General features: G+C 35.0%; 3 protein-coding genes and 1 non-coding gene across 9 annotated transcripts; 3 read left to right on the top strand and 1 right to left on the bottom strand.

Moving 5' to 3' along the window:
* Positions 1-326: 326 nt before the first annotated feature.
* Positions 327-17,810, top strand: LOC128990593 (solute carrier organic anion transporter family member 74D-like). 4 transcript variants are annotated; one of them, XM_054413048.1, is made up of 14 exons: positions 327-395; positions 5,737-6,120; positions 6,587-6,820; positions 7,727-7,963; positions 8,524-8,718; positions 8,920-9,060; positions 9,585-9,746; positions 10,517-10,681; positions 11,271-11,466; positions 11,910-12,054; positions 12,808-13,055; positions 13,769-13,872; positions 14,888-14,989; positions 15,441-17,810. In XM_054413048.1, the coding sequence occupies exons 2-14, from the start codon at positions 5,967-5,969 to the stop codon at positions 15,563-15,565; spliced, it is 2,208 nt and encodes a 735-aa protein (XP_054269023.1). In that variant the 5' UTR covers positions 327-395; positions 5,737-5,966; the 3' UTR covers positions 15,566-17,810. The 4 variants fall into 4 exon arrangements, with proteins under 4 accessions (XP_054269023.1, XP_054269020.1, XP_054269024.1 ...); XM_054413045.1 differs by having other exon boundaries at positions 6,578-6,820; positions 15,441-17,809; XM_054413047.1 differs by lacking the exon at positions 327-395 and adding an exon at positions 474-513 and having other exon boundaries at positions 6,578-6,820; positions 15,441-17,809.
* Trnaw-cca (transfer RNA tryptophan (anticodon CCA)) lies at positions 2,592-2,663 on the bottom strand. Its single transcript has one exon. It is a non-coding gene; the product is annotated as a tRNA-Trp (tRNA).
* A 6,847-nt stretch (positions 17,811-24,657) lies between the features above and the next one.
* Positions 24,658-33,527, top strand: LOC128990597 (solute carrier organic anion transporter family member 74D-like). The gene is made up of 12 exons (XM_054413052.1): positions 24,658-25,231; positions 26,528-26,761; positions 27,163-27,360; positions 28,212-28,352; positions 28,907-29,077; positions 29,774-29,938; positions 30,181-30,376; positions 30,757-30,901; positions 31,793-32,040; positions 32,257-32,360; positions 32,583-32,684; positions 33,277-33,527. Exons 1-12 carry the CDS (start codon positions 24,826-24,828, stop codon positions 33,399-33,401), a joined length of 2,235 nt encoding a protein of 744 aa, XP_054269027.1. The 5' UTR covers positions 24,658-24,825; the 3' UTR covers positions 33,402-33,527.
* A 1,282-nt stretch (positions 33,528-34,809) lies between these two features.
* On the top strand, positions 34,810-55,369 carry LOC128990598 (solute carrier organic anion transporter family member 74D-like). Of its 3 annotated transcripts, none has more exons than XM_054413053.1 (13): positions 34,810-34,917; positions 35,924-36,402; positions 40,015-40,248; positions 40,981-41,178; positions 42,694-42,834; positions 46,782-46,952; positions 47,851-48,015; positions 48,801-48,996; positions 49,506-49,650; positions 50,117-50,364; positions 52,981-53,084; positions 54,537-54,638; positions 55,218-55,369. In XM_054413053.1, exons 2-13 carry the CDS (start codon positions 35,997-35,999, stop codon positions 55,340-55,342), a joined length of 2,235 nt encoding a protein of 744 aa, XP_054269028.1. In that variant the 5' UTR covers positions 34,810-34,917; positions 35,924-35,996; the 3' UTR covers positions 55,343-55,369. The 3 variants fall into 3 exon arrangements, with proteins under 3 accessions (XP_054269028.1, XP_054269031.1, XP_054269030.1); XM_054413055.1 differs by lacking the exon at positions 34,810-34,917 and adding an exon at positions 35,431-35,497; XM_054413056.1 differs by lacking the exon at positions 42,694-42,834.
* The last annotated feature ends 953 nt before the right edge of the window (positions 55,370-56,322 follow it).

Below are 56,322 nucleotides of genomic sequence, written 5' to 3' on the forward strand. Positions count from 1 at the left end.
ATTAAGCTTATTTAACATCCTCTACACAAGGTGATTTACTTTTAAACACCCCTAAATTGTCTACAGTATCATGTATATCGATTGTTTGATCAATGTATAGCGGGGTTAGCGCTTTTGAGAGCAATGAAAATTATTCGATAGGAAGTGAAGATAATATCACACTTGCTGTTATCAGTCGAGCCAATGTTAGCAGAACTACCAATACACTCGCTGATATGACACAAGAAGCTCAGCTCGGAAACGCTCAACAAAGGATGGATTTGGAAGCATTATCAGCGAATCAAGCAATTGGCACAGCAAGGCCGGAGGCTCAATTGAGGCTAAATCAGTGTCCTACTGTGTCGTGGTCCGTGGTCCTACCGTCCTGCTAGCCTCTAGCGCCAACCTCTGTATAGGTAAGTTATAGGTTTGTTTACTTGGTCTAAGGCTCAATTGAGGCTAGTAAAGTGTCCTACTGTGTAGTGGTTCGTGGTCCTACCGTCCTGCTAGCCTCTAGCGCCAACCTCTGTATAGGTAAGTTATAGGTTTGTTTACTTGGTCTAAGGCTCAATTGAGGCTAAAGTGTTCTATTGTGTCGTGGTGCGTGGTCCTACCGTCCTGCTAGCCTGTAGCCCCAACCTCTGTACAGGTAAGTTATAGGATTGTTTACTTGGTCTAAGGCTCAATTGAGGCTAAATCAGTGTCCTACTGTGTCGTGGTCCGTGGTCCTACCGTCCTCCTAGCCTCTAGCGCCAACACCTGTACAGGTAAGTTAAAGGTTTGTTTACTTGGTCTAAGGCTCAAATGAGAATAAAGTGTCCTACTGTGTCGTGGTCCGTGGTCCTACCGTCCTGCAAGCCTCTAGCGCCAACCTCTGTACATGTAAGTTATAGGTTTGTTTACTTGGTCTAAGGCTCAATTGAGGCTAAAGTGTCCTACTGTGTCGTGGTCCGTGGTCCTACCATCCTGCTTGCCTCTAGCGCCAACCTCTGTACAGGTAAGTTATAGGATTGTTTACTGGGTCTAAGGCTCAATTGAGGCTAAAGTGTCCTACTGTGTCGTGGTCCGTGGTCCTACCGTCCTGCTAGCCTCTAGCACCAACCCCTGTACAGGTGAGTTATAGGATTGTTTACTTGGTCTAAGCCTCAATGTTTACAACGCCGAGTACAATTTCCAAGTATGCCAATAGTGTTTATCCTATCTTCCCGATCCTTTACTTAGTCAAATTTTTGGAGTATAGTTGACAATTTGTCAAATAAAGTTCTGTAGTTTTTTATATATTTTTGACATCGTATCTAACTTCTCACGCACACACACTTAACTTACAAGAACTTACTGACATATAGCTAATTTGTTATGTGGTAGTCCCTAGAAATGTCCTGGTGATTGCACAGATCTCAAACGATTAAACAATTCACAGCTGTTGAAATGCAGACATTGGAGTTGAAGGCCTCCACCCTCTACTGTAGTTATTTGCCTACGTTGTCTAGCTGTGAACATATCTAGAACATATCTAGAATTACGTAGAAGTCCAAACAAGACATGTAGAGGCAAACATGTTAGTTTTTATGACAGTCCTATATTTTTAACAGCAATAATTTATGAATTACGGAACTGTAGTTCAAATAAATAAATTGCTATGTTTTCATTAAAATAGTAGATAAATTTGCGTTACAGGTTACCATTTTTACTTCTCATCTATTAAGTGAGGGGGGGGGGTTTGTTTTTTCTTAGGTACTGAAAATAGTAAAAAATCTGGAATTTTGTTTTTTTAGCTCAATTTATATTTAGATTTTCCTCTACAAGAAAAACACAACAATTTGAGGTAAACGTACATATTTCATGGAGAAAAAAAAAACATTTCAAGTTGATCGTGCACACACATTTTTGACGAACTAATTATGAGGTCGGTTTTGTCGTTGGTTTTGTCAGTTGATAGTGTTGCCACTTTCAATATTACTTGATGGGAAGTTACATAAAAAAAATATTATTTGTACAATTTAATATATTTTTACTATTTTAAATTAATTGTAAAAAAAGTATTTTTAGTAGAGATATTTTTTTAAGTGGTAGAGTATGTAACGACGATATACTTTTGAAAATAAAATAAAAATTATGGCGGTATTTATAGCTCTTTATCTTTTTGATACCAATACCTAAAGTTGGTAAATTTAACATGCTCGGGATAGGGACGTCCCGCTCCCCTTAAATTGACATTAATAAATACCAAATAACTAGGCCTAATGCAGTATAAAAATTGAAAAAACCAAATGTTATCAATTTTTGTATTAGTGACATTATTGGCAGAGTTACCTTTTCCAAGGTGCAGTGTTTCGCATGTGTAGTGAGTGGAGTTGTATTTTTTTATCAATTTTAGCTGTTAAAATAGGGGTGGCTAAATCATCGCTGTGAAAATATTTTCGTTCTTAAAACCGTAATATTTTTACACTAAAACATTATTTGTGTTATTGTAATTGAATAAATTGTTCAAACAATTACGACGATTAAAACAACTTTGTTGAATTCCTAAATGTGATGTAAAAAGTATCAACTATATTTTACTAATTAATTGCTCTTATGTTTTTACAAAATTAATAGCTTAAAAATTTATTTGACCCCGACGTGATTTGAACACGCAACCTTCTGATCTGGAGTCAGACGCGCTACCGTTGCGCCACGAGGTCTGATTGTTGACTGACTACTAATGTTAAACATTTTTGTAATTGTTTAAAAATGTACAGCTGTTGTGCTACAGCGCAGTCCATGTGTCGAGATATTTTTCCAAAAATTAAGTTTTTCTTCATTCCGCCTTTTTCCATATGTGGATTAGTGAGGGATTAATTGACGAAATTTAGTACCTAATGAGCTTTAAATACTTGATTCAGTTTTAAAGAATTGATAAATAATGTTTATTGTATTTTCAGACTTTATCAACATTTTTTTGCTCAATCTTATCTCAACATCCGAATTTTATGTCCAATCATCAGGCGAGTGTATATGAAGCTTTGTGATATACTACAAAGATTCATAGAAGGGTTTTTTTGTAAGCTTGAGTACAGTACAATCTATAACAAAACGAAATATGAATCTTATACCATAGATTAAAGCTTATACGTAAAACGATAAACAATATGCTAAAAATTGTAACATAAAAAGATCATGCTACAAATAACATGCTGAAAGAGAGAAACGTGCAAATATGTTTGTTTTTATATTATTAGAAAAATTTAACAGTCATTACTGTATTTTTATTAGTTTATGGCATAGTTTGATGTTTAGTGGAATCTTTCGAAATAGAAAAAAATTAAATTGTTATTGATTACATTTTAACCTGTCGGTACCGGTACTTCAAAATAGTATAAACACTTTTTAAAATGCAAAGAAACACTCCTATTTGTAAAAAATTTTGGTGTTTGGAATTTATTCAGCGATTTGAACCTAATTCTTCCCACACAGACTTATGATGCAACGTGGTCCGACCGGATACAAACGATTTGTACTAGTTGGCGGCTATTTATACTCTGGCCATGATTTGCAAGTTATAAATAAAACCTACTTCTATAAAAATAATCCTTAGCGTCAACTTGGTCACCCACTTGTGCTATCTTATTGTTTAAACTAGACTTGACAGTCTTCTTAGCCGGAATCCATTCAGATGATACATGGGATTCTCGAATACATTCATCGGGTTTTTTTATTTCTTCGATCCTAATCTACAGGGTGTCCCGGAACTCTCTACCAATAGTTTAGGGCATTGTTCTTGGGTAAGAAACATATCTAAATATCATATTTAAATTGTCCGGAAGCCCATAGTGGGCACAGCCGCCATTTAGTTTTATGCATTTTGAAAATTTTCATTTGTTTCGTAGCTTTTTCTAGTTGTCAGAAATGTTTGTGCAAAGTTTCAATTTAGTATGTTTAACTAATTTTCAGAAAAAAATATTAAGTAAAAAAAACAAAATGGCGGCTGTGTGAGTAACTCTGGACTTCGATGTTTAGATATGTTACTTACCCAGGAACAATGCCCTAAAATATTGGTAGAGAGTTCCGGGACACCTTATATATTAATTGATCTTTGGTAGGCTACGAAGAGGTTTGGATTATTGAAAAAATAGTATTGATTAACCCATATTGACTGTCAAAACTTAAGATGAGAGTTAAATAATCCAATAAATCTTACTAACCAAAACAATTAGTTTCATTTATCTGTGCCCAACTGACTATATAGACTTATTATTAGCTTTGCATTGGGCTAAGTCTTCAAATTAATTTAACATAATAGTAACAAAAACATTTTTTCTCAACAGAAAATCTTTGTAATGCTTATAAAATACAGTGACTGTTAAAATGAATGACTGTAGGCTAAAACAGTTCCCATAGTTATGAACAGTTAAAGTAGCTTGTTGTTCAAGTCAACCAAATTGTTTTAGAAGTCAACCAAATTGTTTTATAACGTACATCGTAAGGAAATAATAGGATTACAAAGGATGCTATTTTTATTAATTTCTATTTCTCTTGACTTACCAGAGATTACAACAACTTCCACCAATTTACCATGGAATAAATACAAATTTACTCTTCTTTCACAATAAAATGTGGCTGGAATGTCCAAAAGTCAGACTCTGGGAGTGACCTTTGCTTTATTGCTGATAAAAGGTTACTTTTAGGATCATTAGCCAGAAGCAGCCGACACTGTTATGACTGGTTTCTAATTTTGACTTTTGGTTGGTATTTTTTTTTTTCAAATATCAATCCTCTGCAGGTATCCGTTTTTGTGTTTTTGTGCTAACTGTAATGTTATTACCTAATTTATGTGTTTTATTCAAACGTAAGGGGTTGGTTAAGAATTCTAATACAAGATTGCCAGTAAGAAAAAAATATCAGCTAAAATAGTGTAGCTAATAACAAATGTTTCTATTCAAAACCAATACAAAAATTAGTGATTGTTTTCTTTAACAGTAAAAATCATATATTAGAATAGCTCATTTCTCTTCTAATAATCGAGGTAAAAAGGATATTTAAAAAATAATTTATTTAATCATATACAATGTTTTAAATAATTTTTTTATTTTTATTAACGAATTGACTGGTTATGTTTTCTTTACAAAGTCTCTATTTCCAAGAATTTTATGCTAATAGAACTATTAGACTTTTGTAGCTATGCACATTATTACTTAACAATTTGCATAGGTCATAAACATCATAGTAGATTTATTTTATTATTTTACTCTCGTCAATCCTGTGAAACGATTCAACTATTAGAATTTATTATGATCGTTACTTTAGTTAGTTTTCTTGGAGTAGGCCGCGTAAAATGCCCTTTGGGCCGGGACAGACAGCGGAATACTTCCTGTAAATGTTAGTTTAATGCAAGTAAAGTTCATTTTTTAAAGTTGTAAATTTGATAATCATTAATTCTACTTAAGTATGTAGTAAACATACATAAAGTATGTTCACATTAAGTATTTATGTATGAAATGTTTTGTTGAGTACTTATTACAAAATTTATCAATTCAACACTCTATTAAAATTTTAAATCAGAATTTGTCATAAACATACAATTTTTCAATACTATTTATTGTCTATGTTTTGTCTGGCTCCGTTACATAATAGAGGCCTGTATATGTCTAGGTTTAGTCATATATATCAAAGTTGAGCTAGGTTAACTTGGTTATATAAAAGATAAACCTACATTTAACTAAACATTATTCAAGGTGCATGACTGATAAGATAAAATAACTAACCTTTCTTTTACAGGAAGGTGGGAATGACCTTATAAGTCTGAAGCCGTTCTCAAACGAAGAAAATCTTCTAGTGTGTTATGCAGCGTACTTGAGTTCAATCTCAGTGATTAAAAATATATAATTAAACCAACGACTATTATTTTGGTGGTTTGTTAAGTAAAATTGTCTATTGAGTAAAAATGTAACTATTAAACTTTTAATATTTTTATCAAAGACTTTAACTATTTCTAAAAGTGTTTTACAATGAACCAAAAACCCGGACAGTTGGAAGAAAATGGAGGGGTTTCTCTGGCCGAGGAGGAACGGATGATACCTAAAAGAACAGCAGAGTTTCCGGACTTTAAGGACTTGCAGGATTCTCAGTCAGTTCACTTGGAGGAGAATGGCCATGTCAAAGGTACAGTATAGTCAGGATTTGGCTTTGTATAGACATAGACAATTTCTCAACATTATTTGGATCACTGTCAGAAAATAACAAAGTAAAAGTCTTCCAAACAACTTTGAAAAGAGATCTTCATATACTTTTTAGAAACCATTTAAAATATAACATTAATATATATTACCTGTTCCTGTGGTTCAACTAGTTTGTCAAAAAAAGGGAGACAGTACCAGTACTTGTTTATCAATTTTATTTTTACCAAAGTAGTTTTTTTATTTGTTGACCCCACTAATTGAAACCTTTTAAAGGGGCAGGGGGCAAAACCTTGCTTCAGGGGTTGGCAAAAAGGGTCTTCCCATTTTTCTTCAGTGTGCGGTTATTTCACCCATAAAGACAAGAAGGTGACTATCCTACCTATTTAAAACAAATTAAAAAAAATTCTGAAAAAATAATGAGTTCAACATGAATGTCTCAGGTTCAGAAGCAGACAAGATGCTGCAGAGACAGAGGCGACTGACTGAGTACATCGTACTCTCAGAAGACACAACCTGTGGCATAGGCTGCTGCAAGGGGAAACTGCTGCAGAGGTTCGCCAACAAGAAGGCTTACGTGATCCTCTATGGCATCCTTGGCTGCATCTTCTCTGCCTCATACAGCTACTTCAACGGCACAATCACCACCTTGGAGAAACGCTTTAAAATACCAAGCAAAACTACAGGTAAACTAATTTTGTCTTTTGCATTCATTTTACATTTTGAAGAATTTACACCTGAGTTTTCATCTATAAATTTTTTATATTCATCACAGAGAAGTTAGGAATAGAGGATACACTCTTACTCTATGGTACACTTATGTGGTATCTAGCGTCTAGGGCAAAGTCCAACACCACCCCCCTACTCTTTGATGGTTTGAAACTGGAGCCAGGTGTTCTTGATCATTGGGCTTTTAATAAATGTTCCTGACTAATGAAACAGCTGATACCATATAGTATTAGTCAGTAACAAAGCTACACAAGGCCTCACCTACACTCATCCTTCACTCATATTTAGGTTAAAATACGCACATAGGTGGTGTCCCCATCTCAAATGATAATAATTATAATGGGTGGGTAAAAAAAATAATAATACAGGGAAGAAAGACCCTCTACCCTGTGCGATAGGAATTTCCGCATAGTGCTCGTCGCTTGGGCTCTTCCCTGCTTGTCACAAGTATATTCCCGGCTCAACACACCAGAGCTGAAAGAGCACGGTTACCGGTATCCCATAAATGTGTTTCCTCTGTATCTTACTTCTCAGAGTCATCACTTAAAATGAAGAGTGAGGAAGTGAGGAAGAAAGACTTATGTGTGTTTGAATGCCCTCCCACTTGATGCGTCTTTTGCAGTTTATTATTGTGTAATTCTTTCATTGTTTTAGTTTCTCTGGCCTTAAATAGTCTTCTTCAATTTCCCTATGCTTTTTGATGCCATCTTCCAAGTATGTCCTTTGACTATTGATTATTGTCTTCATTAAAGTGTTTCTCTGGATGGATCTACAACCCAGTGAATGCAATTTCTCTAAACTCTACGGCATACCTTGCTTTCTTATATCTTTCTTATATTACATAGTCCTCTGTGTTTGCACAGGTATCATCACAGTAGGCAATGACATCAGCCAGCTGTTTGTCTCTGTGGTGCTCAGTTACTACGCAGGTAGAGGACATCGGCCTCGATGGATCGCCCTGGGTGTCTACACTGTCGTGGTGTTCTGTCTCATGAATGCTCTGCCACATTTCCTGTACGGCCCAGGACTAGACGCATTGTCACTCACCGTGGAGTACGGGGGACACTATGACGATGGGAACACCACCGCTGCAGTTATCGGTAAACCTTGCTTTACTTACTTGATGGGGCGTTACAAATCTGGATTTTTTGAGCCTCGTAGATTTAGCCTTCATGAGAACATTTTTCAAAATATCTCCAATCCTTGCTTTATTGTAGATATTTAAAAAAATGTTCTCAAAGAAAACTTTTTTTATATAAGGCTACAAATTTTTTAAGATTGTCACTTTGATCGAAGTACTATACTGTACTCTTCATGCTGTACAGAACAATAAAAAATCGATACTTGCACATTTTAGGAGCCTCTACTAAAAACAGCAACCCAATTGATGGAGGCCAACCTCCCATTTAGATAGGTGGATTTTATCATGGGATTCTTCTCAAGGCTCACTTTTTAAGCTTTTTAATTTTCAGTGACACATTGTCATAAGTAGGTGGAATTAACTTTCCTCAGATCCAATAGACCTGAATAGTTTTGGACAGGGATTTTGTGTGGAAGTTCAAAGGGGACAGCCATATGATCAGATATGAATACTTAAGAGTAGGGTATAAATATCAACAGAAAAAAATGCCCCATCAGGTAAACAATAAGATTGTTGCAGAGAAGCAGAACCGCAAGATCCTGTGTCAGACGGCGGGGTCAGCGGGGTGTGATGTGGCGGAGGCTAACCTGGCCCCGCAGATCATACTGTTCACAGCTCAGCTAGTGTCCGGGGTGGGGGGCTCACTGTACTACACGCTGGGAGTGTCGTACATGGATGACAACATCAAGAGGTCAAAGACTCCTGCACTAGTCAGTGAGTATAGATAAGTACAGTACTGGGAAATGTTAAACATTCTTGCCTCTAACACTCAGAAAATGAGAAGTTTGGTTTTATATTGCAGATTCAAATGTGATGCCAAAAGATAAACATACAGTTTTACACTTTTTAGAAGCATTTTAGATCATTTAAAAAAATTATGAAGTAGTAGTACTCATCTGATTAATTTATTCCCAGGTTTCTCCTACTTTCTCCGCATGTTGGGCCCAGCCATTGGATATGCGTTGGCTTCTTTTTGTTTGAAGCTCTATATTTCACCATCTCTGACTCCAACAATCAAAATGGGGGATCCTCGGTGGCTTGGGGCCTGGTGGCTAGGCAAGTATACAATTTGTAATTACTGCACACACGTGGTTTTACCTAATCAATAGTGCTTTTGGAAACATATTTTACATCAAACTAAGCAGTGGTATTAATAACATTTCCCCTTAAGAGAGGTCTGTTTTCCTGGTAGTCATCAGAGTTTAACATAGGATCGAGCTTATCATAACAAGAAAGAAAGAAGCCCCCTAGAAAGAAGCCATAACACTATTTTGGATTATTGTTTAAAACATTTAAAAAATCCTAATCAATTAATGACTTTACTTAACTTATACTTAGTTAATTTACTAAATAACGGACTTAATTTGGATAAACAGCTTAAAAATATTAATTGTCTCTGTTGTATCTGTATCGGAAGCATAAACTGAAAACTTGATATCTTAGAGTTATAAATTTTAATGTTAATAAGTAGGCCTATACAAGTAAGGCATACAAAGTTAGATAGAATCAGCTCAAAATATTTTTTAGAATTTACTGTATCATGTTTTGTAAATAAGTTTATTTTTTATATTTATTTCCAGGATGGCTGGTTCTAGCAGTATTGTTGTTCATGTTTGCCTCCCTGTTGGCGCTCTTCCCCAAAACACTACCGAGGGCTGCTGCCAGGAAAATGTTAGCAACTGAGAAGGCAGCTATAGAAGAACAGAAATCTGTGGAGCCTGAATTACCAGCTTCATTTCAAGGTTGGTTTGGCACAAAGAACCGATACATTGGGTATTATAAGTTAGGAAATTAAATCTACTTTCACAATCAACTGGTTATGCAAGCATAACTCGACAAAACTGTGCAAAACTTTTCTGACAAGTGCTGCAACCTAGAAGACTAAGTATTTTGTTTTCTTTTTACCTAGGATACTAGGTACGAGCCCAGAATTGACCTAGGGGTTGCAGCATTATCACTTAGACAAAATCCACTGTTTATTTGGCGGGATTTGAATCGGGGACCTCAGGAAACTAAGTCCCGTGCACTAGACCAGCTCGCTCCCCTTAGAAGACAAGCTAGAACTAGTTAACATTGAGTTTACCATGTTAGTGCAGTAAACTTTCAGTCGTATTGAGTGGTCTAATGTGTTGTATTCCGAGTAAGGAAACTGTGCAAGCTTGACTGTGCTAGAATTTCATTTTGGTGGTCTGTGTGTAGTTTATAAGGAGTTCAGTAGTCTGTGATGGCAGTTTGGTGGGAAAAGCCCACCTAAATGAAGGGTGAAAGCTGTCAGGACAGTTTTAAGTTTTGTGAGTTGTTCTAAATTAGGAATTTTTGCCCAGATACAAGAAAATAACAATATTAAAAATAAAGGTTAAATTAAAAAAAAAAAATTACTACCCTGCAGGAAACGAGTCAAGCTCCAGACGTTTTCTGTGTATTTTACAAAAAAATTTACAAACAATTTACAAAATTAATATTAAGAGTAAAGTTTTAAAAATTAATTTAAAATTATTCTAATACATTTCAGATATGATGAAAACCTTCAAGAGACTCATGATGAACCCCACCTTGATGTGTAACAACTTTGCTGCCATCTTCTACTTCATGGGCTACATGCCATACTGGATCTTCATGCCAAAGTACATTGAAACTATGTACAAACAGTCGGCATCAGCTTCGAGCTTTATAACAGGTGAATAAACAAAATTGTCATGTCCCTCCAGTATTAAGCTTCCCACATTCAACTTTGTAAAACAACAATCTTAATTATACTAGAAAACTTATTTTATTCAGAATATATTAAGATATTCTGGTTAGTAAAGTTACTATTGTACAAAAGATCATCAGAGGCAGTCACTAAGATTATTAACTCTCCTTCCACCACAATTACTGTCATTCTTCTTCTCAGCCAACTTTTGAACAAGAGAAACTAGTAAAACAACACTCCAGCTCTAGTATTCTATGTACTGTTAAATTCAGTTTAAATTTTAGAAAATTTATCCGTAATCAGAGAATTCTATGAACGGGATTCCACTAAGCTCCCCTTCAGCTTTGCTAACAGGTTTCTCAAAATAAAAAAAATCAGCTAACAAGGTAGTCCAGAAATATTTTAAGTAAGTTACCCTACTCACAAATAGTCTCAATTATTTTCTAAAAATATTTTATCTTTACTCATAGATTATACCATAGTCTTACACAGGGGAGTAAGCAGGTCAAGTTTATTCAGTGCTTATCACACGTAAACATTTTAAGTTGTTCCACTCACATGCTGACTCCCACAGGTACGGTCGGGCTGGTGTTTTCAGCCTTTGGAATCCTCATATCAGGTCTTGTCATCTCCAAGTACAAACCTCGTGCACGCTACCTCGCTGCCTGGAACGTGGTGGTCGGTGCCATAAGTGTCATGGGGATGATCTCCTACGCCTTTCTGGGCTGTCCTGTCAATGACACACAAGGCGCTATCACTTCTTCTGGCGAGTAAGTGCGTATCCTACTCTACCTCTTAGGCAAATAATATCATTCGAGTGATTAGTGAATAATTGAGAAGCTTAACTCTCTGGTAGATAGTAACATGGTTAAACAAGTAAGACAAAAAGTAGTGTTTTGGGGATAAGATATTTGTATGTCAGTATCGTAATTTAACACTGGAGAACCCCTGATAACTTATGTTACATGATGATGTAAAATGAATGGAAATTAATGTATCTTGTATTTGTTCAATAGAAAAAAATGGTAATTCGTTAAAATTTATGACTGATATAATTAATTGGGAAAATAATATATTTTCTTAAAAAAAAACCTACCTATAATTTAAATTTTTTCAGATCTTCACTTTTTATTTTCCATCTTCCTTGACTAAAAATTAAACTCTATAATCAGTTTTTACTTTACGCAATTGAATTTGCAGTTTGTGATTTCAGACTGCAGACATCGGCACCTTGCAATGAAGACTGTCATTGTGACTATGTCAAGTATTCCCCAGTCTGCTCTCCTGATGGGAGAACCTTCATCTCTCCCTGTCACGCTGGATGTCGGTCCTACCAGACACTCATCAATGGCTCCAAGGTAAGTAAATTAGTAAATAGATTTCATTTTATTTTATAGCATTTTCAGTTAGAGTTGTGGGGTATTTTTTTGTACTCATATGTTTGCTACGGTACTCCTGAAGAATGCTCCCTTAGTTAAGGTAGCTGAAGTAGGAGGTGGCTGGTTCAATCATATGAAAACTTTGGTAGCTTTTTGATGATTCCAACCTGAATCCAGTTGTCCATGATCATTATGCTTTTACTAAACAGTCCTGGAAAATGGGAAAACTGATTTGAGTAATAAATGTGCACAAGTCGTCACTACTACATTGTAACAAAGTAGACCTTTTTTTAGAATAGCATATTTCTTAATCATTTTGTTCTGACAAATGTGTACTATTGACTTTCCATCTTGTTTCTTTACTACCTATCTTTTTTGTTCTTTTCTTTTGTCACTTAGATCCCTACTTTCTTTTGTTCGGATTTGTTTCTGTTTTTATTTTTTTTCATGTTTTTATAACAAAAAATGTTAACCTTGTTATTAATAACGTTTTGAAGAAAAATACTCGATTAATAATCATAAATTTAAAAAGAAATCTGGACCCAGAATTGTTGTGCGTTAGCATGAAAAATTTGAATTTGAAGGCAAGCATTTTAAGAACAAAGTATATTAAAAAATAGGTTTTTATGAAGAATCTATTTTGTAATATTTCTTTGCTTTGTTGAGACTATGACTTACCCTAACTACCCTCAATGTCCACTTACACTACTTTGTCTCCCTACCATGTTCCAGGTGTACACAGACTGCTCCTGCGCCCCTCGCCCTCCCTTCCTCCCCACCCCGGACCCTCCTGTCTCCCTAGTGGAGGAGGGACTCCTGGGAGGTCCTGAGGGAGATGCAGAGGATGTCCCTTGGTACATCACTGCAGGACCGTGCCCCGTGGACTGCACCACCAAGTTCTACATGTTCCTTGCCGTCGTCTGCATGCTGAAGTTCAGTGGAGCTACAGGGAGAGCCTCAAATTTCCTTGTTTCAGTCAGGTACATTTTTTTCTGTTAGTAATAGTATAAACAACATGATGTCGTCTGATGTTTTATTTTTGTAATGGTTTGTGTTGAGTATTGGTAATATATTGTTAGTAAGGTGGGTTTGGATTTTGTATGAGATTAAACTGGTAAGAAGAGATTTTTAAAAAGGTTTACAGAGAGATAAGGGGGTTAAAGATGAGAGAGAAATGGGGTTTGAAGTTTTAATTGAGTTTACTGGTTTACTAGACCTGAAGGTATAAAATGAGTTCTTAGGTGGAATAAAATAGAGTCTGGCTACTTAGTTTTGAAAACAATTACAGCTATAAATATTGCATTCTTAAATCCACAGAATTAAATTAAAAGGGCTTTTCATGTTTTGAATAGGTAATGAAAGTACATTAGGAATTTAAACTCTGCCAGTATTAATGTAAACAGAAAAATATATTCCATGGTACAGTATATCAGGAGTGTTAATGAATACTTTTGGTTGTGTTGCTAGCCTAGTGGTTAGCGTCTCGGACTTCGGTGCGGGAGGGACGGGTTTAATCCCCGGCACATCCACTAAACATTATTCTCTCGTGACTCTCATAAAAAAGCCAATGGTGTAGAAAAAAAAACTTAACTAATGAATAGCAATAGCTAATTATTGTTAACTGATTGATATTATTGTTATTGTTATTACTCATTGTTAACTGATCAGTTACCCAGGTATTGTATGGTTCCAGATGTGTGGAGGAGAAAGATAAGCCAATAGCGATGGGTTTTGGCCTCATGCTTATGAGTATGTTTGCCTTCATACCTTCTCCCATACTTTTTGGCTATTTCATTGGTAAGTGTTACATCAATGCAATGCAGTGTTCAAAATAGATTTCTTGGTTAATTGTGAGGTGTTTATTTTAAAGACATCTGGAACAAAATTATATCTTCTAGTTTCCCTTTCTGGTCCTTGATTGTCAGTCAAAACACCCATTTCAATATGGATGAAATATATTATTTTTATCAGAAGCTTTATTCTTTATCCATGGAATGGAAAGAATGTAGAGAAAGTATATAGGTCTTTGAAGCAACTTAAGAAAACCTTTATCCACCACTCTGTTTGTAGAACCACAATATCGCACCACTCTCTTAGCTAAAGTAGTCCGCACACAAAATTTAGGCAGTTTAAGGCGAAGGTTTCCTGGATTTCGCCACCACTTTTTCAAGATATGTATCAGCTCATCAGCTGTCGGCTGTGGATTCAAAGTTAGGGTTAGGTGGAGGGGATGGAATTGCTTCCCCTCAAACCGCATAAACTTTGTGGATGGAGTATATAATAGACATAAAATGAGGTTACTAACCTGTCGTCAATCAGTCCTATATTTTCGTGGATGACTATGGTTTTGGGTTTACAACCCCATTTTCAAATCTTCTCTTCAGTCATCATATGTCAAACATATTCTCTTGCACAAGCCATCGTCAAAATTATGTCACACATACACGTCATAACCAGACCAAAAACATGTATAATTACAAAATCATTTACATGCCTGTGAGGCCGACCAAGGACAAAACCAGACTGCAGTCTGGCAGGAGCAGAACACTATCCGTGTTTACACAAGGCCAGTAGGACAGACAGGACGGGACAGGTTACTTGTCTCTAGCGTATTCAAAGTTACCAGAAGCAGGTATAACTTACCCGCTAACTGGCTTCGTGTAATTGCCGCTGGAACCTTCCCAGACATAATAGAGATAAATTTTCCAAAGTTTAATACAATCGGACAAACAAACATTTGATTTTAAGGCTTATTATTATATTGACTTTCGACAATCAAATGGTGCAGTGGGTATGATATATGGTGTTGCAGACAAGACTTGCCTGGTGTGGGGAAAGACATGTTCAGGGACAGGCAACTGTTGGCTTTACAATGCCGAGTCCCTCAGGTTCCTGCTCAACTTCACGGCTACAGGTTAGTTGTATCAATATGTGTGTTCAGACAACACATGTGTTTCAGATTGTTATTAAATTTAGTATAAGGGTGCCAATGTATAGTATCTCCAGGCAGTGGCGTAGCCAGGTTTGGAGTGCCCTGAAGCAGGGATGGTCGAAGTCGCCCCCCAGTGCCACGGGACCTGTGGTGCCCCCCCCCCCCCGAAAAAATTTTGAAAAATAACTGTTAACTAGTGTTTTTATGTAATCTAATTTTGTAGGCATAATTTTTAAAACATAAATTGGTATTTTAATTTTATTAAATTTAACATATTTGATTAAGGTGCTCGAAAATAAAAACATGAATTTAAATTAAGTTCATTGGACAGAACTTATCCTTACTTCTCCTCAAATCTACTCAATCTAATCTCCTCAAAAAAAGGATAGCTTTACCAAGTACAATATATTTTAAATGTAAAATGTATTTTCAGGCTTTGTGACAATAGGGACGCTTTTCGACGCTGGGGTCTGGTACTATGTAAAGGATTTGAAGATTTTCGATGAAGAAGTTGAAATGGAAATGGTTGCTCAAAGAGCGAAGACTCAAAGGAAGTGAAAAATGTCAATTTCTTCTCGGAAGTACTTAAAAGACCTCAAGAAAAGTGTATATAGTTAATTAATGTAAATCATCATTCATCAAACCCGCTCTTTAGATTTTATATGATGGCTAAACAATTATGCTCTGGTTTCTGAAACAGCTTTGTGTTACCATTAAGGACACATGTGTGTTACCATAAGGATATAATTGGACATAGTTCTTACCATCATTATGTCTTTTCATCCATCTTTTCATCATAAAAAAAATCACAAACCAAAATTTGTTTGTACAATTAACCTCTAAATCATTTGTTATATATAGTGTCTAAATCAACCAAATTGTCATTTAAAGTCTACAGAAACAAAGAAGAAACACAGGCAGAGTTTGTCTATGTCTGCTGATTCCACAAACTAAATATTAATTAACGAGCTACAATTTAATTTACTATTTTTATCCTCGTTTTGTTAGTTTTTATCATTCAACATTTAAGTTAACATTTTGGTTATTTTTTGGCTCTGTATATTCTTGTATTAAGGTACTTTATGTTTTTTTAAACTACAGTAGAGGCCCGCAAACTCGGCGTAATGTGGACTGGAAGGGTGCTGAATTTGTGAAATGCCGGGTAATCGGGAACTAGGGTTAAAAGTAAGAACAATACAATTTTAGCTGCCTTATTTACTGCCTTAAGTCAGTATTAAGTCATCAGATATCGTAAAATAAATCCTTGGGAGGAGTTGCCAATGATTTGACTTGAGCCCCTGTTTAACTCGGACATAAAAATCACAAATTTTCTAAGCCAGGTGATGGCCGAATTATCCAGACTGCCGGGCTATTGAGTGTTGAGTTTGCGGGACTCTACTGTAATAGTTAGTGTTAAAATTTCAGTAGGCCTACACATTTGTGCCTTGTAGCATTTTTGGTGGAATAAATCATAAATTCATTCATAAATATATAACCCAAAAATTACAAATCTCAGTCTAAATTTTAAAGTATTCAATTTTATCTATGAGCTGTATTGATTGCAGTGTAAAATTGTAAAAAAAAAGGAGAAACCGCTAAAAGTAAACATTACCTGAATTAATTTGTATTGTTCCTCTGGGTCTATATAAATTGAAATCCTTCTCAAGTTTAACATTTTAACTTTGAAATTAATGTATTGTAGCCATATTGTAGAAAGTAGATTTTAAAATATCAAATTATTGTAAAATGTATTTTTAAATTTTACCAAGCAAATCTGTATTTTGAGTTAAATATTTTTTCAGCCAAATAATAGGTAGTTAGTTTTAATGATTTTGAAAGCTGACCATTATTATTGTATTCTGTCTTTGTCGTGCCATATTGTGTAAATAGTTTAAAGCATTTTTATATTGACAATTTGATGAGGAGAAATTGTAACCAAAAGCTTTTTAGTTCATTTTGTATCAAATGCAGCTAAAACAGTGCAACTGTTTAACTTGGATGTTAAATATTTTCAATTTTGATTAATATAAATTCAATATATTTACAAATGTTTGATTTTATTTCCTTTATTCCTTCGAGAATTATTTATCCTCAAGAATAGCTGTGTGTTCGTTGTATAACCAACACTAGAGTATTATCTATTATATAACAGTTATGATGATCATATCTTTATATAACTATTGTTTAGGAATGAGGCACAGCTGGAATAATGGTTGTGACTTTCTGTACAGAAGAGATTATTTAAGGCAATGTTTTGAAGAATGACAAAAGGAAACTAAAAGACTAGACACCATAATATGAGGTTTCTAAACGTCTGGGAATAAGTTTAACTAGTTTCCAATAGTTTGGGTAGCAGTTAAGAGCTCACCTTCAAATCTAAAGGTTGCTTGGATATATTCTAAGCTCGATAATTTTCAGATTTAGATGCCATTTGTCATTGGGTTAGTAATCAATTATGCTATCTAACAAACAAAAAATTGTATCAATTATCATTTATTGAAATGGGGCACCACTTAGGTCTGTATTTTAACCCAAATATCAGTGAAAGATGAGTGAAGAATGGTATGTGATGATCTGTAAAGTGTTTTTACTTACTAAGATCAGCTGTTTCATCTGCTAGGATTATTAATTTATAGCCAAATGATCAGGAACAGCTGGGTCCAGTTTGGTCCAGCTGGAACCATAAAAAATTCATTCAATAAATGCTGTAGAAATCACAAAAAATAGGAAATAAAAAAATGTTATTTGCTCTATGACATTGTGGTCCCACTTTAAGCTTAAGACTCCAACTACTGTATTTACAAAAATAAATAAATAAAAATAAATAAATAGCCTATATGGGTTTCTTTTGTTGGGTAAATTGTTCCTTCCCCTTTGTCATATGTCCTATGTCCCTATGTCATACTTTATAGAAGTGTTAAGTTTTTTCCAAAGCAAACAAAAAAGGTATGGTTATATCACTGGAAGAACTTTTTCTCTCTTTCCTCTTCTTCAAATACATTTTCCTACTTGGTTGTGGACTTTCCATGACAAATAAAACTCATGTGGGGATCAAAACATTAACTTCAATGATAGGCACATTTTAATACATTACTACATCTATAAGTTATGTGATGTTATGCATATTTATTTACTTGTACAATATTTTCACTTCCTCCCACTATTCGTTTTAATATGGGAAAACTGTTGTTTTCATCAATATTTTGCAGTTAGAGTTTTGGGTGGAAATATACTTTTCCAGTCCCCCTGAACCTTAAAAGGTGGTTTTTGATGTGATGTCTGTGTTTGTGTGGATGTGTACAGAGCTATAGACGACACCTGTGATCCAATTTTGATAAATTTGGTACGGTATGTTCCAAATGTATAAAATCACATCAAAAATTTTATTTTTTTAAATTGTAGATTTTTAATGGTTAGGTATTTTTCTCATAATAATATGACTCTAAAATCAGATTTTCCCAAAAACGGCTAAAACCATTTTAATAAAATTTAGAATCAGAATCAGAATCAGAATCAGAATCTTTATTGCCGTTGATCAAATACATTGAGATAGGCATTGTCAAATTAGGCTAAATATTTACATTGGTCGATAATACAAAGTAACAGAGTAAAAAAGGCTTAATCTAAGGCTAGATTAGAACAGTCGAACCCAAGAATTCTTGAAGAGTGTAAAACGGATTTTCTAACAGCCACGAGTAAACTTTAGACTTGTAGATAGGAATGGTTGCTTCAAAGAGAGGCTCAGGCAGCTTATTATAGAACTTAATACAATTTATTTTAAAAGAGTTACCTGTAAGTGCAAGCCGGTGCTGAGGAATGTCCAGTGCTCCTTTGCCTCTTGTGTTATGTGAGTGGATGTCCTGTCGAGTGTAAAATTTATGTAGATTACATTTTGTGTACATCAAGACATTGTAAATGTATAGGTTGATGACTGTGCAAATGCGATATTTTATAAAGAGTGGTTTGCAGTGTTCCACAGGGCCCACCCCGGCGATAGTGCGGATGATTTTCTTTTGTAGTAAAAGAACATCATAAATATGAGGTGAATGACCCCATAAAATAAGACCATATTGCAAATGAGATTGAAACAAGCCAAAATATGCTGATCTCAGGTACTCCATGCTGATAAGAGGTTTAAGTTTCCAAAAAAGATAAATGACTCTTGACAACTTTTTACAAAGATTGTTAATATGAGTTTTCCAGTTCAACCTGCTGTCAAGGTAAATTCCCAGAAGTTTGACTGAATTTTCAGGTAGGTTTTGTAAGAGAGAAAATATTATGCTTTGAGTTTTATTTTCATTACAAATAAGTTGATTAGAGGAAAACCAGTTCAAAACATGATTGTTTGCATCCTGAATTGTGTGGTCAAGAAGGTTTAGATCTCTATTGGCAGCAAAGATTGTTGTGTCATCAGCATAGATTGTACATTTTACAGGTAAATTACGAGGAAGATCATTTATGGCCACAATAAAAAGAAAAGGGCCAAGGACAGAGCCCTGCGGAACACCAGCCTTGATTTGTGTAACTGATGAATTTTTACCTTTAACACATACAAACTGTGATCTATTGGTTAGATATGATTTGAGTAATTGTAATGAGTTGCCCCTAATTCCATAAAATTGAAGCTTCTTAATCAAGATATCAAAAGGGATACAATCAAAAGCTTTGGTGAGGTCATAGAGGAGCATTGACACTGATTCTCTATTTTCAAATGCATTCAAAATGGACTGTGTAATTTCTGACACCGCCAATGTAGTGGATCTACCTGGTCTGAAGCCATACTGTGAATCAGTTAACAGGTGGTTTGAATCAAAATAATTAGTTAACTGCTTTAAAATAATTGCTTCAAATATTTTAGAAAATGTTGGAACAATGGAGATAGGGCGATAATTTTGACAAAGTGATTTATCTCCTTTCTTAAAAACCGGAATTATTTTAGCAATTTTTAATTTTTGTGGAAAAATGCCAGCACGTAGGCACTCATTGATGACCAGAGCCAAAGGAGTTTCAATTAAGTGTATGGTCTTCTTAATGATGTAATTTGAGAGCCAATAACTATCCATAGATTTTGAGTTTGAGAGTTTATAGACAGTGTTGGTTACCTCATCTGGTGTAATGCAAGTCCAATTGGAGTGTATGTTCTCACTTGGTTCAGGCCCAAGCAAGTCCTCAGCTGTTGTGCATGTTTGGCTTACCAGGTTGGTAAGTTCTTCAACTGAATCTGTAAAATAACTATTGAGTGTATCTTGGTCTATTGTAACTTCGGGTGTACGAGTTGTAGTGTTTTCATGTATTATAATGTCCCAGGCAGCTTTGCACTTGTTATTTGAAGTCTGAATGAAATTCTCATAAGCATTTTTCTTGGCAGTAGCTAACTCTTTCCTGTAGTACTTTTTTATTCTAAGATAAGTGCTGTAAGCTGACTGAGCCCTTACAGAATCCAAGTTTAAGAGATTTTTATACTTAGTATAGTGTGCTAACATCAAGTCTCTAGTCTGCTTTAATTGAGGACTAAACCAGTTTAGTTTATGTTTTTTACCTTTTACATTAGTTTTTTTACGAGCTTTTTTACTAACAAGGGGCGAGCAGTAATACCATAGTTCTCTAAATCTATTGAAAAAAGCATTAAACAAGTCTTCTGCAGTACCATTATGGTTATTAAGACAGTCCCATGACTCATCCATTAAAACATGACAAAACTTTGTAATATTTATATCATTTTGCTTCCTGAAAAACAGGTTTGGCCCAGTATCAGTTTTATTATTATCTAGTGTGACATGTGTCTTATATTTAAAAAGTAAAGGATCATGATCTGCAATTGTACCTGGCAAGAGTGAAATTTCATAAAATTCTCTAGAAAAATTTACAATAACATTATCAATACACGATTTATTCCTGGTAGGTAGATTATTTGTACACACTAAATCTAATGTCCTAAGTAAATTCATGAAATTTATTGAGTTTTGTTCAATAACATTAGCCATTTCAATGTTAAAATCCCCACAGATAATTAACTTACTGCCCCCTCTCATCAAACTTTTAATTGCATTTTCAAACATTTCAAAAAAAACATTAATATCACCATTGGGTGATCTATAGACACTAACAATAGTAACATTTTGTTTTATTAATCTAATACAACATAGTTCACAATTAAAATCAGATGAAAAACAATCAAGATTAATAGATTCAAACTCAATCGATTCTTTAACAAAAATAGCCGAACCACCATTTCTATTACTACTCCTACATCTAATACTAGCAGTGATAAAATTATTTGGTACAAAAATTTCGACTTGATCAGACGATAGCCAATGCTCTGACATACAGATAACCTCAACTTTTTCTAAAAAACAAAGATGTTCCAGAGATAAAATTTTATTACGGAGACACTGGCTGTTTACTTGTAAAATTGTTAAAAGGTCATCTTTGACAGAACTACCTCCGGACATAGGCCTATTTAAACTACCACTAAAAAAGAAGAAGAGTCAGCATTTTGTATACCTTCGTCAGGTCCTCGGGGTAGAATACTTGCCGGCTGTGTAGTTACCTGCGATGAGACAATACCTTCAGGATTCTGGGTAGAACTGGGTGGAGAAGCTATAGGCAATGAGGGATGATCAGGTAAAGTTTCGACTATCGATGTAGGATGGGTCACTACAGTTCTTTGGATCTTGATAATTTTACCGATGAGATTTACGAGCACCCTCTTCCCCTTAGCGTTGAAATGCTGTCCATGTCTAGTGTGAAAAGATCTGTCACAACTTTCAGTATTTATAAGAGAAACATTATTGAAAACCTTACAGAGATCCTTGATTTTCCCATTAGTTTCAGAAATCAGTTTATTAACAACCGATGAATCCGGTAAATCATGTCTATGAGGAACATTGGCAACTATTACCTTTGTACTTTTCAGCACCTGTAGAGTATCTCTAAGTCCGTTCACCACATTACCAGAAGAGTTTTTAGCTATATCGTTAGCCCCAGCCATGAGCACAACATAGTCATCTGGTCCTAAATCTTCACATTCATACTTCACGTTGGCAGTTACATCACAAAAAAGAGCACTAGGTTTGACAGTTCCCTCAGTATCAAAATACTGGCCCCACGCTGTCCTTGAAATTATTGAGGAAATGCCACGACCAAAACTATCAGTGTAGATTCTTATTTTCTTGGTTTTCCTGGATGATTTGGTAACTTTAGTAGGCTTAGTCCAGTCAGACGATTCACATTGGTTTGTGCGAGGCCTAGACAAAACTGGAGAAACCTGCTGGATTTTTCCTGCGCGCCTCCTCGCATATCTTCCCCGCTCGTCTGATGTGGGTTGGTTATCAGACTTAAAACTTGTATTATCCTCTTGGTACAAACAGGTAAATCTATTACTAGTGGAGATAGGTGGGAAGTCCCTAATGTTTACTGGAAAGCTACCATTTAGGCCCTCCCCTACACTGGAGTTTCTAGAAGACCAAGGCCTAGGCCTATTTTTAGAGACAGGTAGAAACTCATTAGGCCTACTTATTGTATCTACTAATTCTGGATTTGAGGTTAGGCCTACTATTTCCTGTTCACGCTTTAAACACATTTCACTTAATTCTGTAATTCTCCGCGCAGCTTCTTCATAAAGTCTCTTATATTCCTTAACATCAGCCTCCAACAATGAGGCATGCTTGGTTAAATTCTTAATTTCTTCCTTAAGCTGTTGATTGGTAGACTTAAGTCCACACTTTTCACAATACCATTTCTCATCAGTCCCAGATAAGCGGTCATATTCACTGTCACTAAGTCCAAGACACTTGGTGTGATACCATTGTTCACATTCATGTTCACAAAGGATTGCCCTACAGTTATCAGAAACCGATTTAAGGCAAATGCCACATTTGGGTTTGGTTTTAGTCATTATTCAACTTTAAGTCAAGTGAAATAGGAATCTTGCAACAAATAGTGGAATATAGCCAAGTCCACAAGAAAGTTGAGGTTAGAAATGGTTATGTTGAGATATAAACCTCAATTTAAATTAAAATACTAAAAGTCTTTCACCAAATTTCACAAAATAATACCAAAGTACAAGCTCTGCCGTAAAACAGCATATGAAAGTAAAATATTTAATAAATTTCTAAAACAGTCTTTTTGAAGTTACCTCTTGAGGGTATGTAACATGAGGTCAACCGATCTATGAAGAAATTCCTTATATGCTTTGGATAAAATTACATAAATTATACCTCAAAATACTCAGCATACACTTAATAATAAATTTCAAAAGGAATTCACGGGATAAAACTTCAATTAGCTAGGATTACAACGGATAAAAGTAACTTAGAAAACAGAGCAAAGTATCTCAGAGCCGCCATCTTGAACCCGCGTGTGTCATGGTCCTTTTAACTCTAAAGAAAATGCTACAATTCTTACATGAATGCTGTAAAAATTACGGATCAAAAGTTATTGCAATTTTTGTGATGTTTTACATAAAATATCATATTTACCTAAAGCCTGCCCATTTTAAAGGTTGTTGAATAGCTAATGGGAGAAATTATGTGTCAGGTTGTAGAAGACGTTTATTTTTCCAAGATTTAGGTTGAAAAATAATTAGGTACTCACTGTTAAGACCTCCATGAAGGGTATAACTATTCAAGCTACTCCACTATTATGTTAAAACAGACCCTTTATGGTTCAGGTCTAAACTCAAATGCCAGATTAAACACAACCAAACAAAATCTTAAACAATAAAACAAGGTAAACAAGGATCTTATACAATATATGAACAAAGAGTAAACTCTGCTCTCAAAAAAAGGAATTTTGTTTTTCAGAATTTTGAAATGAGAGATGCAAATTTGCAGATCTTTTTATACATAAGAAAATTGAATTAAAACAAATATTTGATACCATACTAGAAAAGTCAACTGAAAGTAGCCTACAACATATATAGATATTTTTTTCTCATAAAAATTATTTGTACCAATTTATTTTACATCAATACTAAGATAATGAATTATTTCCTACAAAATTAAAGACTGCAACCATTTCATTATGACTCAGTCCATTATCAATGCATTTTGAAGCCAATTGTTTTTATGACTCTAATCGTTAAGACTTTTTTTTGTTTTTACTCTTGTCTTACTCTAAATGTATCAATTCCCTTAGACTGTTTCCCTGTTAGTATCTCCTATGATAGCCCCTGGTCATGGGGTCAACCTGCGTTATCGTAGTTACGTTATACAATAATGTTTACGCACCACTCCAGTTTCCCTTACACACTCTTAAAGATATCTACGTTTTTTTGTGAAAACACTTGTTTTGGTATTCTTGTATAAGTTAAGATTGCTACACAATTGACATTTATCTATTTTAACTGGTAAGGTTAAAATATAATTTGAAATCCAAACGTTACAGAGAAAAGGACATGGATTGTAGGTCCGGAACTGCTTAAAGGTTATTATTACATAAAGTGTCAAAACCTGTTAGTTTTAGCTAAATTCCTAAATCCACCAAAATATATGACTATGATAAGATAAGAGAAACAGTAGAACTCGTGGAGCAAACCTAATAGCCTTGTCCCAGGTCTTAAAGGGATCCTAGATTAAACAGAAGTGATAAAAGAAAAAAATCAAGGATTTTGTAAAGCTAATAGAAATATCAAAATTACGCCACTCCGTTTGCAGGCAATAGAGAAAGATGAGCTTCACATCTGGTCATTCGAAAGTGGGGTTTTTTACATTTTTAATCACAACAAAAGATTTTTAATTTTAAGTAACGACTTTGCTAGTAAAGCTCTCTAAGCTATTCAATTATTTTTATCAAACGTTTTTATATACTTTAAAATCATGGTGGCATCCGAGGAAAGTAATGAAAAAGTTAACGAAAATGTAACACCGAACCTTCCAGAGGAGGAACCCCTTCTGGATGAAACTCCAGAAGTGACAGATGTTCCGAATGGAAAAGGACCTCTCGAAGGGGAGAATGGAAACATCAAACCAGACAACGGGGTTGGAACTCCCCACGCAAAGGTTAGAAGACTCAGTGATATCGCTTTGGAACTGCAAGGATCGGACGAGATATCCTGTGGAATATGGTGCTTAAAGGGTTCCTTAATGCAGATGTTTGCAAACAAGAAGGTGTACGTGTTCTTTTATGGCTTAGTGGGGTGTGTCATGTCTTCCTCTTACGCCTACTTGAACGGAACCATCACCACAATTGAAAAACGGTTTAAAATTCCAACCACAAATACTGGTGAGTTTTTATAATGCTATTGTTTGTTAAGCTTTTGTCTAATAGATATTTTTCTTAACACAAACATGGAGTGCTCACAAAGTTCAGCTGAAATAGTTTTGAGGTTTGAGTAGAGTTTGTACTTACATGTTCCAATTATGTTCTCTCAAAAATTTCAAATCCAGTATATGGCAGCAGTAATATTTGACAACTACTTGTTTCTGTAAGGTGGCTACAACTCTAAGAGACTAAAGCCAGGTTAAATTATATTCTATACAGTTCTTTATTTTTAGCTAAACCATTATCTTTGGAAACTGCAAGTATATTTCTCATCCCACTGTAAAATAAGCTTAGTGTGTGTTTGTGTATGTGTATTCCATGACAGATACTGAGATACCCTTTGAGTATGCTGATGTTACCATCCTACAGAAGTATATGCCACTTTGGCTATAATAATAGAGAACATAAAAGTAAAAAAAATAGGTGATTATATTTTGTCAAACATTTTATTGTAAAAGTTTGTAAAATAACCAACAATAAAAAATGAGCATTCAAGTCCAAACAGACTTAAACATACCTAAAAATTAATTGTCTCCAGCTATGTAAGAATGCAAAATCTATTGCCAAACTAAAAATAAACTAAAAACTTATAAATTTATATCCATAATTTTTATTAGCCTATGTTTTGATGCCATGAAATTTTAGTTTGGGCATCCACAAACATAATTGCTATTAAAACTTCTATACATCAATCTGACATCTGAAAAATGAACTATTTAAGGAAAATATCGTAATAATAGTAGTGTAAATTTCCAAATTGTGTACTATACAATTGTGAGTACTACGACTATGCACAGTGCTATCCTGATAATTAGACCAATTCGTTAATACCAAGGAAAGAAATGCGGTTTGTATTCAGAAATAAACTGTTAGTCCCTCAGTTGCCATTGGCTGTATGGGCTAATAATTAACAGCTGTGTCCAAGGAATATGTCGGCCTTAGTCAGTAACAAGACTACAAGATCACGCCACTCATCCCTATACTCATCTCCATTCATACTTGGCTTAAATTACCTACATTCGTTTGGTCACCATTTCAAAGTAAAGTATCAACACCGAAAAAGTATCTTGTGCCGAGTTTGTGTCTGGACGTTTGGTATTGACTTGTCAAAAATGGAATCCTATATCTAATATTTTATAACATTCCATGAGTGTTTGCCTAGCTATGCTTTTTTGCCATAGCCACAATATTCCTCAGGAAAGTTCAAACGTTTCAAAGTTTCCTGTGTCATAATTAATGGTTTTTATCTGTCTCCAGGCATCATTATGGTGGGTTGTGACATAAGTCAGCTGTTTCTGTGTCTATTCCTCAACTACTACGGAGGCAAGGGCCACAGACCACGGTGGATGGCATTTGGAGTATACACAGTTGTGGCGTTCTGTTTGATGAACGCACTTCCACACTTCTTGTACGGTCCCGGAGAGAACGCACTCACACTTACAGAGGAATATGGATCCCACCATGATGCCAATACAACTGAATTCCTCATGGGTAAATGAACATCTAGCTGCTTAGTTTGTGTATAATACTAGTACGTATTGGAGGGATACTGAGTTTATATGCCATCCTATCTAACAATTTTTGACTGGCTGTAGACACAAATTGTTCTAAGAAAACATAGTCTGCACATGGATAATGATATCCATAAATATGTTTAGATAGAAATCAAGGATTTTGTATTTGGATAGTTGAATAAACGTGCTATTATGAAAAGCTTATTTTTTCTTTGCTTTTTCAAAATGACATATGACTAAAAGATGGTCAGCTTACAATTAGTAAGCCATAAAATTTGATTTACTTTTGCCCATATAAACCTTCTACTCACATAGGTTCTCAAGAATATCTTTTCTGTTTTAAATTTCTTAGTTTTTAATTTTGTTTACCTTACTCAGATAAACAGAACCGCAAGTTGGTTTGCCAAAGTGACTCCCTTGGTCCGGAATGTGATGACAACTCAGGTAACCTGGCACCTCAAGCGATACTCTTCCTGGCACAGCTGATTAGTGGTGTTGGTGGTTCTCTGTACTACACTCTGGGAGTGTCTTACATGGACGACAACATCAAAAAGTCAAAGACCCCTGCACTTGTCAGTAAGTTGTTGAAGATTATTATTGTAATAATATGATTGTACAAATTTTTTTGAGTTGATGATGTGATCAGTAAAGGCTTTGGAATCATGTAATCATAGTGAATCTGACATAGAATAAAAATCTAAACTTTGCTGAGCAGGTGCTAATAGTACAATCAGAAGGTTGCTGGTTTGATCTTGAGACGAGTCATTAGTTTTTAATAGTAAGAATCTGCCAGCTATCCTGTACCATCGGGCAATTGAACTTTACTTTAGCTGTGTCCAAACTAAAGACACAGCTAATCTTACAGCTTGTTCACATGAAGACGTTAGACACCGTGTTGAGCTCACATTAGCGCAATGTGGAACTGTACACATGCCAGCGGTAGACGCAGCATTAGTGGAACCAGTCACTACTCCAGTGGGACTATGGAGCTAGAAGCGCTTTGCAAACATAGCGTTTGAAATGAAAACTACAAGCGTCGCGTTTTGGCGAGGCGACGTTGGTCCCATTTTGCAAGTGAACAATCCCATTTATTCCTATGTACTTGACTCTAACACGCAAACACGGCGTCTAACGCCTTCATGTGAACAGGGTGTAAGTCAGTGATAAATCTGCAAAAAGCATCACGTTCATTTAACCCATCCTCCATCATATTTTAGTTACATCTCAGTTGTATCCCATCTCATGAGTGATTCAAGTGTTGATTTAAAGATTAAGGCTTTAAAGACTTTATTTGAATCGACAACTCCTTAGGATTTAAGCTGATTAAAAAACATTGCAGGTTAAGTTTCAATTTGAATCACACTGAGAATGGTTGTTTAAGACGTTGTCCACTCCTTGTGAATGTTTCACGTGTATTTGTGTTACAGGTCTCTCCTACTTCTTGCGCATGTTGGGTCCAGCTATCGGCTACTCCTTAGCCTCCGCTTGTCTTACCACGTACATCTCCCCTTCTCTCACCCCCACCATCACTCCGTCCGACCCTCGCTGGCTGGGAGCGTGGTGGGCTGGTAAGTATATAGCTTTGAAAACGACTACATCACTTCTAAATTCTAATCACAATAGTTACAATAATATTATTACCATTTTTATTTATCAATTAGTTGTAAATAATACAGAAAGGTTTTTTATTTTATTTAAATTTATAAAGAGTTGTTCCTGTAACTTACAAAAAATAACAAATAAATGTAAGATTCTTTTAGAAAGCTTCCAACAAATTTCAGCTACTGTATATATTTTACTTTTGGAAAACTTGAAGTTAGACACACTTGTATAAATGTAGCATGCTCTATTACTTTAGAGTACTTTGCTTGACAGCTTGATTGTAATAAGTAAGATTTTATAAGATCCATGTTTAAATAAATCAAGTATAAAAATATGTTTGATTATTTTGGGCAAAAATGGAAGAAGGTTCATGAATTAGTTTCTCATCACTGGTTTGTAATGGAAAATGTAAGTAAATTTATGTAAATATATAATTAAAATATTTCCTTGTGTATAACACTTACGTGAAAGTGTCTACAAATTGAAGTATTGGTTTTTTATATTATATTCTTGCATGTAGGTTGGTTGGTCATTGGTGCAGCTCTGTTTATTTCCGCTTCAATACTCGCTTTATTCCCCAAGTCTCTGCCACGGGCCGCAGCTCGGAGGATACAGGCTTCCGAGCGTCGCAAAGCAGGCGTCACCGCAGACCCTGACGACAGTCCTGAGGAAACACACTCATCATTCAAAGGTACATAATTGAACATTACCTCAACTACTACGGAGGCAAGGGCCACAGACCACAGTCCTGAAACCCAATTACTAGCGTAATACTAGAACACAAAACCCCCCTTAAGTAGTGTGTGCGTCGATGCCACATCCACTCCATGGATAGAGAGTTTGTGTTAATTTAGATTGGTTGATTAATTATTAATCGATTGATTGGTATTTGTGATTGGTTTGATTTTTAAGGTATCTTTTGTGATTTTCTACCTATCAGAATGATCAAATTGCATTGGAAACTAAGTTTTTATGGGTTAAAGACTGTTGATTCAACCCCTTAAGTAGTGTGTGCGTCGATGCCACATCCACTCTATGGATAGAGAGTTTGGTTCATAGTGATTCAAAGTGCAGTATTTGATGTTATTTCAAGTATATATAAAATGTTGAGGATACTTAAACATATACCCTCTACTTGTACTACGGTTATTATATTTTTTCTTTGTTTTGACTGTTTATACATTTCTCTATGTTTTTTTTGTTTGTAATTTTCTAGTTTTAAATAGGATTGAACACTAATTTTTCTATGTTTTAGGCATCTTCTCACCTAACCAGATCAGATTCTAGATTTCAAAACATAGTGAAACATTTTTTTATACTAATTGTGATGAAACAAACTGCAATGATCCTTCAAATTTGATTAATTATGATATATTGATTATTTCAGATATGAAAATTACATTTCTCAGGCTCCTGAAAAACAAGACTTTGATGTGCAACAATTTTGCTTCTGTTTTCTACTTTATGGGATACATGCCTTATTGGATCTTCATGCCCAAGTACATAGAGACCATTTACAAACAGACTGCATCCTTCGCTTCCTTTATTACAGGTATTGGATTCAGCATCACAGTTTTTAGTGTACCATTTAATTATATATGGAAGATCAATAAATGATATATACTTAAAGGCGGCTCCAGACAAGCGCCATCCGCCAAGCACAAAATATTTTATGTTCGGCAATCTAGTTGTCTTGCTTTCGTAATGGGGAGCCGGCTTAAGACTTTTCACTTTGTGATGCTTTTCAACCCTGCTGTTCAGCTTTTCCACTAACATAAGTAACACAAATTCTAGGTGCCATTGGACTCGTGTGCTCAGCCCTGGGAATATTGTTTGCTGGTGCTTTCATCTCCAAAGTGAGGCCAAGTGCAAGGTTCTTGGCTGCATGGAACGTGGTTGTTGGAGCCATCAGTGTATTAGGCATCATCTCTTACGCCTTTCTGGGTTGTCCAGTCAATGACCGTCAAGGGGCCATCTTAGCTTCTGGACAGTAAGTGACAAAAGACATGACACATGATTGGGACATTTTACTTTTGGTGGGTGATTGCAATGAGGGAAATTGGTGAAGAACCTAAGTCAGACTTCATTTAAGATTTAAATTAAAGTTAACAGGATTCAGAGGCTTGTGAGATATATTATGCATCTCTTGGGAATCTGAGAAATATACCTCCAATCAAGGAATTCTTATTATTATATCCCTGCATTATTGGAACATCCACAACTTTATACACCCACCTCATTTACAAAGGAGGAAGCTATTCACCAACTGGTTCTGTGAATTCTAAAACTGTGCACAGAAACACAATTTGTAATTAGTATTGATTATCAATAATTTGATACTGGTTGTCATTCTATTATTTTCTGTTGTAGAATGGAAACAACAACACCTTGCAACGCAGACTGCAACTGTGAGTATGTCAAGTATTCCCCAGTTTGCTCTCCTGACGGAAGAACCTTTATCTCTCCATGTCACGCAGGCTGTAAGGACTATGAAATCACTGCCAATGGGTCAAAGGTATTATATATTTTAATAATTTAATCAGGGTAGTAAGGTATTTGTGACATGAAGGTAGATTTACTAAAGAATCTGGTAGGCAAGTTCTTGTGAGGAGACAAGAAGTGTTAGGATGGACCTTGTTAACCAAGCTTAACACTAAAAACACCACCTTCATGCAAGCCATACAAAATTTAATCTAATCATAGCCTTCTTTGAAAATAGTGCAAGTATTTAAATTCTAACTATCAGTATTTTTTTTTTTACAAAATTGACTAGGCCTACTAGTTTTTATAACTAGTTCCTATGATACTCCCCAATTCAAATGGAAAAGTGAAATAAGTATATTTATCAAAATATGCTTAGTAAATCAGACAACATCAATATTTTAAATAGAATCAATAATTCAATAAACGTCCAGACTTTATGGGATCTTTAAAGTTCACATTACTGATCTTGACATATTTTCTCAAAATATTATTTTTTCTTATAAGATAATATGAAGCCCTGGTTTGGAATAGTTTGATTGCTTTGAAATTCCTAGTTTGGTAGATTATGAACTAAAGATTTGTAGAGATACATCATTCTGTAGTTCTATGTTTGATCCGCTTTCCCTGTCCAACTCTAGCTCTTTCTATTAAGACCATAAAAATATTATTTACACTCTACCATTTTTTGTCCTATGACGCTGGGCCCTGGATTGTTTTTCACATTACTTCAGGCTAGACCTATGGGTTGCGGCATTATCACTTAGATAAAATCCATTGGTGATTGGCGGGATTTGAACCCGAGGCCTCAGGAACCGAAGTCCTGCGCTCTAACCACTAGATCAGCTCGCTCCCCAATGCCTGAATATATGATTATTGTAAATATTATGGCTGACATATATGACATATGAAAATTGTGTTTCAGGTGTACACTAACTGTGCCTGTGTACCTCGACCTCCAAGACCTCTCATGGACTCTGACTCCAACCTGACCCTTGACTCCCAGGAGGTCCTGGGTGGAGCCCTGGAGGACCCAGAGGAACCCTGGGTACTCACCGAGGGGCTCTGCCCTGTGGACTGCTCCTCACACTTCCTCATATTCCTGATAGTCATGTGTATCCTGAAATTCAGCGGAGGCACCGGTCGAACATCAAATTTCCTAGTTTCCGTCAGGTACTTGGTTTGAACTACAACAGTAGGGGGTTCACTTTGATTTGATCCTTTACTATAATATAAATTTAAAAAATTTAAATCTTTGTATATGTGGGTTTAGTTGTGATTTTAATTCCTACTTTTATTTTCAATCACAGTGTTTCACAGTTTAGCTTACGTCATACTTATCATTTTAGAAATCTAACAATTTAAGTTTAAATTTGTCTTATTTTTCAGATGTGTTGATGAAAAGGACAAGACAGTAGCTATGGGGCTGGGTTTAGCATTTCTCAGCTTGTTTGCTTTCATTCCTTCACCAATCCTGTTTGGCTACTTCATTGGTAAGATTTCGTCCCTTCCTTGGTTGAAAATGCTATCAGCATAACAATCCTTTGTTTATACAGTATAGGTGTGTTCAGTTTCTTCAGACTCTTGCCCATTCAGGCAAGCCTGATGCCTTCGCAAAAATCTGTAAAACCTACATGCTTGTGCTCTATAATACATCATAAACCAATATTTAGTGTTATATTTGATTGTATGGGGTAACATGTTGTATTTTGTAGACTTGTGCTGCATGGTGTGGGGCAAGACATGCTCTGGTACCGGCAATTGTTGGTTATACAATGCTGAGATGTTGAGGTATCTCATGAACTTCACTGCTGCAGGTTTGTATAGACAGTTTTATTGACCATCATACACTACCATAGAACTTATTTGCAGTTCAACACATAGCTTTTATTTCATTTTTATACCGTTTACAACTAACTAAGCTGAAAAATTACTGTTGATCCGTTACGGTTTTGAAACCTTTGCCATTGTATAAGTGTTATTTTAAAATAGGCTATTAAGATTTCTTATAGACCTCAATTTGTTTTGAAGTGAAATATTGAAAATAAAGTATTCTCTAGAACCGCAGTTAAATTTGTTCAAACTGTATATTTACTAGGTCTAATACATTTTTGATTGAGTTTTGATCATTGAAGCAATTTAAACTAAATAGATAGAAGTAATTTGTAAGAGATTAAACTACTACAAAATGTTGTTCACATATTGTTCTTTACATTGATGTTGGTACAACACTATGAGGAAAATTCTTTTTATTACGATACATCAACTGTCCTTTGAGTATATTTCAAGTAAATAAAATAAATTAACAAGTACAATTTGTCAAAATACAATATCTTCACACAAAAATACCTATCACACTAGAATCTTTTTTAAAGTAATTATTTATTTATTATTCTGAAATGTTTCCAGGTTTTGTCACGATTGGAACAATGTTTGATTTTGGAGTCTGGTACTACGTCAAACACTTGAAGATCTTTGATGAGGAAGTTGAACTGGAAATTGCACCCCAGAGACAGAAAACACAAAGAAAATAACGTCTAAGAAAAAATACTCTAACTAAACGGATGTTGAAATTGAACAAACAATTGCTACCATTACAATATGCATACTTAATGTGTTACATTGTAGCTTAAAAATAAATTAAGTATAAACATCTAGAACTAGAATGTTTCTTACCTACTAGGACTGATCTTGATAAAAAATAAAAATGCTGAAAACGGTTAATACTATCTTACTTATTTCTGTTAAATATTTATAGTTATTCTAAAGGTTCTATACATGTATTAAGGAAGTTATTTTGTATTTATACACATGGCAAAACAAATACTTTATCAGTTTTTACGATACTACACGAACTTTGGTTCTGCTGAAATATTATATCCTCCATTTTAACTTTTTGATGAAACTCAACTGTATGGGTGTGTCATTGAAAATGTCTTCCTGGATAAAATATACTAACCAAGGAACAGCAGAATAAAAAAATCTATTGTTTAAATTACAAGTTCAAACAAAGCTATCTCTAAAAAGGTTTCCCATTGAGATTCTTTCTTGTGATTTTTTTTAGGATATGCCTTAAAAGTATCATGAAGTATTAAAGGTTTATAATTCCACACAAACAGCTTTCAAAGATTGTATGAACCTTTCCAATGATACAACCTTACTTACTCTTCAATAGTTTGAAGGTACTCAGTTAATTCAGCATAGTTATTCTCCTATGTTTCATGATCCTTATTTAGTTCTTTTCAAACCCACTTAGCCCGACGTGCGCGACTTAATTGGCGTTTGTGTTTCAACAAACTTTAATTAGACATAACCGAAAAAACGTCATAGAACAAAAGACAATAATTAGAAAATTATTTTATAGAATCTGCTAATCATTTTTGGTATGGCCACAAGATCTATTAGTTAGTTGATGTTAGGGTTTTGAAATGTTAAAAAATTGGGGTTTTCACATATTTGATTTACAATATATCCATCGTGTAGGTAGAGCTAAAAAAAACAAATAATTTTATATACCTATTGAAGGGTCGTTGTAAAATTAAATGTCATAGAGAAAATTCCAAAAACTGTCACCCTTCCAGATGAAAAGACATCCCTCCAAATAAAAAGATATCCCTCTGAACAAAAAGATATCCCTCTAAATTAAAAGACATCCCTCTTAACAAAAATTCATCCCTCTAAATAAAAGACATGCCTCTAAATAAAAGGCATACCTCCAATTAAAAAGACAAGTTAATTAAACTGTGTTCTTTTTAATGAAAATATAGCATCAGCAGGTCCAGATACGAAGGGATGTCTACTTCAGGATCCAAAAGTGATTGTTTTGGTGTGCTACGTGGTATCCCTCTACAACCAGACCCCCTCCACACCGCACCATCACCCGGAGGCGTACACACTAGTCACTTTAGTTCAGTTCAGCAATCAGTCAGTAGTAGTCAGTCAGACTAGTCAGTATTCAGTCATCCAGTCACTGGCCTGTTCAATAGTGTTATGTTATGTGTTGGGAACGTTAACACATTCAACACTATATCTACTGTATACACTGAATATGTGAGTTTTTACAACGAGGGGTGGATATTTCATCAGAGTTACATAATTTTATTAAAAGGTGTTGAGGCATTTATTTTAAGCGTATATATTAAAAATTTTCAACCTTTTAGGAATTTGATCCAGTAATAGTCATGGAATAACGTTTTCTTTATAATTAATGCATTTTATCTATTTATTATCTATTATCTTTATATTTTTTATCTATTTTGCTAACACTGTATTCTAATGCCATTTGCCTACACATTGCACGATACAATTTCAAACCTCTTTGTTTAAGCCAATGTTCCAAAAGTGATAAAACTTTGTGGATGTAACATAAATAAACAACCCGGTTAACTATAAGGACCTTTACCTTGATAGTCCAACCTAAATTCAAAACACTTAATGCAGCCCCAAACCGCAAAACCCCGACTCCACCTGAATAAAGTCAGTAGGATGATACAGTAATCAACAACCCACTTGGATTGTTAAGATTATTACTCTTTCCTGCCTCTTTTTCCACTCATCAGCCATTGCAGTGACCAATAGCGAAGCCCAACAAACCAAGTGACTTTGCAGCGCCACAATAACAAAAGTTTAGGTTGGTAGTCACATAATTTCCCTAAATTAAGATTTTGTCCCATAATAAATAGGGACTTTATCCCAATTTAGAGAATTTGTCCCGAGTGTTTTGAAAATATCAAATTTTCGCCGTTAAAATAACCCCTCTACCTGTTGAATTACACTTTACTCACGATGTTTAATCCTCCAAAATATATGACTATGATAAGATAAGAGAAAAAGCCAAACTTGTGGAACAAACCTAATAGTCTTGCCCCAGGTCTTAAAGAGATCCTTGATTAAACAGAGGTGATAAAAGAAAAAAAATTGGATTTTTCAAAGCTAATAAAAGTATCAAAATTACGCCTCTCTTTTTGTATGCCTAAAGATAAGCTTCACAACTGGTCATTAAACTGTTTTTTTTTTTTTACATTTGTAATTGTAACAAAAGGTTTTTAATTTTCAGTAACAACTTTGTTCGTAAAACTCTCTAAGCCATTCAATTATTTTTATCAAACGTTTTCATAGACTTTAAAATTATGGTGGCATCTGAGGAAAGTAATGAAAAAGTTGACAAAAATGGAACACCAATCCTTCCAGAGGAGGAACCCTTTCTGGATGAAACTCCGAAAGAGACAGATGTTCCGAATGGAAAAGGACCTCTCGAAGGGGAGAATGGAAACATCAAACCAGACTACGGAGGTGGAACTCCCCACGCAAAGGTTAGAAGACTCAGTGATATCGCTCTGGAACTGCAGGGATCAGACGAGATATCTTGTGGAATATGGTGCTTAAAGGGTTCCTTAATGCAGGTGTTTGCAAACAAGAAGGTGTACGTGTTCTCATATGGATTCGTGGGGTGTATCATATCTTCATCTTTTGCCTACTTAAATGGAACCATCACCACAATTGAAAAGCGGTTTAAAATTCCATCCACAAATACTGGTGAGTTATGATATTGTGTGTTTAGTTTTTGTCCAAAAGATATTTTTCAATTGATTATTAAGTGCTCCATAGGTGTTATAAGGTTCAACTGAATTGAAATATTTTGAATAGATTGTATACTACTTTACATTTTCCAACCCTATCAAAAATTTAAAATTCAATATGGACAGCAAGCAATATTTGACAACTACTTGTTAGCGAATTTCCCATTTAGGGTATATGCTATTAATTACTGTAGTTCTCATGGTTAGACCTGGGACCGAATTACTTTTTCGTTTTGAGGTCCCCAGATACCCAAAACACCATCCGTTCAAATTCATATAGGTATATATATATATATAGTTATAGCACGATAACTCGAGCAAAAATGATCCGATTTTGATGACATTTGGTATAAACGTGTAAACCTACATTTATTCGAACGAGTTTGCGAACCAGCATGATCAGAGTATGGGAACACAGGTTTATGGGGTAAAAATCCCAATTTTCACCCTGAAAACATAAAATTTTACAATTTATTTGCAACTATTTTGTAGATCTTAAAAAAAAGAAATAACTTTGTATATTGAAACGTTGTTGTATGCCTAACGGTTACGAAGATAATTAAAGAAATTTTAAATTTAAAATTCCCATGTTATTCTTATGGAGAATAAATAAACCGTTGCAGTTTGGTTGTTTATGGATATATTTTAATCAAATTTGGCAATTTTGTTTATTTCATAATAAGCTATCAACATTTCAATAAAAACACACTTCAATACCTTCCCTGTGGCAGCAAACCTAGGTACTCATTAAAATAAATTATATTTAAATAGGAACTAAATCTGACAATTTTAAGGGTATAATTTAGTGGAATTCCAGCCAGGTAAATAGAAATTCGCTTAGTCTTCAGGTTTGCTGCAGAGGGGGTACTTTTTGTAAGGGGGTTACCATTAAGAAACTAGAGCCAGGTTACCTTCAACAAAGCTCTTTATTTCGTTCTTATTAGTCTTTATTTATCCAATAAACTATTATCTTTGGAAACTTCAAGTAGATTTGTCATCCCACTGTTAAATTAGCTTAGTGTGTGTGTGTATTCCATTTAAGATACTGATATACCCTTTGAATATGCTGATGTTACCATCCAACAGGAGTGAATGCCTCTTTCATTATAATAATAGAGAACATGTACAAGTATAAAAAGGTGATTCTATTTAGTCATAAACAATTATTGTTTGTAAAAGTTTGTAAAATAACCAACAACAAAAAATAGTACCTATTCAAGTTTTACCAGGATTAAAAATTCCTTAAAATATATAGTCTCCAGCTATGTAAGAATGCAAAATCCATTGTCAAACTAAAATAGAAACCAAATACTCATAAGTTGATATCCAAATTATTATACAAATGAGTATTAGTCATTTATATTACATTTTAATGCTGCTATTACATGATATTTCAGTTTGAGCAATGAATAATAAACTGTTTAAAAGAAAATATCAAAACTACCTACACTACTAATTTTCCAAATAGTGTAGGTACTAAAAGGTAATGTACAATAGTTACTTACTGAGCATATGCTAAGGGATTTCTACTGGGCGACAGTGGCACCGGACTTACCGGGGGTCTGTGGTGTATGGAATACCCCCCATCAAAAAGGGGGGTCCGGAGTTTCCCCCCGGAAATTTTGCATACGTTAAAGTGAAATTAAAACATTTCTAAGTATCTTTTAATGATTTTTTTCAATTATATTTGCTTTTAAATAGTCCATATAATCTCACTTAATTACATACGGTATTCTAGAACGTTGTAACAGGCCAAGGCTCCCTTCACAACCTCTTGGGCCAAAATCATAGCTCAATACTCTAAAATATTTACATAATGTAATTTTTTTAATTCCGATATGTTAGAAATGTGAAACATAAGAAAAAATACGCCATACCCATTGTCACTGGGCGACACTTGTGCTTGTGTCGCCCAGTTAACATTTTATTTTATGCCTTGGTTACTTATCCAATGGCTCGCTATACCTACTATTTCTATAATGTGTGTATATAATGGGGGCAACCATGATTTCTTGCCATATCCAGATTATTCCTCGCAGAAAAGTTTAAAAGTTTCCCGTCTTAATTAATGTATCTCATCTGTTATGTCTCCAGGCAGGGGCGTCGCCTTCTGGGAAAGAGAAAAGTTGGGAATTTCCTTGCCACTAGTTGGGACAGTTGGGAAGTCAGATACAAGAAAAATATATTTTTAAACTAAACAAAATTTAAATATTTGCAAAAGGAAATCCATCAAAGATAAAAATGTCTTTGATTTGGACAAATAAACTTGACGCTTCTTTGATTTCATTTAACTTTGATTAAACAAGGGTAAACCATGGCTAAACACGCCTTATTTTAAGAAATCAATAATCAATTAGTGGTATAGCTTGTTGGAATTTCGTTTACGAGAAATTTTATTCCTTATTGGACGTATGTTGGCTACCTTAATCCTGTTCTGTGTTGATGATTCTGAATGATTCGTCTGCGAGGCTGCGAGTTTGAATTTTGAAATTGCAAGCGATTGTAGCTCTTCATCCAGTTCAATTATGTTGTTTGTTCAATTATGTTAACAAGAAATTCAAAAATATTTTTCACGTCAGTCACATGAAATATATTTTATACCTTTTTTGTGGTATTTGGAGCAGGCTAACTGACCGGAGTACTTGCTAATAAGCAGATTAAAATAACATTAAAGATAGGTTTTGTGTATCGATTAGGCCTACCTTATAAACTCTTATTTTTTAATAGCCTAAATGAAATATTTATTCTCTGAATATATTTAAAAAAATCTACACAAGTTATTTATCATTCCTAATTAAGGATTTACACAAATGAATCAACTAATCACTCTGAAACAGATCTACGTGGACAAAACATAACCTAAAATTTGATGTTTGACTTTCACTCTAAGTTTGATTTTTGTCTAAATTCTAGTTTGATGAAGATGAAGGTTAACATTTTTATTGTATGTATAAGTTTATTATCAACCAAGTAGGACGTTTTTATTTTATACAAGTCTTATTTTAGGTTTATTCTTTTCTAGACTAGAATAATATTATTCACAACACTGATATTAATATTTCACATTACAAACTTGTTTAGGCCTAGGTACCCTAGTTGTAAGTTTTACGAAAGTTAAAATGTTGATCTTAACTTCTAAAAGTATTTTAATTTCATTATTTTGTAATAAAATATTTTTTCAATACTAATTTGTACTAGGCTTATTTTATATCCCTAAAATTTTACACTGCTACGTCTGCTACCACAATGGTTTGTGAAGTTTTTTGGATTTGAAACATTACTTGTTCAAGTTTTTTGAAGTAATAAAATTTCATTATGAATTGGTAGAAGTTTTAGAAATTGAGTAATTTTGTATATATGTAAAACTAGCTATGTTTTGTTAATGCAAGTTTATAAATACTGAATTGAGTGTGACTGCAGTGTAGTATAATAATTTGTAGATTTTTAAAAATAGTACAGAAATTGATTTATAAAAAAAAAATAGTTGGGAAATCTATGTTAAGCAGTTGGGAAATTTGAGGCTTCTCCCCCCCCCTGGAATTTAACCAAGCAACGCCACTGTCTCCAGGCATCATCATGGTGGGTTGTGACATAAGTCAGCTGTGTCTATGTCTATTCCTCAACTACTACGGAGGCAAGGGCCACAGACCACGGTGGATGGCATTTGGAGTATACACATTAGCGGCGTACTGTTTGGTAAGCGCACTTCCACACTTCTTGTACGGTCCCGGAGAGAACGCACTCACTCTTACAGAGGAATATGGATCCAACCATGATGCCAACACGACCGCGTTCCTCATAGGTAACATGTACACATGTAGCTGCTTTTTGTGTATACTACTACTGGCTGTATACTAGAGTATGCACCCCATCTAACTTACGTTGACTGGCTGTATAGTAGCCAAAGTTTGCTCAAGGAGAACATAGCCTGTACATGGATGATATTTATAAATATTTTTAGATAGAAATAAAGGATTTAAGATTTAGATGGTTGAACAAGTTTATTCTCATCAAGTTTGCTATTATCAAAAGTCTTTTTTATCTTTGATTTTTCTCTATGTCATGTGACAAAATGATGAACAGCTTACAATAATTATTAGAAGAAGTATCCATCCCAATCGGTATGGTTAGAAAGTAAGGGGTATACTTATATTTACAAATGAATTGACAGAATTGATTTCTGTCAGTGGCTAAATCAATTACGTTCATGTTGACTGTACAAATGGCTTACATTTTACTGTGAGCATCTAGTTTAGTGCATTTATAATCAATGGTAAAACTCGAGCAAAATCTCAATAGAGAACACCGGCCAAGGCTTTAAATATTTGTTAGTATAGCAGACTTGCCTAGATAGGTAAGAACAAGAATCCACTCTGGTGTAAAAAACACAAAACTTTACACTATACACACAAATTATATTCCTTTTACCCGAATAAACCTGCTGCTATCCTCACAAAAAAACCTTATTACTAAAGATCATGTTTTCTATTTTGAAATTCTTAGTTTGTAATTTTGTTAAAATTGTTCTACTTAGATAAACAGAACCGCAAGTTGGTTTGTCAAAGTGACTCCCTTGGTCCGGAATGTGATGACAACTCAGGTAATCTGGCCCCACAAGCGATACTCTTCCTGGCACAGCTGATTAGTGGAATTGGTGATTCTCTGTACCACTCTCTCGGAGTGTCTTACATGGACGACAACACCAAGAGGTCAAAGACCCCTGCACTTGTCAGTAAGTTTGTTGAAGATTAAGATTGTACAAATTGTTGTGAGTTTATGATGTGAACAGTAAAGGCTTTGGAATCATCCTTGTGAATCTGGCATAGATTTAGATTCTGAACTTGATAAGATTTTGATTATTTTTTAATCTATTGAGTCACAAATTTTATTAGAAAGGAATATGGAGAAGGATATATGAATGAGGATATGATATGTATAAATGGCTGAGCATCTGGTAATATTGCTTGCCTGTTTTGATCTTGAGTCATTGGTTTTTCATGGTTTGAAACTATGTTTCTATGTTAGGGCGAGGTGGATGGGATGAAAATTGCTCCCCATAAATTTTGTGAACGGATTATAGTCAGTATAAAGCTACGAAAAGCATATCATTCATTCAACACCTTACCTCCTTTCATATTTTAGTTACAATACATATAATATTACATTTACCTGGTAATTACCTGGTACTTTCCTGTTAAAGGGAACATTCATTATTATCGATGATTTTTTCACGATATATCGATATTAACAAATTGAAACATATCAGCTGACAACTACGCGATAAATATTGTTCAGTATCAACAAACAATATAATGAAATACTGTTCTAAAAAAAATAACCTAACATAACTAACCAAACTTGCTATAACATTTAAAAATTCCGTGTTTAACTTGCCTTTTCTATTATCAAACCCAAACGGAATTTTTAAATGGTCCAGCAAGTTTGGTTGGTTATTTTAGGTTAGCTTAGAACAGTTTTATTTCTTAATCCAAATTTATTTATGTATACAAGTTTATTTATCTAATAAATTAATAGACTATTTTAGCCTAAACATGATCAGTTAGTTGTTGTCAATTTGTAATGGATCGGAAAATAAAAATATCGATATATCGAGAAAAAATCATCGATAATAATGAATGTTCCCTTTAACAGGAAAGTACCCATTACCTTTGTTTTAGCCTGTAGTTCTTGAGTAGGTAAGATGTTAATGTCACCCTATGCATTTCACCAGCATTTGTGTTGCTTCTGTAGGGGTCTTCTCACTTTATTTCCTAATCACTATCACTTGTTCTATACACTATTTCCAATCGGTCGATCGGACAACGAGAAGACAGAAGGCAGCCTGTCTGCTGGCTCGCGACAGGTCTTTCTTTTCTGTTTTATTTCTTTGACTGGGGGATTTAGAACCACAGTTGAGGGTACTTCCATTCCTCCTTGTTTATGGTGGGACAGGTGCTCTGTTCTATGTAGTGTTGCCAGTTTGTTGCTGTATTTGAATGTTTTATATTCTTAAAACTGGGAAAGGAACAAATATAAAAACATCTCGGTTCTTTTTCATTTCACATAATTGATTTAACACCTGCTTTGGTTTTAATTAGCTTTAGAGATTATCTCTGATTGGACATTTCCTTGAGATTTTAAAAAGCTGATCAAAATAAAATGCAAGTGACAGTTATTGTATTCACAATGTGAATTTAGGCTCTGTATTTTACCCCTTGTGCATGTTTCACGTGTATTTGTGTTACAGGTCTCTCCTACTTCTTGCGCATGTTGGGTCCAGCTATCGGCTACTCCTTAGCCTCCGCTTGTCTTACCACGTACATCTCCCCTTCTCTCACCCCCACCATCACTCCGTCCGACCCTCGCTGGCTGGGAGCGTGGTGGGCTGGTATATGACTATATATAATATAATATGACTACATTGCTTCTAAACCGAATCACAATTACAAATATTTAATACTAGCTGTATCCCGCAGGCTTTGCCCCGTTTAACTTCTTAATTTTCAAGATGATCTCGTTCGCATGGCTCAATCACGTCCTGGTTGGAGCTCGTTCGTTGCGCTCACTTGCCTCCTGGTTGAAGTTTGTTCGCTACGCTCACTCACCTTTTGGTTGCAAATTAGCTGTTGTCATAAATGTCAAAGAAATAATAGTGCTGCACCCTGTTGGTAATCCTTGTAACTTTAATGCTATTGAACATCATAGAACAGAACCAACTTGTTTAATTGAAACAGCTGTTAAGATTCATTAATTCAATTTCTCATAAGGTTAACATGGGAAACTCCAGAGCCAATGGGGCGGAGCCCAGTTGTCTGAGGGTAAAATCCTTTCTTAGAGAGTGTCTACTACCCAAAAGGAAGATGCCTGCCAAGTTTCAGGTTCCTAGGTCTTATGGTTTAGGCGCCTTAAAATAAGAAAATAAATAGCAAAACCTAGAAATAATTAGAACACAGATGAAACCATTGTTGTTCGATAGTGAAAAGTATTGTGAATAACATATCAAAAGTCTCCAAAAATATCTTTGGTGGAACACCACCATTTTTCCAAAATGGCGGCCAAATCCAGTAGTTTTTTGCTTTTTATTGAAATTCTGACTTTCCAGTCAATATTGGTGAAAAGTCGTCAATACATTTAATGTTCCTCCTGAAATTACCTTTAAAATGATACCAAATACATGTCCCTACAACAAAAAATAAACCCCGTAGAAATAATAAAATATTTTAAATAAAAATATTTTTTATAAATTAATGTAATAGTCCAAGCAAACTAAAAATAACGTACACAGGGATCGTATAAAAATTTGCAAGTAAACATGTTATGGTTTTATTTTTATTGTTGTGGTGTGCAGAGTGACATACCAAAATTGCAAAAAATCAGTCCACGGGAAACCCCTAAATTAAGGAAAAAATTGCGGCTTTTCCCAATATTGGACAAATTTTGCAACAAAAGATACCACATGTTTTTTTGCACATTTTTCGAGATATTGACTTGGAACCACGACCGATATTTATTGGACAGTTCGTACTTAATTTCAATAGGGGACGCTTTTTGGGCCGCCATCTTGGATCAGCCATATTGGATCTGCCATATTGGATATAAATATTTTTTAATGTAATTATAGTGTTGTGACACATCATTATGAACTAGATGCCCATGCTGATTTCAATGCTGAAATCAGTTTTTTAAATAGCGTTTTACGATTTTAAGATATATAAAAACGAAAACTCTCCCCATACATTTCTTATGGACGTTTCGTACTTTGACAATTTAAAAACACATTGAAAACTACCACAGTCTAAGGTTGTACTATCAGGTTCAAGTTTGGCGTGGAAATAGTTCACCAGCAGATCCAACAGATTGGAAGTGGTGTTTGACTGATGGTACATGTGACTAACTTACTTATAAATAACTGAACTTATAAATAACTGTAACTGTGTAACTTGGAAATTATATTTAGATAAATATAGGATATGGCCTTTAAAAAATGTCAACAAAACGTTTTATGGTTTTATTTTGTAGTGTTGTCCAGAGTGAAAACGGGAAAAACTCGTCATAGCTATTCGTTCAAGTATTGACTTTTATTTTAGCTATGGATTCCTTATTGGGATTTATTTAGAATTGGGGATAAATGTCTTTAACTAAAGACAAATTTCAAAATAACAATAATTCATTCAATAGTTCATTGAAGGTAGGCCTACATGATTCGTTTTAAATTTGTCATGTGTCATTTAATAATTAATAAAATTAAAGCCAAACATTTACTGAGTACTTTGATACCAGAATGAACTTGTTAACATATTAACAACCCGAGATATAAATCTTTTAACAAAAACTGATAAAAAAAGTTTAATTTAATTTTGTGTTGGGGTTTGTACCTCGTCTATAACTAGTCTGTTTTAACTATAAAGAAAACCAAATGAAAGCTAACTAAAATGAAAGATCTTTTATCACTGAATATTTTAAGGCTAGAACGAATTGCAAGCAATAATAATACCTGGAGAAAAATAATCCAAACGCATTTTCAAAGTAACTTACGATACGTCCATAACTGATGTATAGGGGAGAGTTTTCGTTTTAATATATCTTAAGCAACGAAAAAACTTATTTAAAAACGGATTTCAGCATTGAAATCAGCGTGGAAATCTAGTTCATAATGATGTGTCACAACACTATATTTACATTAAAAAATATTTATATCCAATATGGCAGATCCAATATGGCTGATCCAAGATGGCGGCCCAAAAAGCATTCCCTATTGAAATTAAGTACGGACCATCCAATAAATATCGGTCGTGGTTCCAAGTCAATATCTCGAAAAATGTGCAAAAAAAACATGTGGTATCTTTTGTTACAAAATTTGTGCAATATTGGGAAAAGCCGCCATTTTTTCCTTAATTTAGGGGTTTCCCGTGTACTGATTTTTGCAACTTTTGGTATGTCACTCTGCACACCAAAACAATAACAATAAAACCATAAAATGTTTACTTGCAAATTTTTATACGATCCCAGTGTCTGGTTTTTTTTAGTTTGCTTGGACTATTACATTAATTTATAACAAATATTTTTATTTGAAATATTTTATTATTTCTACGGGGTTTATTTTTTGTTGTAGGTACATGTATTTGGTATCATTTTAAAGGTAATTTCAGGAGGAACATTAAATGTATTGACGACTTTTCACCAATATTGACTGGAAAGTCAGAATTTCAATAAAAAGCAAAAAACTACTGGATTTGGCCGCCATTTTGGAAAAATGGTGGTGTTCCACCAAAGATATTTTTGGAGACTTTTGATATGTTATTCACAATACTTTTCACTATCGAACAACAATGGTTTCATCTGTGTTCTAATTATTTCTAGGTCAAACCACATATTCAGGGGCCTAGTTTCTGAGATTTCGTGATGAGTGAGTGAATGAATGAAAGTGTCAGTGGTATTTGAGCTTTATATATATAGATAATTTCTTATAATGTTTTGTTTCAAGCAATGGGGATACACATTATTTTTAAGAATTGCTACTAAAAATTAAAAAAATTACATATAAATGTAATAGAGCTTTTTACCTTACAAGTGTAGTAAGAGCGTTTTTACATCAAGCAGGTGAATGTTGTGCAACGAGCAGAAGCGAGTTGCATAATTTACCTAAGTGATGTAAACACGCTTTTGCGTAACGTGTAACGTACAAGATTTTACCTGACCCGACAATATACAGGAGGTTACGAACAATTTTTTTCATTATCCATTTCACTCATCTTCTAACAGTAACGTTCATTTACCACAAAAGCTAGGTTAGAAAAATTCTTCAAAACATAACAATATAAGTCAAGCGCACATCTGATTTCTAGCGTTGAACGTTGTTGGCTCCATAGAGGTATATTTTTTCAGTTAAGCACTCAATGTTATTTAAATGGGTTTCATTACCTTACCGAGTGAGTTTTTTCGTCTTTATATCACTCGAGAAGTAAAGAAGTTGTATACATTACGCTTGGGATAGGGAAGTTTAACATGGCGGGTTAGGTAAATTATTTTTCCAAATTTCCTCTAATAAATTTCAGTTAATGTAGATCTTATCCTTTCAGAAAACTTTAATTAGGTACACACACTTGTAAAAATACAGCATAAACTTTTACTTGAGTCTAATTATGTTTTTATTGTTTTGTGCAAAAACGGATGGTTCATAAATTATTTTCTCATCACTGATTTGAAGTGGAAAAATAAGTAAAGTTGATTTAAACGTATAATTCAAGATATTTCCGTAAGCGGGGAAGTGTATGAAACTTACCAAAATGTATAAACATGCAATCATTCAATTTATATAATCTTACATATATGTAGGTTGGTTAGTCATCAGCGCAGCTCTGTTACTCTTCGCATCAATACTCGCACTATTCCCCAAGTCTCTGCCACGGGCCGCCGCTCGGAGAATACAGGCTTCCGAGCGTCGCAAAGCAGGCTTCACCGCAGACCCTGACGACACTCTGGAGGAAACACACTCATCATTCAAAGGTACAGATTGAACATAATCTATATTGAGTTGTTGGTAATTCAGTGGCTCAGTTAGTAACGCCCAACAAAGTCGTGGGTTTTGATCCTAGTACCTACCACTACTCACCACCCAGTACACTTCAACCTTGTACTGTATTGGCTCACCCCATATTTTCCATCACGTTTAGTAAAAAATCAAATATTACGACAATTCAGGGCGAAAAAACTGCTCTTGTCCTCAGGTACGTGATGCTTAGCAAGAGCAAGATTAGTCCACAAACCCAACCAAAGTTAAGTCTCTTGATACTCCAATTTGGTGTTTTATTTAAATTCAACATAGCAATACTTCAATAAATCCATTGTATTAATGTTTGAAGGAAAAATAAGCAGCAGTTTAACTCCTCATCACCTCAACATCAATGCAATAAATCAAGTATTGCTAAGTGGAATTTAAATCAAAACATTTGTGAGTTTGAATGGATATAAAATAAAGTGAAACATATTAAATAGTGTAGTTAAATGAAATCAATAAACCTCCAGCCTCTTACTTATTTCCAGTTTTGATAATTAATAGTTGAGGTTGAGGATGCTAAAACATAGCCGTCTATTTGTACAGATTTTTTTTTATTTATTGTTCGTGTTTTCACTATACTGCACATTCCTCAATTTAATGGGTTCTCCTTTTAAAATTTTAACTAGATATGTACCCTAATCTTCTTATACCTATTTAAGGTATTTTCTCCTCTGAGGACGGGATCAGATTTTAGATCCCGAAACGTTGTAAAAATAATGTCTTTATACTATAATTGTGATTAAAAAGAATGTAACGATCCTTTTCTAATGTCAAAAATTATTGGTAATTTTGAATTGTGGTTTGTATTAACAAATCAAGAGCTGATTACGATATCTATGATTTCAGATATGATAAATACATATCTCAGGCTCCTGAAAAACAAGACTTTAATGTGCAACAATTTTGCTTCTGTTTTCTACTTTATGGGATACATGCCTTATTGGATCTTCATGCCCAAGTACATAGAGACCATTTACAAACAGACTGCTGCCTTTGCTTCTTTTATTACAGGTAGGATGTATTACATTCAACTTTAAAGTTATTTTATAGAGTAGTATTTAATGATATATAAAAGAGGTGTCTACTCCTCAACAAACAAATTTGTCTTCCTGAATATTTGCCCCTGAAATTCCCCTTTATTGATTGCTGCATTATGCTTTTTACTCCCACTGTTTGGACTATATTTAGCAATCTTCTTTCATAAATGTAGCGGTACTGGGCTCATAGGATCGATTTGAGGCTCAATTACAGTCAGAGATTTCTTGTGCGTGCTACGATTCTAAGTCAGAATATTTTATTTTACTTAACTAAATAACTGAGCCAAGCCACATCTATATCACAGCCATTTTGATGATCTAAATTTAGTAATGCATTCTACCAATTAAACTAATAAATAAGAATAAGCTAAAAAACTCCTTTCGCGCCTTATGGGCCCGAAAGGTACTGTTAACTCAGTTTACATAATGGAATATTTAATTGACGATAGAATCCCTAACCTCTTAGGGCCCCCCCCCCCGTACTGAAAAGAATTAGAACATGATATTTAAATAACTAATGATTTAGCTTAATACTATAACTTATCAATTTCATTCCCGTTCCTTGACGATGTGAACACTCCGGGGACTCCAGGCAACGACTGACCTCCTTCTCCCCTTCCCTACTCCCTCCAGTGTTCGCAACTAAAGCGGATTGAACCGGTTGATAGCAGCGCTGCTGTGACGCGAGCGTCACATAAAACCCAGATAAATCACAACAAGCATTAACTTTTACAATAACATAAGTAATACAAATTCCAGGTGCCATCGGACTCGTGTGCTCAGCCCTAGGAATATTGTTTGCTGGTGCTTTCATCTCCAAAGTTAGACCAAGTGCAAGGTTCTTGGCTGGGTGGAACGTGGTTGTTGGAGCCATCAGTGTACTTGGAATCATCTCTTACGCCTTTCTGGGATGTCCAGTCAATGACCGTCAAGGAGCCATCTTAGCTTCTGGACAGTAAGTGACAAAAGACATGACACATGATTGGGACATTTTACTTTTGGTGGGTAATGGCAATGAGTCCTTTCGTACTGGTAATGGACCCAAGTCCTCTTCAGAATGTTTTCTCATGTTGCTGGGTCAAACTTGCACATAAGTAACATTTTGTTTACTATAAAATGTAAAGACTACTGCTATCATAGGACATTCATATAACCAAAAGGTTTACAAATACTAAAAAGGACCACAAGTTTCGTTACGTTCCAAACGTGAACATTTAAAAACCACTAGATGGGTAGGATTGAATGGGTAGGATTGAATTATGTAACAAGAATTTTTCAAATTGAACATATAGGCACCTTTTTGAAAAAAAAAACATAAATTTTCATTGAAACCGAAGAAGAAACCGAAGCTATTCACCAACTGGTTTTGTGGATTCTAAAACTATGCACAGAAACACAATTTGTAATTGGTATCGATTATCAATAATTTGATACTGGTTGTCATTCTATTATTTTCTGTCGTAGAATGGAAACAACAACACCTTGCAACGCAGACTGCAACTGTGAGTATGTCAAGTATTCCCCAGTTTGCTCTCCTGACGGAAGAACCTTCATCTCTCCATGTCACGCAGGCTGTAAGGACTATGAAATCACTGCCAATGGGTCAAAGGTGACATTTATTTTAGGTTGAGAAAGTAAATTTAATTCAGTTATTGTTTTTGAAGAAACTGGTAGTTAAGTTCTTGCTTGGACAGGAAGTTTCTTAACCAAGAAGAGCTTATCACTAAAAACATCACCTTCATACAAGCCATACAAATTTTAATCTAAAGATTTTCACAAAATATTATTTTTTCTGAGAAGATGAAGTCCAGGTTTAGAATAGTTTGGTTGCCTTGAAATTATTCCTAGTTTGTTAGATCATGAACTTAGATTTGTAAAGATAGGTACATAATACTCTGTAGTTTCATTCTATGCTCAATCAGCTTTTCCTTTCCAACTCCAACTCTTTCTATTAAGTCGATAAAAATACTATTTACACTCTACCAATGGCTGAATCGGATTTTATTTTCGTTGTGTTTTTGGGATTATTATTGTGAATGTTATGGCTGATATAACACACTATGGTGGTGTTTCAGGTGTACACTAACTGTGCCTGTGTACCTCGACCCCCAAGATCTCTCCTGGACTCTGACTCCAACCTGACCCTTGACTCTCTGGAGGTCCTGGGTGGAGCCCTGGAGGACCCAGAGGAACCCTGGGTGCTCACAGAGGGTCTCTGCCCTGTGGACTGCTCCTCACACTTCCTCATATTCCTGGTAGTCATGTGTATCCTGAAATTCAGCGGAGGCACCGGTCGAACATCAAATTTTCTAGTTTCCGTCAGGTAACTTACTTGGTTTGAACTACAACAGGATAAAAAGTATGGTTCAAAAGTTATTGTAACTTATGTAACTTTTTGAAAAAAAAAAACCTGGTTCTGATTGGAATTTGTTTGTTATGGTCTTTTATTATAAACAAAATAGTGCAACCCCCACTCCTGTTAAAATTATGGTTCAAAATTTAATTCAACATTTGTGATTTTACCTGTAGCATAGTTACTTTCATCGATTACCTATGAACAAGTTTGTTGAGAAGCTAATGGGAGAAAGTATGAGTCAGATTTCTGATACCATTTATGTTGATACTATATTATATACAGTACCTGGGGACCGAGCTTTGCTCGGGGGAAATTAAGTCCACTCTGAAAGCAGTCTTAGTACTGTATTGGAGACACATAGATCCATTCCCAAACTCCACACGGCTTGCCTTTACTACGTCCTACACCATTTTCTACGTCATGGACCTGTTTCCCTCCATTTCCATAGCACTTTAGGATTGTAGATAAATTAATCTAATCGTTATTAACAGTTCCCACACTCCGGAAAGCTCGTCTTTACTACGTCCTACACCATTTCCTACGTCATTGACCTGTTTCCCTCCCTTCCCATAGCATTTCAGAATTGCAGATACCTTAATCTAATCGTCATAAACAGTTCCCACACTACGGACAGCTCGCCTTGACTACTTCCTTCGCCACTTCCTACGTCGCGGACCTGTTTTCCTCCCTTCCCATAGCATTTTAGGATTATAGATACCTTAATCTAATCGTCATAAACAGTTCCCACACTCCGGACAGCTCGCCTTTGACTACATCCTTCACCACTTCCTACGTCGCGGACCCGTTTTCCTCCCTTCCCATAGCATTTTAGGACTGTAGAAACCTTAATCTAATCGTCATAAACAGTTCCCACACTCCGGACTACTCGCCTTGACTACTTCCTTCACCACTTCCTACGTCGCGGACCTGTTTTCCTCCCTTTCCAAAGCATTTTTGGATTGCAAATACCTTAATCCAATCATCATAAACAGTTCCCACGCTCCAGACAGCTCACCTTCACTACTTCCTTTACCACTTCCTTCGTCACGGACCTGTTTCCCTCCCTTCCCATAGCATTTTAGGATTGCCCATACCCTTATCTAATCGTCATAAACAGTTCCCACGCTCCGGACTACTCGCCTTGACTACTTCCTTCACCACTTCCTACGTCGCGGACCTGTTTTCCTCCCTTCCCATAGCGTTTTAGGATTGTAGAAACCTTAATCTAGTCGTCATAAACAGTTCCCACACTCCGGACAGCTCGCCTTGACTACTTCCTTCACCACGTCCTACGTCACGGACCTGTTTCCCTCCCTTCCCATAGCATTTTAGGATTGCCCATACCTTTATCTAATCGTCATAAACAGTTCCCACACTCCGGACAGCTCGCCTTGACTACTTCCTCAACACCTTCCTACGTCGCGGACCTGTTTTCCTTCCTTCCCATAGCATTTTAGGATTGCTGATACCTTAATCTAATCGTCATAAACAGTTCCCACACTCCGGACTACTCGCCTTGACTACTTCCTTCACCACTTCCTACGTCGCGGACCTGTTTCCCTCCCTTCCCATAGCATTTTAGGATTGCAGATACCCTGATCTTATCGTCATAAACAGTCCCCACACTCCGGACTGGTCGCCTTTACTACTTCCTTCATCACTTCCTACGTCACGGACCTGTTTCCCTCCATTCCCATAGCATTTTAGGATTGCCCATACCCTTATCCAATCATCATGAACAGTTCCCACACTCCGGACAGCTCGCCTTGACTACTTCCTTAACACCTTCCTTCGTCACGGACCTGTTTCCCTCCCTTCCCATAGCATTTTAGGATTGCCCATACCCTTATCTAATCGTCATGAACAGTTCCCTTGCTCCGGACTACTCGCCTTGACTATTTCCTTCACCACTTCCTACGTCACGGACCTGTTTCCCTCCCTTCCCATAGCATTTTTGGATTGCCCATACCCTTATCTAATCGTCATAAACAGATCCCAGACTTCTCACTGCTACCCTTGACTACAATCATAGACAATGTATCGAGTAATCTTCAGTATAATCTTTGCTAAATGGTGTTTTTCCTTTTGTACTGTATTTGTAATTTGCTAGTATACTGTGGGTAGTTGGCTTATTATGAACACACGCTACAACTTCAAGTCTTTTGTTTACTTTTTCCTTGTTATTTAATTCAGCCAACAAGGTTACCTAGCAACCCATAAGACTAATGTTAAAAAAATGTGATTTTCAGTTTCATTTTTCTACACAATTAGATTTTTGTTGGCTGTTCTAACTGCAGTAAACTCGTTTTTAGGCCAGAATTAAACTATTTACAACATTTGAAGAAAATCGTCGGAACCGTTTTCGAGATCTTTGTGCAAGCAAGCATACATACATACAAGCAAACATTGCTTGTATTAGAGTATAGGATATTGATGAGAACAATTCACTATGTGTGGGATTAGTTGTGATTTTAATTCCTGGTTTTATTTACAATCATAGTGTTTCACAGTTAGCTTACATCATAGTTCAGACTTATCATTTTAGATCTAACAATTTCAGTTTAAATTTGTCTTATTTTTCAGATGTGTTGATGAAAAGGACAAGACAGTAGCTATGGGGCTGGGTTTAGCATTTCTCAGCTTGTTTGCTTTCATTCCTTCACCAATCCTGTTCGGCTACTTCATTGGTAAGATTTTGTTCGGTATATTGGTCAACAAAATACTAAGACTATTTTTTGACACCTATATCACACCAAAAACCACTGGGGAAGACAGGGTGGCATAACAAAATTCTCCCAATTACTGTCATTGACATATTTTGATCTCTGGTTTGAATGACCACAGACACCATAATTCTGATCATTGTAGCTGTGGAAACAATTTCCAGTTTATTACACTGTCAATGACCACCATTGTGGATGATGGTTCATTCTGGTTGGTTTCCAGATTTCAAGTATGACTAGGTTTGTGAAGTTGGTACACTTTTGTGTTTAATTTTAAGAAAAATTAATTGAAGTACATTGTATTCTGTTAATGTTCTATGCCTAGACTCTGATCCACCATATTTAGATCAATATCAATAGCTATCATTAAATGAGTCATGGTCAATACACAAGTGTCTTGGATGCTTAACCTTTCCTTGGTTGAAAATGCTGTCAGTATAACAATAGTTTATAGGTAGCCTAATATAAAGCTCACTTTCTTGTGCCAAATCGGACTCTTCCCCATTCAGGCAAGCCTGATGTCTTCACAAAAATCTGTACAACCTACATCCTTGTGCTCTATAATACAGGGTGACAAAAAAGTCTGGAAATGGCTTGATATCTTTTTAACTTGATTTGTTAGAAACTTCAAACTTTTCACATCAACTTATATGTATGAAAACTACTTTTTGCAAGCATTACCATTTTTTTACCTTCACCAGGGGACGGCTCATAAGGAGTAGGTACATAATCTTTAATGTAAACATAGGTTCATATGCACGTCATTTTTAAGGCCTGTTCAAGTGGAGTTCATTGCCGGAAACCGCATAAAAAAAAATTCATCCGTTACAAAATGGTGGCAGTCCAAAGTACTTGCGGAATATACCTGCAGAGGCCTTAGTATTGGTAAATACTCATATTCAACATTAGCCGGGAATTCTGAAACCCGTTTAAATTTGTTTTGAAGATTGAATAATATTAGTCTATGAGCTAGTTGACTTTAAAATAGAGTTTCAGCTCTCAAGCTAATGTTTAATACGAGTATTTATTTACCAATAGTAAGGCCTGTGCAGGTATATTCAACAAGAACTTTGGACAGCCGCCATTTTGTAACGGATGGACCTTTTTTGACGCGGTTTCCGGCAATGAACTCCACTTGACTAACCCTTTAAAATGATGTGCATATCAACCTATGCTTACATTAAAGATTATGTACCTACTCCTCGTGGGTCGTCCCCTGGTAGAGGTAAAAAAAATGATAATTCTTGGAAAAAGTAGTTTTTATACATGAGGGTTTATGTGAAAGGTTTGAATTTTCTAACGTATTTAGTTAAAACGATATTAAACCGTTTCCAGACTTTTTTGTCACCCTGTATATCATAAACCAATATTTAGTGTTTGTGTTGATTGTATGAAGTAACATGTTGTATTTTGTAGACTTGTGCTGCATGGTGTGGGGTAAGACATGCTCTGGTACCGGCAATTGTTGGTTATACAATGCTGAGATGTTGAGGTATCTCATGAACTTCACTGCTGCAGGTTTGTATAGACAGTTCTATTGAACATTATACTACATACATCATACATTCATAGAACTTATTTGTTGTTCAACAAATAACTTGTTTTTTTTTTTTAATAACATTTCAACTTAATTTAATAGCTAAAAATTTAGCCTACTCTTGATCTGTTACAGTTTTTAAATCCTTGATATTATATACATGTTATTTTAAACTATACATAGAGGTTTCTTATATACCTTTATTTGTTTTGTAGTGAAATTGTGTACATAAAATATTTCACTGGAATCTCAGTTAAATATGTTCAACTTTTAGTAATACATTTTTCTCGAGTTTTTATTAATGAAGTAGGTAATTTGAGGTAAATTAATTATAACGTAAAAATACAAGAACAATATATCTACAAGTTCTTTAAATATAGATTTTGGTCCTGACAACAACTAATTGAGAATAATACTTTTATTACAGTATGTCAACTGTCCTTTGAGTATTTCAAGTAAATAAATTAACAAGTTTGTCGGCAAACTACATCATCACACAAAAATACCTCTCACCAGACATTTTTTTATTAATAAGTAATTTTTTTTCTAAATGGTTTCAGGTTTTGTCACGATTGGAACAATGTTTGATTTTGGAGTCTGGTACTACGTCAAACACTTGAAGATCTTTGATGAGGAAGTTGAACTGGAAATCGCACCCCAGAGACAGAAAACGCAAAGAAAATAACGTTTTGGAAAAATACTCCAATTGAGAAACAGATGATGATATCAATTAAACAATTGCTACAATTGCAATATGCATACTTAATAATGTGTTACTTTGTAGCTTAAAAATAAATTAAGTATAACATCTAGGACAAGGACATTTTCTGACCTATACTACTGACTAACCTTTATACAACATGCTGAAAAGGGGCTAATAATTAACTTATTTCTGTTGTTGATTAGGTATTTTTATTCTAAAGGCAATAATTATATTCATTAAGGACTTGGAAGCTAAATGGGCTATATTTGGATTTGTATTTATTATGGCGCAACAAAAACTTCATTAGCTTTTAGGACAATAACCTAGCTTTGGTTGAGCAGGAATTTTAAACACTCCATTTAGACTTTTTTCTTAGACTCGAGAGTGTAAACGTGTGATATTAAAAATGTATTCTTGGATAAAAATCTATTAACCAAGCAACAGCAAAAAAATAATCTATTGTTATATGATCAAACAAACTTGTCTGAAAAATATTGTTTCCTTATTTCTAAAAGGTTTTTATAAGGATATGCCTTAAACATCACTTGAAGTGTTAACGGTATGAAGCCATAAAACGATACAGCGTTACTTACCCTTCAGTAGACAAGGTTTAAGTTGATTCAGCAGAGCGATTCTCGTACGTTTGATGATACTTTACTTCTTTTTAAACCCACTTACCCCGGCCGTGCGCGACTTAAGTAGCTTTTGTGTTTTAACAACTTTTAATTGGACATAAGCACGTCTTCTTTCGCTCGTAAACTTCTGGTTGAACAGCTAACGTCTGCGCTTGAGATCTCAACTCATCGCGAAATTTTTATAATCGGTTTACATCTTTAGAAAGCGGAATTAAAACTCTAAAACGCGAAAAGATACAGAAACTACCGTATTTGTGAAAATAAGAACTTAACCCTCTTAACTGAATCATTTCGTTAGGATTTTGTCGAAGGATGAAGTAAAAACAG

This window comes from Macrosteles quadrilineatus, unplaced genomic scaffold (assembly GCF_028750875.1).
Source record: "Macrosteles quadrilineatus isolate MER2022 unplaced genomic scaffold, UCM_ALF_1.0 Scaffold_3__2_contigs__length_128488019, whole genome shotgun sequence".
Lineage (NCBI taxonomy): Eukaryota > Metazoa > Arthropoda > Insecta > Hemiptera > Cicadellidae > Macrosteles > Macrosteles quadrilineatus.

Bases quoted from the DNA above. Each gene is read 5' to 3' on its own strand.
- LOC128990593 (XM_054413045.1), top strand. From the start codon at position 5,967: ATGAACCAAAAACCCGGACAGTTGGAAGAAAATGGAGGGGTTTCTCTG. The intron at 6,121-6,577 runs GTACAGTATAGT...TGAATGTCTCAG, and splicing joins GGAGAATGGCCATGTCAAAG to GTTCAGAAGCAGACAAGATG. The intron at 13,873-14,887 runs GTAAGTGTTACA...ATGGTGTTGCAG, and splicing joins ACTTTTTGGCTATTTCATTG to ACAAGACTTGCCTGGTGTGG.
- LOC128990597 (XM_054413052.1), top strand. From the start codon at position 24,826: ATGGTGGCATCCGAGGAAAGTAATGAAAAAGTTAACGAAAATGTAACA. The intron at 29,078-29,773 runs GTACATAATTGA...TGATTATTTCAG, and splicing joins AACACACTCATCATTCAAAG to ATATGAAAATTACATTTCTC. The intron at 32,361-32,582 runs GTAAGATTTCGT...TGTATTTTGTAG, and splicing joins CCTGTTTGGCTACTTCATTG to ACTTGTGCTGCATGGTGTGG.
- LOC128990598 (XM_054413053.1), top strand. From the start codon at position 35,997: ATGGTGGCATCTGAGGAAAGTAATGAAAAAGTTGACAAAAATGGAACA. The intron at 48,997-49,505 runs GTAAGTGACAAA...TTTCTGTCGTAG, and splicing joins GCCATCTTAGCTTCTGGACA to AATGGAAACAACAACACCTT. The intron at 53,085-54,536 runs GTAAGATTTTGT...TGTATTTTGTAG, and splicing joins CCTGTTCGGCTACTTCATTG to ACTTGTGCTGCATGGTGTGG.